This window comes from Panicum virgatum, chromosome 2K, assembly GCF_016808335.1.
Source record: "Panicum virgatum strain AP13 chromosome 2K, P.virgatum_v5, whole genome shotgun sequence".
In the NCBI taxonomy this organism is placed as follows: Eukaryota; Viridiplantae; Streptophyta; class Magnoliopsida; order Poales; family Poaceae; genus Panicum; species Panicum virgatum.
This window is the reverse complement of record NC_053137.1, coordinates 8,639,149-8,706,895: the sequence shown is the minus strand read 5'-3', so window position 1 is coordinate 8,706,895 and position 67,747 is coordinate 8,639,149. Positions and strand designations below refer to the sequence as shown.

At 46.8% G+C, this 67,747-nt stretch overlaps 8 protein-coding genes and 2 pseudogenes across 25 annotated transcripts; 5 read left to right on the top strand and 5 right to left on the bottom strand.

Annotated features, from left to right (window-relative positions):
- Window positions 1–1,109: 1,109 nt before the first annotated feature.
- Window positions 1,110–4,336, top strand: LOC120665061 (transcription factor BHLH094-like). 3 transcript variants are annotated; one of them, XM_039944506.1, is made up of 6 exons: window positions 1,110–1,520; window positions 2,493–2,696; window positions 2,909–2,974; window positions 3,120–3,188; window positions 3,260–3,367; window positions 3,451–3,643. In XM_039944506.1, the coding sequence occupies exons 1-6, from the start codon at window positions 1,302–1,304 to the stop codon at window positions 3,457–3,459; spliced, it is 675 nt and encodes a 224-aa protein (XP_039800440.1). In that variant the 5' UTR covers window positions 1,110–1,301; the 3' UTR covers window positions 3,460–3,643. The 3 variants fall into 3 exon arrangements, with proteins under 3 accessions (XP_039800440.1, XP_039800432.1, XP_039800425.1); XM_039944491.1 differs by lacking the exon at window positions 3,451–3,643 and adding an exon at window positions 3,886–4,336 and having other exon boundaries at window positions 1,116–1,520; window positions 3,260–3,331; XM_039944498.1 differs by lacking the exons at window positions 2,909–2,974; window positions 3,451–3,643 and adding an exon at window positions 3,886–4,336 and having other exon boundaries at window positions 1,112–1,520; window positions 3,260–3,331.
- Window positions 4,337–6,917: 2,581 nt separating this feature from the next.
- Window positions 6,918–15,011, top strand: LOC120665052 (DDT domain-containing protein DDR4-like). The gene is made up of 12 exons (XM_039944479.1): window positions 6,918–7,412; window positions 7,555–7,665; window positions 8,189–8,275; window positions 8,379–8,416; window positions 8,504–8,585; window positions 9,690–9,796; window positions 9,869–10,046; window positions 11,917–12,009; window positions 12,096–12,219; window positions 13,143–13,185; window positions 13,267–13,473; window positions 13,553–15,011. The coding sequence occupies exons 1-12, from the start codon at window positions 6,933–6,935 to the stop codon at window positions 14,325–14,327; spliced, it is 2,325 nt and encodes a 774-aa protein (XP_039800413.1). The 5' UTR covers window positions 6,918–6,932; the 3' UTR covers window positions 14,328–15,011.
- A 969-nt stretch (window positions 15,012–15,980) lies between these two features.
- On the bottom strand, window positions 15,981–18,996 carry LOC120665041 (HIPL1 protein-like). The gene is made up of 6 exons (XM_039944469.1): window positions 18,674–18,996; window positions 18,418–18,575; window positions 17,569–18,342; window positions 17,312–17,528; window positions 16,873–17,042; window positions 15,981–16,766 (listed from the first exon to the last, which is right to left on the bottom strand). Exons 1-6 carry the CDS (start codon window positions 18,771–18,773, stop codon window positions 16,122–16,124), a joined length of 2,064 nt encoding a protein of 687 aa, XP_039800403.1. The 5' UTR covers window positions 18,774–18,996; the 3' UTR covers window positions 15,981–16,121.
- A 2,364-nt stretch (window positions 18,997–21,360) lies between these two features.
- LOC120665031 (protein EARLY FLOWERING 5-like) lies at window positions 21,361–26,150 on the bottom strand. 2 transcript variants are annotated; one of them, XM_039944447.1, is made up of 9 exons: window positions 25,911–26,150; window positions 24,932–25,025; window positions 23,991–24,076; window positions 23,356–23,405; window positions 23,200–23,266; window positions 23,033–23,114; window positions 22,571–22,923; window positions 21,894–22,409; window positions 21,361–21,801 (listed from the first exon to the last, which is right to left on the bottom strand). In XM_039944447.1, exons 1-9 carry the CDS (start codon window positions 25,989–25,991, stop codon window positions 21,577–21,579), a joined length of 1,554 nt encoding a protein of 517 aa, XP_039800381.1. In that variant the 5' UTR covers window positions 25,992–26,150; the 3' UTR covers window positions 21,361–21,576. The 2 variants fall into 2 exon arrangements, with proteins under 2 accessions (XP_039800381.1, XP_039800390.1); XM_039944456.1 differs by lacking the exon at window positions 25,911–26,150 and adding an exon at window positions 24,548–24,597 and having other exon boundaries at window positions 21,459–21,801.
- Window positions 26,151–28,197: 2,047 nt separating this feature from the next.
- LOC120695037 (heterogeneous nuclear ribonucleoprotein 1-like) lies at window positions 28,198–29,762 on the top strand. The gene is made up of 2 exons (XM_039978361.1): window positions 28,198–28,425; window positions 28,554–29,762. Exons 1-2 carry the CDS (start codon window positions 28,198–28,200, stop codon window positions 29,760–29,762), a joined length of 1,437 nt encoding a protein of 478 aa, XP_039834295.1.
- Window positions 29,763–33,962: 4,200 nt separating this feature from the next.
- LOC120695036 lies at window positions 33,963–35,345 on the bottom strand (annotated as a pseudogene).
- Window positions 35,346–36,518: 1,173 nt separating this feature from the next.
- Window positions 36,519–40,315, bottom strand: LOC120695035 (annotated as a pseudogene).
- A 13,206-nt stretch (window positions 40,316–53,521) lies between these two features.
- LOC120664964 (AAA-ATPase At3g28610-like) lies at window positions 53,522–55,555 on the top strand. 2 transcript variants are annotated; one of them, XM_039944373.1, is made up of 2 exons: window positions 53,522–54,286; window positions 54,398–55,555. In XM_039944373.1, exons 1-2 carry the CDS (start codon window positions 53,649–53,651, stop codon window positions 55,311–55,313), a joined length of 1,554 nt encoding a protein of 517 aa, XP_039800307.1. In that variant the 5' UTR covers window positions 53,522–53,648; the 3' UTR covers window positions 55,314–55,555. The 2 variants fall into 2 exon arrangements, with proteins under 2 accessions (XP_039800307.1, XP_039800300.1); XM_039944366.1 differs by having other exon boundaries at window positions 53,534–54,286; window positions 54,395–55,555.
- Window positions 55,556–59,555: 4,000 nt separating this feature from the next.
- Window positions 59,556–61,635, bottom strand: LOC120664976 (flavin-containing monooxygenase FMO GS-OX-like 8). Its single transcript, XM_039944383.1, has 2 exons — window positions 60,186–61,635; window positions 59,556–60,062 (listed from the first exon to the last, which is right to left on the bottom strand). Exons 1-2 carry the CDS (start codon window positions 61,431–61,433, stop codon window positions 59,766–59,768), a joined length of 1,545 nt encoding a protein of 514 aa, XP_039800317.1. The 5' UTR covers window positions 61,434–61,635; the 3' UTR covers window positions 59,556–59,765.
- Window positions 61,636–62,046: 411 nt separating this feature from the next.
- LOC120664986 (translation initiation factor IF-2-like) lies at window positions 62,047–67,335 on the top strand. Of its 14 annotated transcripts, none has more exons than XR_005671089.1 (5): window positions 62,047–63,312; window positions 63,762–63,827; window positions 64,061–64,114; window positions 64,268–64,389; window positions 64,575–67,335. XR_005671089.1 is itself a non-coding variant. In XM_039944394.1 (2 exons), the coding sequence occupies exons 1-2, from the start codon at window positions 62,568–62,570 to the stop codon at window positions 64,354–64,356; spliced, it is 834 nt and encodes a 277-aa protein (XP_039800328.1). In that variant the 5' UTR covers window positions 62,047–62,567; the 3' UTR covers window positions 64,357–64,667. The 14 variants fall into 14 exon arrangements, 1 of the variants encoding a protein (XP_039800328.1); XR_005671087.1 differs by having other exon boundaries at window positions 64,474–64,667; XR_005671088.1 differs by lacking the exon at window positions 64,061–64,114.
- Window positions 67,336–67,747: the final 412 nt, after the last annotated feature.

The following is a 67,747-nucleotide window of genomic DNA, read 5'->3' as shown; positions in this document are numbered from 1 at the left end:
AGACTAATTGAGTTTAAAAGATTTATCTCGTGATAATCAGTTAGACTGTATAATTATTATTTTTTAACTGTATTTAATGCTCCATGCATATGTCTAAAAATTTGATGTAATAGATATTATAGGAAATTTTTTGAGAACTAAGGCTGTGTTTAGTTCGAGAAAAGATTTAAATTTTGATACTGTAGCACATTTCATTGTTACGTGACAAATAATATTTAATTATGAACTAATTAGATTTAAAAAATTCATCTCGTGCTAATCAATCAGATTGTGTAATTAGTTATTTTTTCAACTGTATTTAATGCTCTATACATGTGTCAAAAAATTCGATGTGACGGATACTGTAGAAAATTTTTGGAACTAAACAGAGCCTAAACAACCTCCGTTTTGCTTCAGATTCGGTACGGACCCAAGCCTAGATGGATCATGGATCCCCAGCCTAGGCGCCTTGTTTGGTTCTCACTAGTGTTTCTAGTGCACACAAGTCGAAAAAGGAATCTCTCATGTATGGAGTGTTAAATGAAGTCTATTTGTAAATTTGAGTATAACTTTTCGCGACGAATATAATGATAGTAATTAACCAATGATTGGCTATAGTAATGCTACAGTAATCATAATCTAATCATGCGGTCAAAGACTTCATTAGAATTTTCGAAGTTCCTAGTGTTTTGTAAACTGGTTTTGTTTAATACCATAATTAGTGGTCAAAGTTTTCTAGTACTCACTAGCGTAGAAAACCAAACAGGGCCAGAGACTAGCCAGCTAGCCGGCCTAGCCCCATCAATCAATGGCCCTGTTGGTTTCCGTACTAGGGAGTACTAGGAAACTTTGACCGCTAATTACGGTGTTAAATAAAATTAATTTACAAAACTAACTCCAGAAGCCTACGCTAGGAACTCTGAAGAATCTAATGAGACCTTTAACCGTGTGATTATAGGATGGTTACTATAGCATCACTGTAGCCAATTATTAATTAATTACCGTCATTATATTCGTCGCGAAAAGTTATATTCATCTCTAAAAAAATTTTCCAAATAAATTTCATTTAGCATTCTATAATTGTGTGTACTGGAACCGTAGTGTGAATACCAATGTCACGAATCCCAAACCCCACCGGTTTTTCAAATTTTTTCTCTCTCGCAGCGCATCTCTTCCTCGGTTCCTCCGGCCTGCTCTGACCTCTGACTCCGCGCCCACTCCCCACTGCCACTGCCAGCCCAGCCAGCTCCACCGCCCCGATCTGGCCGCCCGCCGCTGCTCCCGAGAGCGGCCGGAACCCTAGAGCTTTGCCAGCGGTGCGCATGGATCCCGCCGCCTCGTCCGTGGCCGCCGAGCTCTGGCGGCCGCCGCACCACCACCTCGCTTCCGCCCCCCAACACAAGGCCTCCTCCGTCGTCACCGCCGCCGACCGGGGCAACGGCGGCCGCTCCGGCGGCGGCTCCAGCCGCAGGAGGCCACGGCGCGACGCGCCGCCCGAGGAGGAGCCGTGCAAGCTCGCCTCCACCTCCGGCCAGGACTCGGTAGGGCTGGCTCCTCTCGTTCCCTCCCGCAGCCGCACGCATTGGCTGTGATCCGTGTCGGGTTGGTGGTTCTGGGAGTTGGGTATAGCCTGTGGGATTGCGAGACACCGTGAATTGTAGCTCGGGCAAGCGCACCGCCGTGATCTGCTTGTCCGTGCCAGCGTGCCACCGTCGGATTTACCGCTGCTTGTGCTCGGCGGTGGGGCGTCGCAGTTGGGGTGCAGTATCAGGATTCAAAAGTCAAGGTCCTGGTCCGCAGTCAGTTGTCGAAGTGATTCGACTGGTTTGAGGATAGTACTGAATTGCTTGCTGGTTGATGAGTTAGCCACCGACCTCAATGCCATGTAGAATGGGGGGGGGGGGGCACTCAATGATGTCTCCCGTCGGTAGTAGATATACATGGGATTTGTGGCGCCGGGTTTGCAGGGGTACGGATGCTGGGGGCGCTTCGGAGGACAGAGGCTGGTTATCCTCCAGGTTCATTGGAACCTTAAGCAGGGGGATGCTGGGGCGCTTGGTTCAAATGGAGTTCAGTTTAGTGTAGGATGAGCCGTAGTCTGTACTCTGTAGCTTCTAGTCAAACGAATTGGTACAAGGTCGCTGTCATGGGTATGGAAATTGTGGTGGTTGCTGTCAAAATAAGCTGAAACCACGGCCAAATAGGTCATTGCAGCATTGTTTTTTGTCTGATCATGTGGGCAACAGCGTGCATTTTGCTGGTATAAGAGCAATAGCAGGGTTTTGGGAGCACGTGCTCTCTATAATGATGACGGTGTAGCTTTTGGTCTTCCTACAACTTCCTGTAGCTGACCTGCAAAATTTGATGCTTGATTATTCTCATTCTTTGTTTCTTCAGTTACATGTATGCTCCGAGCATTTGTCGGGGCTGAATTTCCTTGGGATTTTAAATGTAAAAGGTAAAATGATGAGTATTTCAGTTCGGATGATTAATCTGTGTATTCTTTTTCTTAGGCTGACCCAGAAGCAAAATGTTTGAAGCAGATGACATCTAATGAAAGTAATGATAAAATAAGGACAGAAGCTGACACAAATTCAGGGAATGCTAGCAAGTCTGCTGATAAAAAACCTGCACCTCAAGAGCCACCGAAACAAGACTACATCCATGTGAGGGCTAGGAGAGGTCAAGCAACGGACAGCCATAGCCTTGCAGAAAGAGTAAGCTCTTACTGCTCTGATTATCTTTTCACCCTGTACTTATGGATGTTTTCTTTAACTGGTTTAATATTTTCTCACAGAACTATGATAGTAGCGACTAAGTATTACAGGGATTGGAATGCGCATATGTTGTTATAACCTTTAGGCAAATTTGTAGTTATTCAAAATTTCAAATTAATGACCAGATCAACTCAATGCGTGTAAACTGATAGGCACGGCGAGAGAAAATAAGTGAACGTATGAAAGTTCTTCAAGATCTTGTCCCTGGATGCAATAAGGTACAAGTTGAATTACCCTACGGATTCAAAATTTTGTGCTGTCATACTTTCAGTTCTCAATTATCATACTTTTTCTCCTGTCAGAGTCCTTTTTTTTTCTCAGCGAAAGCTTCTATTGGAAACATTAAATTTTTCCATTTGGCAGGTTATCGGGAAAGCATCAGCCCTTGATGAGATAATAAATTATATCCAATCTCTACAGTGTCAAGTGGAGGTATGTCGTTTCGTGTCCCATGTAAAATTTTCTTGTATATGTTGAGTATACTAATTACCTGTTCTCTGCAGTTTTTGTCCATGAAGCTTGAGGCGGTTAATGCCCATATGAACAATGCAACTGTATCTTTCCCATCTAAAGATGTAAGTTTATTCCACTTCCAGAGCTTCCACTGCCAGGATCCTTAAAAAAGGGCGTACCCAGTGCCGTAGGCTTCCCGCACTGTGCGGGGTCTGGGGAAGGGTTGTTTTTCCACTGCCAGGATCCTTGATAAAAAAAAATAGGTACAGAAAACAAACACGCATCTTGTTTTCCACACGCACAGCCATATCAGCTCAAAGTAACCTGGCCTTGTTTGCCCCTGTTTGCATTTTCCATGTATTGCAACTATGGTAGCTATCTCTAGCTACACCACTACATTACCGGTAAAACTTTTTCTTCTGATTTCGAAGTTTTGCACTCTTTATTGTTGCATTGTTTTTCAGGTTTATTATTGCTACATAGCAACAAGGGTCATAAATTTTGGTAAAATTGTGACAAGCAGATGTTCAAAAATTTGGATTCTAGGATCAGTACATTGTTGAAATGGCACGCTAGTTTCTTTGAGTTTTATGCTTGTACTTAGTCTTCTGTTAAATGGGGGCCTTCGAGCTAACACAAATGTTCAGTAAGGTTCACTGCTGCCATGTTCTTGCAGTTTGGTGCTCCAGCTCCACCATATAATACAGCTCCTGGTCTGACATTCGATCCACAAACACCAAGGGAATACCCCCAGGCCTTGACATCGGATTGGCTTCACATGCAGATTGGCAGTGCATATGAAAGAGTGACATGAATAAAACAAGGCAATCGACAAAACAAAATTCCTTGTGGTAGCTAATAAATAGTGCCGGGATCAATCAATGTCCACGGTGCTAGGTTTAATTCTTTTTCCTGGTTATCATGTCACCAACGTTCCTTTTTTCCTGATTTGGGGGCATAGTGCTGTAGATGCATTCCACGTTCGTCTAGGAGCAAGCACTGTCTTTCTTTACTTCCATCAGCTTCTTTGTACGGATTTTGCCACAATGCATATGTGATGTATCCCATGAATTTTTTTTTAGCTCAGATTGGTACTAGAAAAAGATGGAAATTCTGTTGTATGGCTATGTGTGATTGCCTTACGGTCGCTGGTTATCCTGCTGTTTGGTTTTGGGCAAAGCTGATCTCTTGCTTGTGACGACACTAGGTTTGCGCAGAGCGATTTTCGAGCCTACTTTCCCTCTGCTTGTGGTTTCCTTTTGGTGAGTTGCTTGCTCATGAACATCTGGTGATGGTTCACCGCCAAAGATACTCGTGATGTGTCAAGGACTCAAGGTTAGTAGGAAGATCAAAAGACAAACGTGTAGTGATTTTTTTTCCTGCCAAGTCGTTTCTGTTTACTGAACTCGCTGGCCGGCAAGTGCTTTCTCAAATGTTCGATGTTCCATGATGCGGTGGCATCCGATTCTCATCCGTCCGTCAACTGAAAGCCACTACCGCAAAGCCAAGTTCCTCTGCGATGTCTGATCCCCTTTTTGACTGGCCGGAAAGGCGCACCCGCCGTGTCGTTCTCGCGGTTGCTGCCGCAGCTGTTCGAGCTGGGTGGATCCGGGGCCTTTCGTGGAGCCTTTTGAGTTGTGGCAAGGACCACGAGGGGCCGAAACCTTGGTGCACCGAGCTGCAGATGCAAGGAAGAGCTCCGAACTGATGCTTCCTTGCTCAGAAGGTTTCAGCTCAGTTGTTCGGGATAGAGCCGGCCAGCGCAAAGCAAAACTGCCATAGACTGCAATTGAGCGTGATTTTGGCCAAGTTTTGCAAAGCTACTTGTGGATTGAAAAAAAAATCTGCCGCAAAACTACACAAACATGATATTATACCACAGAGCTATATACTACATCCATCCTTAAATATGAGAACATATTTAGTTAAAAAAAACTAATTTGCTTGCCTTAAACATCATATATTTGAGAATGGATGTACTATAATATGCAATTTTATCACAAGATAATTGCAAAACTACATACTTAGTGTGCAACGACCCACGATGGTTTCAAAAATAACCCTAAAAAATGATGTGCTACTATCGCATATCGCAATGGTCATTTCTGACCCACTCCGTAGCGACCATGCTGGTCTTAGACTACCACTACCTTAATTACAATAACTTTATACCAAGTGCGGATCTTGAATGGACAGCCTTCTTGTTAACCTTATATGATATGACCAATACATGAATGCCAAATATGGTGTGTCATAGCTCCCATTTCTTCCGACTTATAGGATTCACAATGCTCGTTACCAAAGATAAAAGAAGGGTATTAAGATTTTGGACTCCCCCCCTTCGGAATAGGTTACAATATGATGTTTCCACGCCGTTTTCAAACATACTCCCTTCGTCCCAAAATACAGTAGAAATTGTAGGATAGATTAATAAGAAGGTAAAATGACTGTGTTTGTTCCTATTTATTATTTATATTAGCATATAATTAATTTTACATGCACATACATTTTATAAATATAATAAAATAATGTATTTTTAGAAAAAAAATTAAATTTCATAATAATTTATTTTTTAGACGGAGGAAGTAGCTCACAAAAATCACAGAAATAGTAAAAAAGAAGAAGAAAGTCACTAAACCCAACCCAACCCCAACTAGCCCCAGCCCCAAGCCCCCAACCGGCCAACCGGGGGGCTCGTGCAGGGTTCAACTTTCCGGCGGAAAACCGCCGGAAAACCGGAAAATTTTCCGTTTCCGCTAGTAGCCGGGAAATGGAATTCCGGTATTTTTCGCCATTTTCCGTTTTCAAATTTAAAAATTTAAAAATATTTGTAAAAAATTGGGGAAAAAATATGATAAAAAACTAGGTGTTCTTCTGAGAAAATAGGACTAGAACACACTCAAATCTAAGATCATTTGCTAGGCTAAAATTGCATTTTAGTTGAAAAACAAGGTTATTTGTAGTCTAATGAGGTAGGATTTATAGCTTTTTAATATCCGTACTATCAATGGGTTAAAAGAATATACCTTTTGAATGGAATGAGAGGTCTCCTTTATTTATCCTTACACTTTCATCATATCTTCATTAATTATTAAGTACTACGTGATATACATAAACATTGTTTATTGGATTGAACTTGAGTTTTTATATAGACTATGCAATTTATGTATTATAAACTTATATTATGGTCTATGCAATTTAAGTTATTGTGATAAATTTAGTTTTCATGCATTTTATTTGTGATTTCATGTGACAATATACTTTTGTTATGAATAATTTGTGTGTAATATATTTAATATGCATTGTACATTGCAATATACAATAGATACAAAAAAATATTTTATTAAATTATTTAATTCTTCATATGTTTGGAGCATTTGTAATCAAAAAATGACATTTCCACCAGAAAGTCCGGAATTCCGCCGGAAAGTAGCGGAATTTCGCCCGGAATTTCCGGAATTCCGTTTTTTAAATTTAAATTCACATTCCGTTCGGAAAATGCGGTTTTCGACGGAATTCCGTCCGGAATTCCGTTTCCGGTGATTCGTAAAAAAAACGAAAGGGTGAACCTGGGCTCGTGAGCCCCGGCCGAACCCCAATTTTCTTCACGTTGACGGCTTGACGCCACGCCCCCCGGGTCGCCTTTCCCATCCTGCCCTTCTCTTCGCACCCCTACCACGCGGAATCCCATTTTTACCCTTACTCCACCTCCGCTCCCCTCCCATGGCCTCCGCCTCCGCCTCCGCCTCCCCGAGCCCCGCTTCCCCCGGCGCCCACCCAAACCCTAACCCTAACCCTAGCCCCGGCGCAGATCCCCGATCTGATCACTCCATGCCCGAAGCCGGCGGCGCCAGCGACGGCGCATCTCCCGCCTCCCCGGAGAAGCGGGAGGAGGAGGAGGAGGGGGCGGAGGCGCCGCCGGGGAAGGCGGGGAAGCGGGCGGCGCCGCCGGCGGAGGAGGAGCAGCCGGCCCCGCGGAAGATGCGACTGCCCCGCGCGTGCAACAGCAAGCCCAAGCCCCCGCCCCCGCCGCCGCCCGAGCGGCCGCGGCGGCGCGCCGCGGCCGCGGCGGCGGGCGCCGACGACACGCCGCAATGCCGCGTGGTCACGCCGCTCGTGTCGGAGCCCGAGGCGCCCGCGGAGCTGCCCCGCTGGCGGCTCCGCTGCATGTGGGAGCTCGGCTCCGTCCTCAACTTCCTCCACGTGCGTGCTCGGCCCATAACCGCTCTCCCCTGCTCCCTGGCCCCTCGCCGGCGCCGTGCTCTGGTTCTATTTCGCGCCGTGGGCTTTGGAGCTATGGTTAGGGTTTGACGCTGCTGTTGCGCTGTTTTGCTGCTTGGTGCAGGTGTTCCGGCCTCTGCTCAACGTCACAGCGGAGTTCACGGCGGAGGACCTTGAGGCGGCACTTATCACGCCCAACGAGACCCTAGACGATGTGCACATGCCTCTGCTAAAGGTGAGCTCCTTGTTGTTCAGTTTGTTTGAAGCCTTTTGCCCAATTCCTCTATCTTCCTGTGCGTGTGGGTTGGGTGTGTGCGCTCGTGCTGTTATTGTAATTTTCACTGTGCGCTGTTCATCAGTTCATGATCAAATATATTAAAGATGTGTTAACTTTTCCCAGCTAGAACTAAAATTTTGTTAGTGAGTTTGCTTGCCTTTGGTAACTAAAATTTCCCTGCGCGCGTGTCACAGAGTCTAGAGTTTCGATGCTGCCTTAAATTTATGGATGCTTTTGTTCATTTTTATGCTTACTTCATGTGCTTATGCAATATGGTCATTTGGCAACTTGCTCAATAACTTCATGACCTCAATATACTTTGCTATGTATCAGAGAACATTTCCGTAATGATCATGTATGTTAAGATTTCCATTAGTGGCCTCCTGCCTGCTTAGAGCCCCTTAGACAATACATTTTATGGTACATTGTTTGCTGTGCAGCATTTGTCGTCAATTCTCATGCTTATTGATCATACCTGCAGTCTATTCCTCCGGTTACTCGCATGGCCATGGGGCGTGGAACCTGGGTTACCGTCCTATGCAGAAAGCTGAAGGATTGGTGGCATTGGGTATATGACTACATTCCATGTTGCAAACGATTTTGGATAAATCTGATTAGTGGTATATAATGGTATTCCGTTCGGTTGAAGCTAATAAGGATCTAAACTGCAGGTTGCAGAAGGTGATCTGCCAATAGTTGCATCCCATGGGTTAGTTCAGCAACAAGACATGCTGTATTAAACCTTTCTCTGTAATTTCGTAATGATGATTTTTTCCCCAATGGTTTCATCTTGCAGAACTGAAATTGAAACATATAAAACACTAGAACCAGCGACTCGTTTAGTAATCTTGAAAGCAATATGCGATATTCGTGTTGAGGTAAGTTTTGTCAAGAATAAATGTTTTATCATTTCTGCTTGTTACCCTTGCCTCACTTCTTGTGGTGTAGTACAGTGCTAATTGTGTATATCAATTTAAGTTTAATATTTTAGTCCCAGCGTTGAGATTCAGTTATTTGGAAAGCTTGTTTCCTTATAGTGGGTAAATATAAACACACTTGCAGCCATGGTTCTTAAGGCGTCGCCTAGGCATCGCCTAGGCGACGCCTAGTCGTCCAGGCGCTCAAAATCCAAGGCGTCCGCCGACGCCATGCCAAAAGAGAAGCAAACTGAGAGGGAGGGTGAGGGAGGAGGGAGAGGAAGAGGAGGGGAAGGATTTCGACGATCTGCGGGGGAAGGGGAACAAGAGGGAGGGGGTGGCGGCCTACCTGAGCATGGTGAGGAAGGTGGGAGAGGGAGCGCCGACGAGCTTCGGCGGCGCGAGGGCCTGGCGACGGCGCGCGGGTCCGGTAGTGGTGTCGCGCGGGGCTGGCGGCGGCGTCTGGCGGAGCAGCAAGGGCGGGCCGGCGGCGGCGTCGGGCGGAGGAGCGACGGCGGTTCGGCGGCGCGAAGGGAGAGGGAGAGCTGAGAGGGCCGGCGACGCGGATGAGGAACGAGTGGGAGAGGGTTCTGGAGGGTGGAGATGGGTGGAGATGCTATTGTTGGGCTGGGCCTAACTGTTGGGCTGGGCAGCAGACTTTACCTTGTCCTCTTCTTTGCCTTTTTTACTCTTTTTATTTCCTATTTCTTTTCAATTCCTTCTTGTGGCATATGGGTAAGGCGTCGCCTTGCTCGCCTAGGCGTCCGCCTAGGCGTCGCCTCGCCTTGCAGACAGGGTCGCTCGCCGTGCCTCGCCTTAACGCTTTAAGAACAGAGCTTGCAGCGTTTTCAAACTCTGTTAAGTATGAACTTAATTTTAAAGAGAAGATGCTGCAATAAAAGAATTCTCCACCGAGCACCGACCATAAATGTTGCAGCAAGTATAATAAGTGCCTTTGACATTAGCTGATTGTATGTGTGTGGAAATAGGTTGCAATTTTTCCTTGACATTAGCTGCAAGTTATTTTTTTGATAACTTACCTGACTATCAAGCATAATTTTGCAGCAAGAGGATATACGGAACTTCATTGACAGTTCCCTCAAGAATGGTCATGACCTATCTACCTTTCGCAAAGAGCGGATTGGTGGAGATTCCCTTGGAATCTCATACTGGTGTGTAGACTTATTTATCTTGAATCGAAAGAATTTCTTGGATTTAATTTCATGCAAAGGCATTCAAAACAGGTATGAAGACGATGAGATTCTTGGACATAGATTATATCGTGAGATTAGACGAGTGGAACAGGTTAAGAAGGAGCCAGGAAAGAGATCCAGGGGAAAAGGAGGATCTTCAGCTATTTCAGTTATGTCCTATCAGTGGGAAACTGCCGCATCAAGCTTCGACGAGTTTGATGATGTTGCAGTAAGTTTTGAATTCAGTTTCTCATGTCTGGCCCCACAGTGAATTATTAAGTGCCATCCCCCCTGTTATGATTATAAAAGTATAGTTATGTTGATTGTTCATGTGCTAGCGATGTATTGTAATTTCATCATGTAATATGTAGATAATTATATACTGGAATGAGGATTGTGAATCAGGTTTTGTGCTGTCGCATAAAAACAGCTATTGGCGATAATTTATACTTAGATTTCCACAGAAATGAGGTTTCTTCCTTTAGTTTATTTGCACCACTTGGTGATTTGGCTCTTGGAGATGGCAAAGAACTTTCTGTCCCGAAATAGAGGGAATGATGGTGGACGTAGAACTTGGTGTCATGCAAAATTCATATTTAAATTGATCCTCATAAGCATTAATAAGATGATTCAGTGAAAAACAACAATTAACTAAGATGTGTTTGGTTTTTTTACTATAATTTTTCTTTTTTATTTCTCTTTTGTTATGTTGAACTAGAGCATTTTTTTTCCCAATGTATTATGTATATAGATGTTATCAGTCCCTGCTTTAGCATTGTTCTGGATATCTTTTGTCTACATGTTGTGCTACCATGCACAATGTGTAACTCTTTTGTTTGTAGATTTGGACCCACCACATTTCTCCCATTTTGTTTCACTAGTGCTTTTTTTATTTATCAAGTTCAACAATTTTTTTTGAACACAAGATAATGAAGATTTCATTTCTTCAGCAACAAAATTACATAAGTTCCAATGCAGATAAAAAACGGGAAAAGTTTTCAGCTGACTAGTAAACAGTACATTATTAGCATCAAGGTGGCCAGGGTACATGATCTTTCTAAGTGTTCCCCTAATACTTGAATTTATATAAGGTTATTACAACCATGCCTCATTGTGCCATCTATAGTTTTATTGTCTGCACAGTGCATATGTTTTAAATAGCATGATTGTGTCAGCCAAGTTATAGTCCTATACTCTATCCTGATGTGTCAACATCTAAATAACGTGTCAATATTTGCAAAGTGCCCTGGTAAGTTGTAACCATCTGTTGGCTAGATTCTATGAGATATTTCCTTGTTCCGCTAGGCGCTCGCCTAGGCGCGATTCCGCGCGCCTAATCGCGAGTCGAAGGGTCAGCGCCTCGCCTATGGGGGTAGGCGGACCCATAGGCGTCGGCAGCTCGTCGGCGGTGCCGACGGGGGTGGAGGAGCGTCCGGCGGAGGTCGCTGGTGGGGGAGGAGGAGCTGCGGGCGGCGGCGGGCGCTCACACGGGCTTGTGCGGGCGGCGGCGGGCGCAGGCTCGGATCCGCGTCGGTGAGGGCAACGGCTGCGGAGGAGGAAGCATGGGCGGGTCCGGGCGGCGGCCTGGTCAGCGGAGATGGTGGCAGAGGCGAGCGGGTGGGCGGCAGCGGATGGAGGAGGAGCAGAGGAGGCGGCGGCATGTGGAGTTGGAGCAGAGGAGGCAGCGGGTGGAGGAGGAGCAGAGGCGGCGGCGGCGGGTGGAGGAGCAGAGGAGGCGGCAGGTGGAGGAGGAGCAGAGAGACATCGATGGATTGGGCTGGGCCTTCTTGCCAACTTTAGATCCACTTGTCTCAAATGGGCCTTTTCTCCATTCTTCTCATTTCATGAACACTGATCTTCTATTTTTTTCTTTTGTTTTAAGTATTTATACATGTATTATTCATCGCCTAGGAAAACGCCTAGCAACGCCTAGGCGCGATTAATCCCGACTAGGCGCTAGGCTGAGGGTCGGCGCCTAGAATCCGCCTAGCGCCTAGCGGAACCAGATGGTACCATTGCCTTGTTACCATCTATTTTCATTCTTATGTGTCACATTGATGTTTCTTGCTTTAGCTTTTTTCATGTCCTTTGCTGTTTAGGAAAAACTCTTTTCAAGCCGGAACAGGACAGAGGTTTCCCTTGGAAAGAAGCTGAAGATCGAATATCTTCCGGAGATAGAAAAGATCCACAAAGTGCGTTGTTCACCTCAGCCTGATAATTTTGTTTTGCTAGATGGTTGATTTTTTAGCTTGTTAATCAATGTTTGTGATTCATGCAGAAGAAAGAGAGGTTGCTCAAAAAGCAACAGAGAGAAGCCCTCCTTCTTGATAGCTACTTGACATCAGATGGACACACCACTGGCCGCTCTCTTCGTGATAGAAAGCCTGTGACTTACACATTTGGTAAGGCTTCAGTACTGAATTAACCGGGGGGGGGGGTGTCGAATTTGTCAGTTCACACTGGGTGGTATTTTTGAATTTAGCATCTTAGTGAGTTGGTGATGGATATCCGAATAACACCCCTTAGTTATTCTCTCGGTTGGATATCTGAAACATTTTCGTCATTGTTTCATTGTTAATTATATCGATGTCCTTACGGCATCCCAAGTATAGTCTCTTGTTAGTGTGAGCCCTTGGTTCTTTTCAAGTTAATAGCATACTTGATGTCATAATGGTAGCGTAAATGCAAATCACTATAAGAAAGCTTGGCTTTTTAAGTGTATTCATGTCATTCTGACCTATATCGATTAAATAGGAAGGCTGCAATTTAAGGCTGGACTGATTTTATGAAATATGTTGGTATTCAGTGGCACATCCATTGGTAATGTACTCATCTAAATCCTGCTTGTGCTGGGAAATAAATTGGTGTACTAAAATGCATTCAATAACATATGTGTAACTACTGAGAGAAAAAAAAGAAAAGATGATTTTTAGTCTCAATATGTTGGCCCAATTTCCAGCTAAGTTCTTGTTTTGGGTTTGTTACGAAATTATCTACATTAACTTCAACAGTGATTGCAGTAACTAGCTCCAAAATTAAATTCAAACCATATGGGGATGTGGTGGACAGTCAAAATTTTCCGTGTTCCGAATCTTTGCCGCTTTGCGCATACACTTGTGTTTGTGATGATTGGAAACATTTTCAGTCTAATCATTTAATTATTTGGTTAGTTTCACCAGCAGTCTAGTTACAAGATTTGACTTTTTTTTTACAATGCAAATGACATTGATGATTAGAATATGCCTTTTTCAGTCTAATCTTTTAATTATTCGGTTAGTTTTACCACCTGTCTAGTTACAAGGTTTGACTTTGTTTACAAATGCAGATGATTTTGATCGCTCAATAAATGAAGCCATCAAAATTACAAAGTAAGCAAATGATTTCTCCTTGATGTCTTATTTGGAAGGAATATATGTGCTAGTGTAATAATCCCTTGAGTTGCTGTACAGGAAAAGAGAAGAGAACTCAGCTGAGCCTGTCACTACTACTACCACTACCAATAGAAGGGTGCTTCCTCTGAGATCAGAGGCAGCAAGCAATGGTAAGTTAAATGGTCCCTCGCCAACAGCCAACGATTCATTCGATGGAAATTCTTCGAAGTCGGATGACTACCGAGACAGTGGAGGTGAACAAGAAAATGAGGCACTCGATCGCAGGTACCCGTCTTAGCATGTGGTGTATTTCATTTCCTTACTCATAATAGTTGATCATGAGCATTTGTGTTTTGCGTCACAGCAATCGGCGGAGGAAAAGATCTCAGAGATACACACAAGATTTTGTTGAGGCTGTCTCGGATATTGATCCAAACTTTGACAGTGATGATGATATCATGGGAGAGGCAGTGTATGATGAGGAATACCTTAGAAATCGCAAACAGCAGAAGGCATCGAGTGCTTCTGAAGAGGATGAAGAGTTCCGGTTGGAAGAAGCTGACGATGATGATGAAGAAGAGGAATATTCGTTGAGTACTAGTGAAGATATTGAGGAGCCACAAAGGCATAAAAAATTGGAAGCACGCGGCCGACGAGGTACCAAACTGAGATCTGTTGATGAAATCCAGAGCGGTCTCAGGCGCAGCAAGCGTTCTTCTCGTCCTCGTATTAACTATAAGCAATACGATTTTTCGGACTCGGATACAGAGGCAGGAAAGGCAAGGAAATCAGATGCATCAGATCCTGATGCTGGCTCTGATGCAGAGAATGATATGGAACTCTCGACGTCAAGTCAGGAGCAAGAGGAGGAAGAAGAGGATGATAGTCCTGATGAGCAAAATGGTAATAATGTGAATGATAAAATGGAAGAGGACCATGGTGTAGCAGAAAATAAAGTAGAACCAGATGAGGAGCAGCAGGAGCAGCAACAACAGCAGCCTGTAGAGAAGATGGATGCTCCCAGCAGGGAAAGTGAAAGTGTCGGGAGAACATTCCTAGATCTAAATGAGCTTGCACCCGGAGGTGGCTTTGATGATGGGCCAAGCCTGACAGTGAAAGATGACATGGATAACAGTTAGGAAGTAAGTTTTTTGATACATTTGAATGCTGGTGGCTGGTATTCCAACTTCTGAGTATGGACAGATCAATGGGCTTGTGATGAATGGTTCGACTATATATTGGTGGTTTGAGCTGATAGCTTCATTGATTTGCAGTAGCAGGAGAGGCGAGGTTCCACTGGAAGTGGGGTTTGAGCTTCTTCAAATGTTATCCGAGTGTTATTTCATACTTGGAGGCCATGGGGAAGTTTTGCTTTCGATTATGTACACTACATGAAGGGCGCGCATCAATTGACTGCCGCTGTATTATGGCCAGGCTGATTGATGCTGCACTGCGGCCAGTTCTGTAGGCTATAACTTTATTTCCTCCTTTTATTTAGTTTTAGGCGCTTGATTATGTCCACGAGAATATGGAGGATCTTGTACACTGAGTGCGGCATTCGTGAAACTTTTGCCACATATAGATTGTAGCTTTAAGATTGAACAGGTTTAGTTTTGTATCTATATCTGACACCCTGATTTGTTTGGTCACCTGTGTAGTTGGCTTTGAACTGCCCCGCTCAGAAGCATTGGCTCTTCTCATTCGCCCTAGATGGAGAAGGTACTGCATGTATTAAGCTGATGCCTTTGGATGCATCCATGGCACTGTATTGCTGGCCTGGAGAATGACATGACCTTGAAAATTGGAGTTGCCCTTTGTGCATAGTCTGTTGTGTCGGCAAGTGCAAAGTTATGCAACATCAATAACTAGGTTCATCTGTACTGTATAGTTTATCATTCCATATGTTCGGCCAGTCTACAACCATTGGCTCCAACGACAACTGATAGCTGTGTGTTCATTTTTTATCTTGGGCAAGGTAATCAGAATTTTACAGAACCGTTTTCTTTTACTCCCTCCTTCCTCGATTGTAAGGCGTACGAAGGAGTATCACAGATACTAAGGTGTGGAGTTAACGCGGAGGTTAATGTAGTGGAGGATAAATGCTGCGGAGATTTTTTTGTGGTCAGCGTTAATGCTGAGGTTTGCATGGTGCATGGCCGCATGCAACGCTTCAATTAGAGACTGCATGGCCCCATGCGCCTGTTTTCAACTGCACTTGAAATTCTTTTCTCTCGCTTCGAGGTGGCATGCTAGAAAAGTAGAAAATCATCACACGCCTTAGAAATGGGGAAGGAGGGAGTATTAAGCTGGAGATCATGATTTCTTGCTTTCATAATTCCTGGGCTGAAATTAGCAACAAGCTTTTAACCTCAGATTTTAAAACCCAGCTTTCCAAGATGTCATAATTCAACTACAAAACTCTCCATCGGCTGTTGCCAACTTGTGTCGCATGTAAACTCACTATGCTACTGTGCCCTCATGTAAGAGAAAAAGAGGCATTAGGCCCTCAGCTTTACACAATCCAGCTTTGCAGGCTGCTTTTAGAATCCCTAGCTAAAACAAAAGGGGCCTTTATAATCGTGCACAAGATCAATCTAAACATGTTGGGCTACAATATCATCAGTAGAGGAAAGAACACTATTTCGTTGAAATTTTTTGACGGGGACCTAATGAGGAAGGTGAGAATGAAGTGATCTTTCTGCTTGGAATTCAAAATTGCAATCGAGTATTCGAGTGTTCACCAGGATTTTTAGGAGTTTCTTCCAAACATGTTTCTCAAAGAAATGATCAGGTGGAAGAAAATCTCAGGAATTTGACGTGTTTCACCGTAATCGAGTATCCTAAAACAGACTGCTGCACATACATTTATCATACATATCATCACGATGACGACAAAACACTCTCAACTCAAAAATCAACACCACACGCACTTTTCAAGCGCTCATCAAGCTCAGCACGGCGAGCAGCGCGCCCGCCAGCAGCAGCGTCGCCCACGCCGGAGCGCGCGCCCCGACCGCCGAGCTCGGCGACGCGCCGGCCGGCGGCGACGCGCCCGGCGCCGAGCTCTTGACGGGGCACGCGTAGCCGCACTCGGCGGGGTCGACCACCCGGTACACGCCCTTGCTGGTGAGCAGGTACACGTCCCCGGCGTTGTCCTCGCCGAAGGAGAAGATGTAGCCCAGCGACGGCAGCGCGCTGCCGGCGGCGACGTCGCAGGGGATCGGCGAGCGCCTGGAGCAGCCGAACGGCAGCCCCGCCACGTCGTACACCCCGCTGCCCTCCGGCGACTCCGTCCCCGCCCACATCGACTTGGCGTAGAGGTCGGCGTAGAGGTACCGGCCGGCGAGGCAGGGGTCCACCGTGGAGCGGTAGACGTAGCCGCCGGTGATGGAGGCGGAGCCGACGTTCTTGTTGACGGAGTTGTGCGCGTAGCTCATGACGGGGCCGATGGCGTCGATGGCGGCGGCGGAGGTGTTGCCGCCGGGGGTGGACGCCGGCGTGTACGGCTGGGGCCCCTCGAACACGCGCCACCCGTAGTTGCCGCCCTTGATGATCAGGTCCACCTCCTCGTACACCGCCTGCGTGCAGAATCCCCCATGGATCGCCGGCGATCAGATCACAGAATTAAATGCTTAAAAAATGATGATAGATTTTGATTCAGAGCACAGAGCAGCAAGATTTTACCTGGCCAACGTCGGCGCAGTACATGTAGGAGGGCTTGCCGGAGTCGAAGCTGCACCGCCATGGGTTCTTGAAGCCGAGGGCGAAGACCTCTGGCGCAAAGCTGGGATCGGTGGAGGAGGGGTTGTCCTTGGGGATGCCGTAGTTTCCCCAACCAGCGGTGGTGTTGCCACCTGCAGAAATGTAGCAGAGCTCTCTTCTTGTCAGAGTGTGAGTCAGATTCGGAGCTTGCCGCCACATCACGGCATCGCTTTGATCAAGATGGATAGTTTAATCTTCAGATTCCTGGGCACATATGCAAATTCTGCTTAGGATTCGGTCAGTCCTAAATCTGAATTTGGGACCAAAGTTTGTTTAGTTTTAAAGATCATTCTCTTGGACAAATTTATTTGGTGGTGTTTTACTTGACGCAGCAGTTTGTGAATCGGCCGGGTGAATTTACTTGGCATGGTGTTGACGTCGATCCGGATGATCTTGCCGAGTATCGATTTCTTGTTCTGCGCGAAGTTCCAGGGGTCGCCGACGCTGCCGCCGTCGCCCATGGCGAAGTACATGTAGCCGTCGGCGGGGCCGAAGAGGATCTGCCCGCCGTGGTGCGTCGTGAAGGGCAGCCCGAGGGTCATGATCCTCCTCACCTCCGTCGGGTTCGCCGAGGTCGCCTGAGGGGCAAGCGTGGGTAAGGAGCAATCGATCGGATACCGTGGCCGGCGTGCCGCCGGAGGTGGCGTTGGCGGTGTACTCGGCGATAACGGCCTGGAACTGGCACGGCTGCGCGCCGTTGTCAGAGCCGAGCTTGGCCGGGTCGCAGCCGACGTCGGAGTTGCACGCGCAGCGGCCGGCGCACGACGCCGACTTGGTCTTGTCGCAGTTGTAGGAGACGAAGAAGCGGCCGTTGGCGGCGAAGTCCGGGTGGAAGGCGAGCCCCATGAGCCCGAACTCGTTGTCGAAGTGGACCTCGTCGGTGATGTCGAGGAACGGCGCCGCCGCGTCCAGCTGCAGCGTCTCGCCGGAGCCCTGCGCCGGCACGGTGGCCAGGAACACCTTGCCGGCCTGGTTGCTCAGGAACACGCGGCCCGACCCGTCCGGGTGCGCCGCCATGTTGAGGTACGACCCGTTGCCGACGCGCTCCAGGCACATGCCGTTCACCGGCAGCGCGGGGCCGGTGGCGTTGAACGCCGCGCCCTCGCCGTCGAGGCAGGGCGGCTCGCCGGAGCCCCCCAGCGCGCCGCAGAACTCGCTCACGGACTGCCACAGGTCGGTGAGCCGCGGCGCCGCCGCGCCTCCCTTGGGCGCCTGGAACGGCGACCCCGGGATGCGCACGTCCTTGCAGGTGTCCCACACCTGCGAGCAGTAGTCCGCCGCCGCGGGATTCGTGCTCAGGCGGCTTGACACGCCGGTGGTGCTGCACAGAAGCGTCACCGTCCGCGGCATCGTCGTGACGGTGAACAGCTCGCCAGCGTACGGGTTGCATCTCTGCACAGAAGCATAGATGCTTCATGAGCTCCAGAATGCCCCCAAAGAGATCCATCGAATCGAAACCAACCGTACTGCGCAGAGGATGTTCTTGACGATGTCGCCGCACGGCGTGCCGGAGATGTTCATGGCGGCGAACTGCTTCTGGACGGCGGCGTCGTCTGTGGCGTTGCAGCAGGAGGTGCCGTTGTAGCCGCAGAAGGAGAGGGACCCGTTGATCGTCCTCGGGAACGCTGCTCGCCGTGATCACAAGCATCAGTTGCAACTCCCAACAAAAGATCGAGGCACCGATTACTAGAGATGACACGATGAAATTTCATGAACTGCATACTTGAATCCATGCACAATTGCGCGCAATGGCCATCCCGGACGGCAACAAGGAGTAGCACGGCAGCGACGAACACCGCCCCGGTCACCGCCGATGGCCTCATGGCACCTCGGAGAGGAGGAAGTGTGGAATTGCTCAGAGGCAGAAATGGTGGGCTACAACTTGGCCTTTATGGAGGCAGGCAGGCATTGACCAAGAACTGGGATCAAAGGGACAACCAAGTGGCTGTTTGAGTAGGATCAAATTTTGAAGTCCGCATGCCGGATGGTGACAAGTACTTGTATATATAAAATCATCAGAGATGGGGATTGGTATATGCTCAATCATGTGATTAAACAAACTCAGTAGTCACAAGTGTCAAGAGGGGACGAATGCACCTGTTTAGATTGTGAAAGTGGCAAGCTGAAATTCATGGCAAAACTGTCAACGGGGGGATCCGGCTGTTTGAAGAATGCCGAATCAGTTCAATACTTCTCTTATCTGAAATAGTGTAACTGAAGGATTTGGATCGGCCACAGTGCGGCGCAAACTGTGACATTGTGTTCTTTGGGAATTCCATCACAAACATCAGGTTTCAATAGAACACTGAAAATTCCAGTAGCAATTCTCCCTATCCAAATACTATCCCCTTACAATTGACCTCAGAAGATAGCTGTGCCTGTAATTTGCAAAGTACTAGTTTTAAAATGTTACCTTTGACCCTTCTTTTGTCTTGTGATAACAAGTACAGGGTACAGCATCATAAACAATTCGTTGTAGCGTCTCTACCTGTCAATTTCTTCAGGTCACCGCACTCCCCGATTTATGATCAGATGACAAGTGATTTATGAACGTCCAAAACTCATAAGAGGTCGATCCAGAAGCAATAGTTGACCTTGGGAGAAAAAGGATAGTATTAAGTCGTTGTAGCTATGGATTAATTAAAGGAACAAAAAGGTGGTTACTTTGGATACCACATCCTTTGCTTCTTCTAGGCCCCCAAGGGGAGTTCTTAAAATATTTTACATGGGAAATGCTGAAGTCAACTAGGAGGCAGCAAGAGCTTACACTCAATTGGAGCAAGTGCATGGACCAGATAGGGAGTTGACAATACGCTGAAGCTGGTTTGTGGGAACAGCTGATTGATGGTGGTTCTGAACTGAAATACCAGTTTCAGAATCAATTCAGAATTCCCGAGTCAACAACAGTTTCTGAACCCACAGCCCGCTTCTGAACTTCTGATCATTCAGTACTGGTTGGAGCTCGTGAGCTTTCACTTGTTGACGGCATATGTTTATAGTCATGCCTGATAATGATCTCAGTACACAAATGATTTCTGTACATTCTCTCGTTTCACATGTTATATTTCAAATCCAGTCTTCATTTCAAAAAAATGCCAAATCCAGTCTGTTTCAACAACACATGCGAAGTTTTTATCATTAATTTTGAAAAAAAGGAAGTTCCGTAAAATTGTTGGGAAAAAGAAACTAAAATTGTAGAGCTAGGTAATTATTTTTGAAGTCATTCAATAATTTATAATTCGTGTAAATGCAGAACTTTCACCAAGCAATTTTAAATATTTCGTAATTGCTGACATACGATAATTCCTGCAGCTGCCAACTGCTTATCGTAGCTCTCATCATGCCGTTGTTGCCCCATGTGCCTTTTGCTACTGGGCGTAAAATAGCAACTTTGCGACACAATGTGTTGTGTGTTCACTTGGCTAGGTTCAATTCATATGAAGGTACCTGAAAAAGAATCATGCAGGAGCTGTGTCTCCTTGCTGCCTTGTATAGAGTTAGGGGAACCGAGGAATATTTTCGGTTGCTCGTGGACTAAACAAAGTCAAACTGTTGTACAAAAGCGTGAGTGAAAGATCAGTCTGGATATGTCCAATTCAAGTTATATGTCCTTCTGGCATGATTAGTCAACCAATCGGATGCTTTTTCCTTTTAAAACAAATTTCACCTCAACTGCAGACTTAACATTTGCACCACCATGGAATTGAAACATTTCGAAATCGGGAAAAATTTCCAACATGGCGCACGAAAGCTCTTCAATCCAGCTCTGCTCCATAAATCCGTAAGTGACAAATTTTTCGCATTGGTGTCATCTGATACTGCATTAGTTAATATGCACAAAATGAGGTGATAACGTTCCTTATTGTGAAATGTTAAAAAGTTTACGAAGGACTTCTGTTTCTGGAGTCTGAACGAGGCACCTTGCTACCTAGACCGACACAGAAGCGTCAATGGTTCCTCAGAAAGACGTGAAGGCCTGAAACATGAGTAGCTGTGCGTATCTCATGAAATCTGGGCAGGCTTCATAGTGCGATGCATGAACAGAGATAGAGCCAGGCATACAAGAACTTGGAAGCAGAGAATCCCAGCTCGTCAGAATACAAGGTGATGTATTCAATTTAGAACATTTATCTACAGAATTTATAAAAGCATGGCTCATCATCGACAAGTAGGGCTGGTCGGCACCGGCATTCACAAATATTGCAATTTCCACAACAGCTGCTACTCGTTTTCCACAAGCATAGAAGAACTCCAATTGCTGGCCTCAAACAGGAAAAAAGAAAAGAAAAGGCACACAGTAGTGTTCACCACGACTGGTACTATCTCCAAATCTGCCAGGGTAATCTCGTTGAACCTACAGCTGGGAGATATCCCAGCTAGAACCAACATTTCAAGTTTCAAAGACTCTTGTTATCATTGCACAGTTAGGCAGCATAACAGCACAGTTATCAAAAGGTTGATTACAATTGTTTTCCCAATTTTTCAACTAAACTAATCTCAATGTTTTCTTTTGGGGCATATGAAATGATCTCAAGTATCTGAGAAGGATTCAGTAGCCACAGATCAATGATGGGGCTCGTGTTCAGACAGCAGAAGCTATAGTGCAATCAGACATCTCTACTTGAGTTACCCATCAAGAGCACCTAATTCCTTCATATCTTCCAAGAATGCCATATATGAATCATCCATGCTTGGCGGCTTGGGTGCTGATGAGGAAGGCTGAGCATCGGTTCTTATAAGGGTCACTGAAGGCTTTGAAATGGATGGCGTTGATGACTGCTGCTGCTGCTGCACCTTTGGTTTTGGTTTCGGGAGGGCAGATTCTCTCTTGACCCGAACTGATGCAGGCACCTGCAAATAATTTAAAGCAGAATGAGCAAATTGTATTACAAAAACTATTGATCAAAAGAAATCAAGTAATAATGTGAAGGTGGTTGGTGTACCATAGCCGTCAGCTCAGGAGTGTGCTGTGCTAATGGTCTTTTGATAACTGTTGGGGCCGCTGACTTCACATATGATGGCTGCTGAGGTAACTGAGGCCTTGGTCCAAAGGCAGCAAACTCTTCTGGATGCATAGGGGGTCCTGGCAAAAATGGAGGCCTAGGCATTGGTGGTGGACCAGGAAGAACGCCATATGGTGGCATCGGCATCTGAGCTGGGGGTAATCCTGGAGGAGGTGGAGGTGGCCTGGCAACTCCAGGAGCCATAAACTGTGGCCTTGAATCTGGCGGTGGTGGAAATCTCATGGCTCCAGGAGCTACCATATCAGGTTGCAACAGGGGCCTTGGAGGTAAAGGTGGCAAATTTGATGATTGTGGTGGAGGCGGTGGTGGTAAGACCCTTGCAGCGGTATCTTGTTTAAATCCAGGAGTCTCGTTTGAAGTGCCAGAAGCTTCCACATCATTTGATTTTGGTGGCAACCCAGGTGGTGGAGGTGGTGGAGGTAGGACAACTGATGGCTGCAAAGAAGGCTATATCAGACTAGTCACAAAGGCCAACATCCAAACATTTAAACATGAGGAATATCAGTTTGATAAATTAATAATAGGATTACTGAGTTAGAACATTGTCCCATTAAAAAAACTCTACTAAATATACACAAGAGATCCGAAGTAGGCACCTGAGCAGAATCTGTCATGCTCTCATTTGCACCAGACGACCTCTGCGGTGGAGGCGGGGGTGGTGGAAGTATTGTATGACCTGATAAAGGTTCTCTTGGTGGTGGGCCGGGTGGAGGCGGCGGTGGTGGTGGTAAGCTTGGCAGTGCTGAGTCACTGACAGGCTTAGGTGGTGGTGGGGGTGGTGGGGGGAGTGGGGGTAAAGGGAAAGAAGCAGATGGATCAATGGGTTCTGAGGTGGCTGGCAATGGTGGCGGTGGTGGAGGGGGTGGCAGGGTGGATGGACCTGCTTCAGACTCTGACATGGAAGATGAGGCCCCAGCGTTGGATGAGGAAGGCAGTGGGATCCTTGGTCCTGCATGGCAACCAAGAAATGAAACTGAGGAAAAGCTAGTGATGATCACTAAATTGTAAGGACATTAAAATGAAAGATTTACAAGCTAAAGAGAGGTAAACATAATAACCTATAGGTGATTTGTACATGGGAGGTTTTCCAGGTGGTGGTGCTCCAGATGGATTTAAGGTTGGATGATAGTAAACAGAGTCCTGTAATACAAACATGGTGAGTATCTATTCAAATATTCAAAAACCTTTAGAAAAAATTCCACATACTATAAATAACATAACATACTTCAGGCTTAGGATTAGCTCCATCATCTTCCTCTGCTGCAGACCGCCTCTTTGGTGGTCCAAGATGGCTGGGGGTAAAACAAAGGTAATTGAGTGAAAAGGAATAGTAGCATTGCTACCTAATATGACGAATGCATAATATATCAGTAAAGCTCACCTGAACATAACTGGCTGCTCACCCTTCTCTTTCATTTTCTGTTCATATTCCTGGCAAAGATCATGAGAAAGTAATAAGTTTTTGTCTGAATAGAATTAGCAAGAAATTTACTGCTATGTCGCCCTTGCAGAAGTTACCTTAGAAATTATAAGTTCAACACAAAAATGAAAAAAAGGACTTAGTGCAGAACTTATGGGTCGAGCTTAACAACTGATAAAAATGACTTTTATTATAACAAGGCATAGCTAATTAATACTAACATCAAAATCCTTGTAGTCTAAATCTTCCAATTCCAATGTCGAGAAATCAAATCATTCAGTCAATAATTGCCATTGTCACTGAAAGCATAAAGTGAAACCAGACGTATTAACAGCATGGTTTATTTTATCAAAATCATTCGAAATGCCACTTTCCAATATCCTGGTAAACTTACAAAGAACATTAGTAAAAGAATGTAAAAACTATTTCAAAAAATGGATACCAAGATTAACTAGCACAACTAATTTGCCAGGGCATTGCCAAGAAACTTGTCCAAGAGAGATGAAAAATTATGAGAAGGGAATATTTTACAATGTTCTGAGTAGGACAATATTAAAAAAAAGTGCATAGAGGCTGGACTTCTGAAATCAAAATACCTTTCTTTTCTTAACAATAAGATTATATGTATCCTCAAGCTGTCTTTTCTTATGTTTCCTAGCCTTGTCGAGAGCACCATCAGCCTCTGCACCAACAAAAGAAAAAATAATTTCAGGATTGACAAGCCCTGGAGTAGACAAGATTAATCATCAGCGCCTACATTCCTCATAGTCCCCATAAAGCAAGCAAATTGTATCAAAATATGAAAGAAAATCTGTGCACTGCAAAATTCCTCGAAGAATGCAACTAAAAGAGGCATCGAGTTATAATTTCAATGTACTCATGATTAATTCAAAACTAAAAATCTGTCCTAAAAATTAATATAAATATAAACTATTGTAGCTGAATATTGTAATCATACTGATTAGAATGCTCAAAAATGAACCATTAGATTTTCTATGCTAAAATGACTATCAGGGTCATATGACCCATGGGAAACTAGAAAATGAAATGAAATGCCATGTGGAAAACAGAGGCAGAGAAGATAGCAACTGAAAGAGGCGAATAAGAGGCAAATGCTGCAAAACATAATGCTTCGTGAGGTCACGGTACATACATATTATTAGGTAACTCCGTGCTAATACCTATGATGCCTGAGGTATACAACTGTTTCAACAATAGGCCCATACAAGAAACACCAGAACAGAAAGATAATTAGCCAACTGCATGAGTCAAAATCGCAGGAAATTTGAATTCGAACTATGTTAGGGATAAAGCAAAGAGGGCATAAATATATACTGATGATGAACAATAATAAAAACAATGATATCTTTATACAGACCAAATGAACCATCTCATCACATCTAGAACAGAATAACAAGTAACATGAGATATGCATAGAACAAAAGGTTCATGAATGCGAATATTTGTTTTTTTCTTCCAATGATCACTTTCTGATTCATTGTTCTAAATGCAGGTACATAAACTTTGATTTACTTACTCATCTTCTCCAATTTCTCAATCTGCTCCCGTATAGCCTCTGGATCCTTTTTCAAAATACCAACCTCCCGCACCTTCTTCCTTTCTTTTTTGTTCTGGAGGATATAAGATAAGTGAGAAAAGAAAACATTTAGATGTCATGAATTGATAACAAATAAATAAGTAAATTAGCAATGCACCACATTTCATATGAGTTCACAACAACCACAGACAATCAGCTTGTTCACTATGCCAAACAAGAATGATCCTCTACTTGTCTTGTAGACATAGCTACAAGTTCTACCAAACTCCAACCACCACTCTGTCTTCTAAACACAAAAGCATCCTAGGAGCAAACACCGATGCCTTTTGGAGGGCTTACTATAATAGAAGTTCCTGCACAGACAATTGGTTTTGCATTCTCACGATAATACTTGTGAGTATGGCATTTGCCTAACCACAGGGACAAACCAAATCTACCATGCGCTGACGCCTATCAAACAAATCAAGGAACTCCTACATTTCACCTAAGATAGCTCAATCCTCCTAATAGTAAATCGACAACGAAACTAAACAAATCATCAGAACAACATACAATTCACAGTCAAACTGCCAAAACACAAGTACCAGTCAACAGCTATGGTTATGTATTTGGTTCTTCTGCGGCATTCAAGATCCTCAAATTTAACATGTAGCGACAAAAATCTAATCCAAATAAGCATCTTGCATGGGGTAGGATCTTTCCCACACCAAATTACTAGGCGATAATGTTCCAATCCTCTGTAGCAAGCACTACAGCTGACAAATTTGAGGGCTCCGCCGATCAGACGGGCCAATCTACGAAACTACCGTCCCACCCTCTATAACCCTAATCGACCGGAAACAAAGCCCAGAGAGTCAAACCACCAGCGCCGCCAGCGCGATTGCGGACCGAATAGGGCGCCCGCACCGAGCCAGCGGGCGTCGCGGGGAAACCCTAGGGTTGGGCGGGGGGCACTCACCCGCTTGAGCTCCTTCTTCCGCTGCTGCTTGCGGAAGGCGTCGGTGGGGTTCATCACCTTGCCCCCCTTGGTCGTCTTCATCTTGCCCGCCTCCTCCTCGTCACCCTCGCTCTCCGGCGGCGGACGGCGGCGGCGGCGGCGGCGGCGAGAGGCGTGGGATCCGCCGCGACGGGGTTAGCTGTTTTGGCTACGCGGCCACGCGGTCGGATTGGTCTCGATTAATCCAAGCCCAATCGAACCGCCTCTTTCTTTGCCTTCCCGGGCCGGGTTAATCCACCAGGGCAGTTTTTTTATTTTTTTATTTTCGTTTTTTAAAAAATATATTTTCGATTTGGAAATTTAGAATATATCCCGGCCGCCCGGCAACCGGGTGACCGGCTGCAAGGCTGGTACGAGCAAGTACGGCAGGGTGGACCACAGGCCAAAGTAAGTACCGAGGGATGCTCAGAGTTGAAACGCGGGCGCGTAAAACGTCTGAAAACTTGCAGCGGGTAGACAGGCATCACCTTGGTTCGGTAGGCCGTCTGAATTCTGAAAACGCGCTGAATCTTTGGCACTACTAGTCTCCAAAATCCAAATTACAGTGGTTAGTAGTAGCAGTACACTAACATGGGTGGATTAAGATATCCTAGTACTGGTACACGCAGACGTGTTAAAGGCAAATGCATGCAACAAGCAACAAGCAGATGCAGGCAAAATGCCACACACACAAACATTAGCGGCGCCCCGCTAAACGATCTCTCTCGGCATGCATGGATCAAACACATGGTAAATTGCACACAAGTTGCCACGTTTGTTTATCCACACCACCACCACATTCATATTCAGACTGCACGTTCTCTGCTTGTTGAGTCAGCTGGTCCAAGAGACAGACAGATAGCTAGGCGCAGCACAGGCGCGTATGGTCAAAGGGGGATTCACATGCATGTGCTACGCCGCAAGAATTTCGGATCCAACAGGACGATGCTGCAGCAACGACTGACTCTGATCGATGGGAGAGCCGGTCGCCCGGCTGCCAGGCGGCCTGGGGCCGGCCGCCCCGCTGCCGGGCGACCGGCCCCCAGGGGCCTGCACGTAATTTTGTTTGTAATTTTTTTTTCAGAAATGCCCCTGCCGCCCCGTTGCCGGGCGGCCAGGTCCCGGCCGCCTGGTAGTGGGGCGGCCGGGGTATATTCCTGTAAATTTCCAAATCGAAAATATATTTTTGTAAAAAACGAAAATAAAAAATATAAAAATAAAAAAAACCGCTCCACTAGGCCCAGCCCAGCCCAGCCCACACTATTTTTCTTTTGGGCCGTTCGAATGCCTCCGACAGAAAAGTTTGAGAAAAAAGCCCATTCGAGGTGATGACGTTTTTTTTTTTTGAAACTCATTCGAGGCGATGATGTTGGCGCGTGCTGGCGAGAGTGATCTCCTCCTACCCTTTTTTGGTATCCTTGCCAAACAAATCCATGATACTAGGGAGGAACATGGAGTGGCTGTAGGCAATTATTGCTGTGGTAGTAGTAAGCACCTTTTCATTAGCTGCTCTCTTGTGCACAAGATAAAGTTTTTGTTACGCTTCTAATGGACAGATTAAGAGAGTACCCATTGTGGAAGATGAATACGCATTCGAGACATGTAATTTTAGGCTTTGGTTATTCATGTTGGTGACCAACCGGCTGATCTGATACTACATGCTTTCATGCATAACTAGACTATCAGAGAACGCCCTGTACATGTTAGTGGAGAAAGAAAATGGTGTACGCGTAGATACTTCAAGTATGTTAACTATTAACCTAGACACTGGCCGTGTAGAATATAAATGTGAGGCCATGTTTGGAAGGCAGGACTTTTCGGTTTAAGGGGCTAAAATGTTTTTATTTTTACCAAAAAAAACCCTTGTGAAATTTTAGGCATTTCGAAACGGACCCTGAAAGCTCATTAAACCTCCATTATAACACGAGGAAGCTACAGCACTTGCTCTTGCGGTGTGGCTCCCACTCAGATTCCATCCTCGGCCTCGTCTCCAAGCCAAGGAACCTTCCCCCTTTCTCATGCTCACATCGAGATCTTAGCAGGTAGCATCGGAGAGCGACGACGAGCTCCAGATCCCTCCTTGCCACCGCCACCAACCGACCAGTAAGCGCATCGATCCCTCTCACTGTTGTCGTAAGGATTATTGCCCCCCAAGCGGCGATCCGATCTGGAATGGATCTCGTCGCCGTGCGTATAATTCTGGATCTTGTTGGTTGGTGTATGTCATCTGTGTGTTTCTGGAATGTAGGGAGAGGAGAGGATGGGAACGATGGAGGCAACTGACTACTCTGGGAAGCTTTTCATCGGTGGAATCTCATGGGATGTGGATGAGGACCACCTTCGCAAGTACTTTGGCCGCTTCGGGGAGGTTACCGAGGCCGTCAGTATGCGGGATCGCACCACGGGGCGCAACCGTGGGTTCGGGTTCGTGGTCTTTGCTGACGCATCAGTCGCAGAGCGGGTCACCATGGACAAACACATGATCGATGGGCGCATGGTAATTGCCCTTTTTCACTCCTTTCCTTTTTTTTCTCTGGCTGCTAATATAGCAATGTGCGATTTTGGTGGGAATTTTGTTGCAAAGCTGCTATCTTATTTACTGTGCAAGCTGAACTATTCATTCAGGTGGAGGTAAAGAAGGCTATTCCCAGGGATAATCACAGTATCATGAGCAAGAGAAATGCTAGCAACATAGGATCATCTGGGCCGAACCATACTAGAAAGATCTTTGTTGGAGGTTTGCCCTCCAATGCTACAGAAGTCGACTTCAGAAGGTGTTTTGAGAAATTCGGCATCATAACAGATGTGGTTGTGATTTACGACCGCAGCACACAGAGATCGAGGGGCTTTGGATTCATCACCTACAATTCAGAAGATGCTGTGGACAAAGCTTTGCACAAGAGCATACATGAGGTGAATGGTAAAATGGTTGAGGTTAAGAGGGCTATTCCAAAAGAGCAGTCTCCTAGACCTGTTGCATGCTTACCTGCACAAGTGGTGCAGAACTATGGTACCAACTGCTTCATGAATGGTTTTAATCAGGGTTACAACATGAACCCTATAGGAGGGTATGGCATGAGAGTGGATGGAAGGTATGGTATGTTTCCAGGTGTATGGAATGGATTCCCTTCATTTGTCCCAGGTTTTGGGATGAGCATGAATGTTGGAGGTTGGCTGAGTGGACCATGTGGTCCAAACTATGGTTTCATCAACAGTTTCAATGGGATGCAAATGGGTCCATATTACAATGGAAGTTCAAACAGATTGGTTGGTCCTATTGGGTACCACCTTGGTCTTAATGATCATTCAGGATCAATGTTGAGTTCAATGTCTAGGAGTGTTTGGGGTAATGGGAATTTAAACTACCCAAGCAATCCTTCAAACATGAATGCTTTTTCTTCACCTGGAAATGGAGGTCAAGTCAGTATTACTGGTGACAATTGGGGAGGTCTCCCTTGTGCTCGTGGGACGAGCAACATTTTAAGCCTTGAGTCAGGTAATCTTAGCCCTGGAGCTGAAGATAACAATTTTGGTTTGCCTTCTGGCACATATGGGAGGAGCAACTCAACTGGTACAACTGGTGAACCTTTCTCTGCATCAGGTGATGCATATGAAGTGAACAACTCTGAAACATATGGTAGCAGCTCTATTTATGGTGGCACAACCTGGAGGTTTGCATCATCTGAGGTCGACATGCCTTCTTTGGGCCATGATCTTGGAAACATTGATCCAGAAATCAAATCAGACATATCAACTAGTTACATGGACAACTATACTGTTAACAACAATCAACCAAGCCGAGGTGAGTTCCTATTTCAACATTTGTTTCCTTAAGATCCTATAGATTTCGATTTCTGAACTAAAATAGATATTTTCCTAGTTTAGGAAAGCAATGAAACTATTCACTCCGAATAATTTGATCTTGAGTTTTGTTACTTGTTTCCCAATTGATATTCTGTAACGACAAAAAGGTGATAAATCATACAATTTGGACATGTTCCTGTGACCTTTTGTTGTTACACTCATAGATAGAGTGTTGTGACATGTACTTTGTATTATTTTGTCTTGCAGCATAGTGAATTCGTTACACTACTGTTTCCACATATTCAGATAAAATGGGGCCTTGCATTTTGCATTGAATAGTTGTACACTCTTGTGCACTTTCAATATGCAAGAAGCATTGTGCAAGCTTCTTACTATTGTTTGGTATGGTGGGATTAGGATAGCCGTAGGAAAGTAGAATTGGTGTGTATTGGATGTATTTGCATTGATCTTCTCAGGCGGTATATATAAGAGTTACAAGACTTGGACATCAAGATATGACAAGGAATCGTAAACGCAACAAATTCTATCTAATCCCATGCTGTGATATACTCTAACGCCCCCCACAGTCGTAGTGGAAGCATCACAAATGATTATACTGGAGAAGAGCCAACAGATTGACATCCCCCAGCAATCATAGCATTGTCGCGATGCAGATGTGACGACTGGAGCAGAAACTGACAAGTAGCTCATGCCGATGGAGCCCTTACCGTCGATGTTGAGGAAGCTAAGACGAGGGTGAATAGCCATGGCCGAGGATGCCATGCTAGAGTAGCCATGGTAAACATAGATGTTGAGGTTGCTGAAGACGAGGGAGCCGCACAAAAGCCGTGGGCGCTAGAGATGGTGGCGCATACGAGAAAGCGCTATAGACGAAGACAATGATGCTTAGAGCCAGTCATCGGGGAGGAAGATCCATGCCGAGGATGAGGTCAAAGCTACCGTGGCGATGCGTGCGCCGGGTTCGCCAAACCTGAGAACTCATCGAGGACGAAGGCACGCGCCGATGTTGCCAATACCGGACGTGCAAGGTAGAGGGAATGACCAGACACACCATTGTCTGAGGAAACAACAGAGAAGGCCTCCACGACAGTCGTAGGCATAGAAGAACGACAGGGTAGAAGAAGCCGATGCAGCCTGCTTGCTGGAGTAGACAAAGTAGTCAGGGAAGATACGATGACACTGGCAATGAGGTTGTGCTAGACGAAGTGAGTTGGAGAGGGTAGACAGATGGTCTACAGCAGGGCCGGACGATCCGTTAGTAGTGGTGGCGGTGCTCGAAGAAGACAACGTAGCACTCGATTAGCCTGACGAAGACTGGCGACGAGAAAGATGCAACGATGAGGAAGACCACGGGCGGCGGCGCTGTGATGCAACAAAGCGAGGGAGCCACAGGCTCAGTGTCGATGATGGTGTATGCGTACTCGAGACATGCATCTCGAGCTCAATGTCGCGTGGGTGCATGTGTCGGCTGAATAGACCAATGGTGCATGCGGAGATGGCAACGAACGATGTTGCACGGATCGAAGTGGTGGCAGTAGCGTCGGGGACGACCGGTGTAGAGACTGTGTAGACGATGGTAGCTTGACGGCGTCGCGGGAGGGGCTCCCCTATGCGCACCGTACACTAGGCCGAGTCACACAAGTCGAATAGGAGAGCCGGTAATGCTATTGAGGTATAGGTGCGTGAGGTCGACGGGTGACTCAAACCCGATAGACCTAAAAAGATACAACAACATCTCATGGAGCACATTGGGGTGCGCCTAGCACCGACCCTCACCCTCTCTTATCTCTTTCCTTCTCTTCTCGCTACGGTCCACAACCACAGTGATAGTGAGGGCCAGAGCAGGAGGGAGGGTGAGGGGTCAGGAGGGCGGTTGCGCAAGAGGCGGGGCTCTCGCAGTCGGTGGTGGGGAAACTGATAGTGGCAATGGGGAAATCGACAGCGAATCCTGTAAGGGAAGGGATTGGGGGTGCCCATCCGTGGGCTCAATGGCGGGCGACGACGAAGAGGAAGGCGGCGGAGGAGGCGACGAGAGTGGCCGTGAGGGGCGGGACTCTTATATTTAAAGATGATATCATCCTCACTGCATCTTCACCAGCCCTGCTACCATGTTGATTTTCATGCACCAACCAATTCAACTCAAAAGCTTAAGTTGATAGGAAGAAGTGGGCAATTCACTTATACTTCAACAATAGCATATACCAGTGGGAAGTCGATGTTAGCCGCCTGATTATCAGTGTGCTAGGAATGGGACGATCAGGATTCATTCTCCGGAGGGATGTGTGGGGGATATGATTATATTCATTCGCATCAACCAAACGGGCACATAGAGCTTTGAGTGATGATGAACTAATCTAGTATTGAACACTGGAAACATTAGAATTATCTATTTCATCTGAGATTTGCCTTGCTATAGTTTATATTAATATATTTCTTGGAACCTCAAATTTTACTTGATATATATAGTTCTTGTTCCTTGCAATCAAGGAGGTTAGGATGCATTAAACGTATGATGTTTCCAACATTCTGGTCAATCTCCAGATGTTTTCAAAGATAATTAATATAATGATTTAAAATTTATTGTGACAAATTGGTTCCTTCAAAAACTGGAATTGTCCCGTGGCTGAGCGTTAAGTACAGTGTTGGAAATGTTTAGTGCTGCGCCTGAAGGGGGAAAAAGCTTAAAAGCTTTTGGGAGAATAAGGATAAGCCATCATCCTTCCTTAACTAGGAGTACTGTGTGTACATTTGGAGATTGACACTGTATGGTAGAGAGGAATCAATCTGTAGGAGTTTGCATCATGACACAAAAAACAAATTAAATGTTTTTTTTGCGAGGAAACAAATTAAAAGTTAATGCCCTTGGTCGCTTTTCTTCAAGGATAGTCTGGGTACTTTGTTCCCTAGGTTATTGCTACTGCTATTTTTCTGTTTGTTTTCACTCTGTTTGAGCAACTGTTGCCACTTAAAATAAGAATTTTTCTGTTGTAACCTATTATGATACCTACCTAAATTTGATTGGCAAAGCCTATATGGAGTGATGCACAAGGGAACATGATGTTTGAAGATGTTTTTTGTTTTTTAATAAAGATGGGTTTAATATATAGTTGGTTCACCGAGGCTTGTGTATTTGTGCATAGTTCACCTAGTCAATACCGTTTGTGTTTGTTGTAAGAATCATAGGGGTGCTTGTCTAGGCTAGCCATATTCCATCCTGAACATGAACTTTTCCTATCTAGTTATTGGTGACATAATGCACTTGTTGTGTCAGATAAGAAACTTTATCAATTTGTTGTTTTTAAATGAACTGGAAATGTGCTCACTGTACAAGTACCATGCTCAAATTATTATGTCCAAACATATTTTGAGGACATTTATCACAATTTTCAGTACTAACGATGATTCAATATGCCCTGTTTTGTTTCAGGTACAGCTTCACAGGGAGAGTAATACTACATTCAGAGGATACAACCCATGAATCCAAAGACAGGACAGAAAACATGTGGTTGGACCTCATGCTCATTTTCATTCAAAATTTCCATGGAAAAGCCAATTCCGTAGTATTTTCAAAGAACCGATAGGACTCAATCCTTTGTTCCTTAGGCTCTAGTAGGAAAATTTTCTTTTCAAGAATTGAATCTTTTGTAATTCCTGTACTTTTCCTCCGTTACAAGGGGACCCTGAGCAGTTGAGGACGTCGAGACGTGACCATGTCTTGCTTGGATGCTTTGCTAAACTTGATTTGCTTTTCATCAGAGCCTTGTCTTGAGTACTTCACTGCATGAGTTTCTGTCATCTTTCTTTACATGAAACGCGTTTTGGCTTAGCAGTCCTCTCATTCTGTTGCCTGCAACTCTGGCTCTGAGATTTTGTAGCCTCTGAGCTGAGGACAATCGCATCTGTGATGTTTTTTGAAGAAGCTTTTTTTTTCGAAAGATGATGTGGAAGTAGTTCCCCCGCAGTACTGCAGAGAGACTCTCCCTCACTGACGTGTGTACCACTTAACTTGCTACTCACCAAGGCAGATGCAACCAAACAAAAGTCATGCTGGAAAGATCGATCAAGTTGAAGTTAGTTAAACGACTACTAACACTAGATTTTTGGAAATGCAGTTCTAACATCGATTGCAGCTACGAACATAAGTTGCAGTAGAAGTTGATCAACCAAACATTATCAAAGGCATAAACTTGAGTAGCCAAGCATCTCGATCTACTCATCCTCCACTACCTCCCCGTCCTCTTGGATGTTGTTGGAGGTGGCGTTCTTGGCTGCCGTCGCCGCCGCCCGCAGCGCCTCCACCAGGCCGGCGAGGCAGGAGCTAGCCCTCGTCGTCGCCGGCGCTCTTGGGCGTCAGGAGCTCGGCGACGTCGGCCGGGGTGATGTCGACCTCCTGCAGCAGCGCCCTGACGTCGTCGAACAGGGGGTGCGCGTCCACGGCGAGGTAGTTCCTGGCCAGGAACCTGAATGCCTCGAAGCAGCAGTAGGACATCTCGATGTGCCTGTCCATACGCCCGCGCCGGACCAGCGCCGGGTCCAGCCGCTCGGCGTGGTTAGTGGTGACCACGATGACGTGCTCGCCGCCGCACGCCGACCAGAGGCCGTCGAGGAAGTTGAGCAGGCCAGAGAGCGTCACGCTGCTCATCGAGGCCGGTTCCGGCGGCGGCGCGTCATCGTCGGCGCCGGCTGCGGCTGCGGCTTCCTGCGGCGGCGCTTGCCGGCGAGGTCGAGGAAGCAGTCGATGTCCTCGATGACGATGATGGACTTGCCCTTGGTGCCGATGAACATGCGCCGGAGCTCGGTGTTGGTGGTCACGGACGTGAGCTCGATGTCGTAGATGTCGTAGTCGAGGTAGTTGGCCATGGCGGCGATCATGGAGGACTTGCCGGTGCCCGGCGGGCCGTGGAGGAGGTACCCGCGCTTCCACGCCTTGCCGATGCGCCGGTAGTACTCCTTCCCCTTCCGGAACGCGTCGAGGTCGTCCATGATCTCCTTCTTCTTGGCCGGGTCCATGGCCAGCGTGTCGAACGTCGACGGGTGCTTGAACGCCACGTGCTTCCAGCTCGACTTCCCGTACCGTTCGCCGGCGTTGGTGAAGAGCTTGCGGCGGCGGTTAGCCTCCATGATGGCGCGGCCCTCGCGGCAGACGTGGGGGAGGTAGGAGTCGACGACGAGGTCGCGGTGGCGCTGGTGGAACACGAGCCGGTACGTGCGCCCGGCGTCCTCGCCGGGCCGCTGGCCGCCGTGGCGGTGGTGGTGGGGCGCCGGCACGGCGCGCCACCACACCGTGGCGCCACGGAACTCGTCGGTGATCTCCTCGCCGTCGCCCACGCGGAGCACGAAGCGGCGCCGGCCCTCGCCGTCGAGCGCGCTCTCGGCCCGCAGCGACCGCGCCCCGCGCGTGCACCGGGCGCCGAGGTACGCCGCGGCGCGCTCGTACGCGGCCCCGCGCCGCATGCCCTCGCCGCCGCCGTACTCGGCGAGGGTGACGGTGAGGTAGGGGTCGAGGAGGCGGCGCAGGAGGAGGCCGCCGGCGAGGCGGTCCGGCAGCAGGTGGCGCGGGAGGTACGGGCGCACCATGCTCCACGCGAGCATCGCGCCCGCGAGCGCCGACCAGAGGCCGGCGAAGCGCTCCACTAACCCCGGCGAGACCAAGGCCGCCGGCGAGGCCGAGGCCCTCGACATGGTTCTTCGCCGCCGCGGGGGCATGTCGATATCTGAACGCTTTCCAGACGATCGATCTCCTTTTAACCTGATTGGTGATCATCTGCTGATCACGCGACTGCCATGCATTCTGCCAAGAACGCAGAGCTCGTTGCGACCTGCAGTACAGTACCATGGGGAAACAAAACATGCTTGATCATGATGTGCTTGTGACAGGAGAAGGGCTCAGAGCAGCATGGCTTTGGCAAGCTTTCTGGTTTTATTGTTAGGAGGATGCAAGGACGAATCATGGTAGGTGCCATTTGGACATTGGACCGTGAAATGCTTTCAGAAATCATGCGGGAGAGCATCTCCAACAGATTACTCATACCCCATACCCAAAACGTACTCTCTCTCTCCATTACTAATAACTATTTTTTGTTTTAGACAATGGTTGCTGCCGCAAACAAAGAATATGGTAGAGAGAAAATCCCCTTCATTTAGGTGAGAGGGTGGTGTGTTTTGGTGATTACCAAGAACATAATTAATAGCTATTTTTCTAGTAGTAATAAATAAGATCAAATATAAAAAATAGAAAGGGTGAAACTTTTTGGACCAAATCTTAAGGTGGGCCGAGGACCTAGCCCACCCTGGATCCGCCCATGGTTGTGCATCAAGGTGCGCAACAACAACTAGTCCTAGCACTAAGGGTTAAAACCCAACCCACCTACTTAGGTTCAAACTTCAAATGCAATTGTCAATGATTGCACTTTTGTTACTACAACCCAAATTACCACAAAACAATAATGTACAATGCATCTAGATCAACATAACTAAAACCCTAATTATTCGTAATCCTCCGAGTCTTTGGTTTCTTATCCATCTTCTTCATTTACTTTTGTGAGTCTTGGGTTTCTTGTTCGCCTTCTTTTACTTCATCTGAGTCTTTGGTTTGTCACCATCTTCTTTTACCTCATCTGAGTATTTGTTTTTTTTGTCCATCTTCTTTTACCATCCAAGTTTTCGATTTCTTGTCCATCCGCTTTTACCGCATCTGAGTATTCTGTTTCTGGTCCATCTCCTTCCACCTCATCTGAGTATTCGATTTCTTGCCCATCTTCTACATCATCCTTGTCCGTTTTGAACAGGTTTTGCCTCCGCTGCCTTCACTTTTCTGTTTGCTGCTACCTTGGCCTCTTCTCTGTTCTTCTTCTTCAGCTCCTCAACTAAAAACTCCATGGCGGAGTCTTCCCCGTAGCCGGCGCGCCTGGCCGTCATGAGGCACTCGGCGACGTCGGCCGGCGTGATGTCCACCTCCCGCAGCTGCTCCTCGACGGCGGCGAACAGCCGGTGGTCGACTGGTCGTCGATGCCCAGGTAGTTCTTGGCGAGGGTCTTGAACGCCTCGAAGCCGCAGTAGGACATCTCGATGTGCATGTCCATCCGGCCGCGCCGGATCAGCGCCGGGTCGAGCTTGTCGACGTGGTTGGTGGTGAACACGACGATGCGCTCGCCGCCGCACGCCGACCACAGCCCGTCGATGAAGTTGAGCAGGCCGGACAGCGTGACAGCGCTGGCGCTGCTGCCCTCGTAAGGGTTCGCCGCCGCCGCAGGCGGCGGCGGCAGCAGAAGCTTGGCGGCCCGGTCGCCGGTGAGTTTGAGGGAGCAGTCGATGTCCTCGATGACGATGATGGACTTGCTGGTGGTCTCGATGAGGAGCTTGCGGAGGTCGTTGTTGTTGCGCACCATGGTGAGCTCGACGTCGTAGATGTCGTAGTTGAGGTGGTTGGCCATGGCGGCGATCATGGTGGACTTGCCAGTGCCAGGCGGGCCGTGGAGGAGGTACCCGCGCTTCCACGGCTTGCCGGCGCGCCGATAGAAGTCCCCGCTGTTCCGAAACGCGTCGAGGTCGTCCATGATCGCCTTCTTCTTGGCCGGCTCCATGGCCAACGTCTGGAACGTGGTCGGGTGGTCGAAGTTGACGTAGCTCCACGGTTTGCTCATGTAGCTACTGTTGAAGCACGAACGAAATCAAGAATAGCAAGCGTCAGTTATCGAGTAGTCCACGATCAGATCGTCATCAATCCAGAAAAAAAAGATTAAAAAAAGTCTTTGAGACATGTCACGTACTCGATTAGAGCTGGGACTTGGGCAGTGCCATTTTTGGGCAGGCCGCGGCACGATCATTTGGCACGACTCAAAGCACGGCACGACACGAAATATTTTGAGCCGTGTCGGCACGACACGAACACGAGGGCCGTGCCGTGTCTAGAATTTCAGCACGATGGGCTATATGGCACGACCCGTATTTTGGGCCGTGCTTGGGCCAGCACGGCACGAAAACTGCCCATCGGCCATTACGTAGCCCCTTGTTCTATTATGACAGTTAATCTTCCTTTCTGATTAACAATAATCATGAAAGAAAATATTATTCATTCAAGAAAATCATGTAATTTTCATACCATGAATAGTTTATGTGCTTTCTAATTGCAATAATAATATTTATATATCGATGCATATAAATCCAATTGCAAGTATCCGGAGGACCGTGCTTGGGCCGGCACGGCACGAAAGCGTGCCGGCGTGCCATGGGCCGTGTTTGGACTTGATAATAGACTTATCGTGCCAGCACGGCAATCGTGCCGATCGTGCCTAAAAATCTAAATCCGATACGACACGAGGCACGAGAGGGCCGAGCCGGCACAGCACGGCCCAAGTCCCAGCTCTAGGCAGACGTGGGGGAGGTAGGAGTCTACGACGAGGTCCGGTGGCGCTGGTGGAACACGAGCCGGTACGTGCGCCCGACTAGGGATGAAAGTAGGAATGGGAAAATCCCGTACCGACCGACACCGTATACCGTATATACCGACCGAATATCGAATTTTCGGGAAAATCCGAATTCAGGAAAAAATCCGAGAAATTCCGGTGAAAGTGGGAACGGAAACGGTTGGGCACTTTTCCCGCACTTTTCCCGACCGTATTCGCAAATCCCGTATTTTAACGGGAACTTCCCGTTTTTGTACCGGATTGTTCCCGCATTGGATTAAAGAGATACGCAGGAGCTATTGCAGCTGGGAGCATTGGTGGCCTGGTCTTCTATATAGAGCGCGGCTCCTCCTTTCTCAGCTTGTGTACACAAGGTGGGACTAATTGAGTTGTCTAGCGGCTGGCGCTTTGCTGGCTGGCTGCTGCCGTGCTTGTGGGCCGCATGGGCCACACTCGTTGGTGCCTGGCACATTTGCTGGCCGGTGCCTTGCTGCCGTGCATGTGCTAGCTGATAGGTAAGGGCGTAAGGCCATGCGGCATGCAGCTGCTTCTTTCTCTTTTCCATTATTTTTTTTCATTTTTCAAATTTAGATGTAAAATCACAATATATCTTGTTTTATATTCTTACTTTTGACCAATACCTATCAAGTGTGGAGTGTGCTTATGCACGAGTTATTACTTGAATCATAGTGTAATGATCTTTCGAATGGTATTGGCATCTATAACTAATAGTATTATTTTAGCCTACGTACTATGCATAGTTGTATCCATTGCATTGAGTTGAACATTTAGAGTGGTTATATGTGTGGGTGTTCCCGTTTTTTACTATCGATTCCCGACTGTTACCGATGTATTTCCGATCGAATTGGACCGTTTCCGATATCCCGCATAACCGATTTCGTTTTCCCGACCGAGCTTTCCCGTTCCCGTTTCCGTTTCCGAATAAAAATATGAAAACAAAAATGGTTAGAGTATTTTCCCGACCGATCCCGACCGCTTTCATCCCTACGCCCGGCGTCCTCACCGGGCCGCCGGCCGCCGTGGCGGTGGTGGTGGGGCGCCGGCTCGGCGCGCCACCACACTTAGGCGCCACGGAACTCGTCGGTGATCTCCTCGCCGTCGCCCACGCGGAGCACGAAGCGGCGCCGGCCCTCGCCGTCGAGCGCGCTCTCGGCCCGCAGCGACCGCGCCCCGCGCGTGCACCGGGCGCCGAGGTACGCCGCGGCGCGCTCGTACGCGGCCCCGCGCCGCATGCCCTCGCCGCCACCGTACTCGGCGAGGGTGACGGTGAGGTAGGGGTCGAGGAGGCGGCGCAGGAGGAGGCCGCCGGCGAGGCAGTCCGGCAGCAGGTGGCGCGGGAGGTACGGGCGCACCATGCTCCACGCGAGCATCGCGCCCGCGAGCGCCGACCAGAGGCCGGCGAAGCGCTCCACTAACCCCGGCGAGACCAAGGCCGCCGGCGAGGCCGAGGCCCTCGACATGGTTCTTCGCCGCCGCGGGGGCATGTCGATATCTGAACGCTTTCCAGACGATCGATCTCCTTTTAACCTGATTGGTGATCATCTGCTGATCACGCGACTGCCATGCATTCTGCCAAGAACGCAGAGCTCGTTGCGACCTGCAGTACAGTACCATGGGGAAACAAAACATGCTTGATCATGATGTGCTTGTGACAGGAGAAGGGTTCAGAGCAGCATGGCTTTGGCAAGCTTTCTGGTTTTATTGTTAGGAGGATGCAAGGACGAATCATGGTAGGTGCCATTTGGACATTGGACCGTGAAACGCTTTCAGAAATCATGCGGTAGAGCATCTCCAACAGATTACTCATACCCATACCCAAAACGTACCCTGGGAGCACGCCTCGCTCAGGTACGCCTTGACCTCCTCGTAGGTGGTGTCGGTCGCCGCCACGGGCTGGAGGGGGGAGAAGCGCTCGGCGGCGGGGCAGTCGTAGACGTCCACGGAGAGATAGCGGTCGACAACGCTGAGCAGCTGCCGCGCGTGGCGGCGGAGGAAGAGGTTGAAGTAGGTCTGGAACAGCCGCGGCACGTACGCCGCGAGCAGCGGCGCCAGGAGGAACCACGACGAGGTGAAGTTGGCGAGCACCCACCGCCGCACCCGCGACGCCGCGCCGGGGTCCGCAGAGGCGGCCGCCATGATGGCTGATGGTTCTCGCCGGCGTGCGACGGCGAGAAGGTTTCTTGCACTCATCGGCACGCACGCGCGCGCGGAGATTTATCTGGGCAGGCCGTACGTGCCCGTCACGGATTGGAAGAACCCCTCCCTGTCGGAGCGTGGCGATTGGAAGTTCGATTTCTGTTACGATTGCGATTCTTTCATCGTCAGAACTCAAAGGAAACACCTGTATCCTCCCTGCATCTCCAGACTCTCCAGACGCCGGCGGCGGCGGCCGCGCCGGCTCGCTGTCATCGCAAATTCGGCAAAACTTTGTGTCAACTTATCTCAGGCACTTGCTTGTCATATCACAGTTCAATGGAGTAAGTTCAGGCTTGACTTTCTGAATTTAATTTTCTTCCACCTGGAGAATATTCACTCTCTGTTTTTGCAGATAGTTAGAATTATCCACTTGGCCACTTCCAAGCTCGAACCACCTGGGATTAACTTGATTTCATACTCCAAGTTCCAACCCAGCAATTCTTTGTTTTGTACTAAAACAGTTCACTCCCTGATAAATTTCCTTTCCTTTGATCATAGATGCAGTTTTGGCCAACTTTGTTCCTTTTGTTTTTCCAAATGGATATTAACAGCCCAGCATGCTGAAATGGTTTGAGGCAGAAAAAAATGTTAGGTGAATAAATGGACAACTCTGATGCTTCACAAACTGACCGTGTGACATATTTCCGTTCCAATCAACATAGATGCATCTCTGAAACATGTTTGCTAAATTATTCAGTGGTTTGCAACTGTCTTTTTGTATGCCCCGAATCACTAGCTGGTGAGCCTGCTTCTCAGTATTTCCTTCGATGCTCCCTTGCTCGTTTTACACAATACACAGTTGCAGGGACTTGAGCGATTGACCTTCAGATGTAATCATGATTATCCAAACAGCAAAGCAACACATGACTCATATTATGGCTTCAATACGAATGACCCTTAGCTTCTTGCTCACCAACTCATGGTAGGCTAGCTGTACCTATGCTGATCTAATTCAACAACTGTCCTTCCAAACTTTTCTTTCCAGCTTTCCATATCATCTCTTTTTTTTTTTGAGGCGGCTAACTTTCCGGGTATCATGTTTTTTCCTCTTTTGGCAAAAAAGCTACCCGCTTCACTTTTTCTTAGGGCGAAGTGCAACCACGCTATTAAAGCAGAATAAGCACAAAAATGATGACATCAGCACATGCAAAATCAATCTCAAGTTTAAAAAAACTATAATTTTACATCTGAGCATCAAAATTAAAATCTGATTGCACCACTGAGTTGCTCTCAACAAAAGCATCAAAACAAGATCCCACTTCAATATGTTTCGATGATATTTTTCTCATGCAATCCCAAAAAACAATTTTGTTAAAAGTTGAAAGCATATCATAATAAACTCTGAAGCAATTTAAAATAAATGTACAAACAAATAAAACAGATAGATTAGAAGAAAAACTAAATAAAATTTACAAGCAAAGAACATTAGAGGAAAAATACATATTTACTTCCCTTCCTGACCACGCCATGACCTGCAATGCTTTTAAGAAAGAATATAATTAGAGGGAAGCACTAGAGGTTGAATACTTTGCAATATGTTGCCTATATGAAACATTAGATGGGCACTACAAGACACAAAATACATTATTCTTGCCTGATGAACAATAGATTTAGCATATAATAATTTATGGCGATGCAGTTGCACCTACATGTGCATCAACCAACATGTAGGAAGCCGCATGTAACCTTCTGTAGAAAGAATACCTATTGTGACCCATATTATTGCCTATCAAGAACAAATATTATTGCCCAATTCCGACCAATATTATTACCTAGTTCTGAAAATGCTTCTAGTATTTGATGTATTTGCCTACTGGAAAGTATGCGTCTCGTAATTGATGTATTTGCCTACTGAAAGTAATGAAATGCTTCTAGTAATTGATATAATTCTCTATAGGAAAGTACTGAAAATGCTTCTACTATTTGACAAAAATGCCTATTGCAAGTACTCAAATGTTATGACGATGTGAAAACGAACAAGATAACCATTTCACAGCTCCATTCTTGAAAACCAAATTAACAGCGATATGAATATAGAAATGTGTTCCTCTATCTGAATATAGAAATGCTAACCAAAGATGGATAGTGCTAACATGATTCCATGAGTTCCAACCAAAATTATTGTTAAAATTAGGGAAAAGATAATGACAGAAGTCAGAAAGAGCTAACCATCCTATAATTTACACTAATTGGACTGCCAAGTTGCTCTATTAACATTCTGCATATATGTTCGGAGCAAAATGAAATCAATTCACAAAAAGTAAATACAAGCTTCTAGGCAACCCCAATTGGATTTCCACGCATATGTTCCTCAATAACAGCAGCAATGAGAAAAAAAAGAGAACCAAATCAGTTAGCATATAGCATGCAAGAAAAGGTCCTAGTGCATGCATGAGCATTTGGATTAATATTTTGTATGCATTTTAATGATACCAAATAAGCATTTTAGATGTCCATTCCAAGTAGTTTGTTGCCTAATGAAGTATATTGATTTGTATAATTCAGAACTATAATATTTTCTAATTTCCCCCATATTATTGCCTAGCTGGGGACCGTAATTATGCCTAACAAAGTATATTGTTTTGCCTACCAAATATTATTAAATTGCTACCTCAGTACTACTTGAATGCTAGTTAAATATTATCAAACTACTTTGTTACTGCATAAGAATGTGAACGCGACCTCTAGAAGAGGTGATGTCAATGTGCACTGTTAGTTGCGGTTTTTACAGGGATGTGATATGGATAAAAATGGCTGATAAAATGGCCTAGTAGGCTAGCTGCATGATGTGTATAGAAGAAAAAATTGGCCTAGTATTTGTTTTTGTGTACAAAAAGGTAGGAAAGTGTGAATTGTGTACCCATGCTCTCATGGTATATTTGCAAGAGAGCCTGCTATCCCTCCATAGTCCATATAGAAAAAATGGAGGAACATTGAAGCGCCCCGACCCGAAGATCAAGGCTAAACCATATATTAATTACCGAATAAGGTCTCCGGCATAATACATGTTACATCAAGTGGAGTCCAGAGTCATACAGAGCTTTATTTAACACTTACACGAGGAGTAAAGTGACAACACAAAGCTACACAGAACAACCATAGGATAACAACTAGCATAGCGACATGCAGGACTAGCTCTTCATCCATCACGGCTCCACTCGATCAGCTTGGGTGCGGACACGATCTACTCGTAGTCTTCTGGCACAAAGTCAGGATCCTCTGGAGAAAAATCAACAGGGGTGAGTACAAAAGTACTCAGCAAGCTCCACCTCGCCCTACGGGAGGGGAAATGACATGCACGACGCACATTGAGCACAATGCATTAGCAATGCAACTAATGGTATGCAACTCTTCCCGACACAACCCACACTAGGTAGCTCACTAGTTATCAGGACCACACCGTAGCCTATCCATACCGTGGACACGGACCATTCGAATGGATTATACACTCTGCAGAGGTCGTACACTGTACCCACACGCTCGACTGCCCGAACGGACAACCGACATAGCCGACACCCAGCCGTGGTCACGCCCCAGCCCGGCCGCACAAACCCTCGGGCCCTGACCCCAATGGTCCATACCCGTAAACCATCCCTGCGACCGTCAGGCTAACCAGTGGGATTAGGCTAAGTCCGGACCATACCGGAACCTGTGGTCGTACTAAAGTAAGCTAGGTGAGATGTCAAAACAACTCGGTCCTTATGGTTCACCAGGGCAGCAACCATCCTTCAACATATCAACTCGAGCCTACCACCACGGTAGCACTCACCTGCCAGTCTACCACCACGGTAGCACCGGCTCCATCATACCTAGCTGCCCTAGTCTCAGCCAGATCCCTTCATGTCCTATTCTTAGCTCTGGATATGCATGACTACTCAGATGCATGCATGAGCACACTCAATCACTCAAGTACTGGTATATGTAATCGATCCTAGACCCAGGCTACAGCTAAACGTCCTCACATGGATGCAACCGCTCACGTAAGGGTCGATGAAACTTGCCTTCACTTGCATACGCGTCGGCGGCGGCGGCTTCCTGCTCGTGGTATGGGTCTTCTGGCTCCTTGGCTGGCTCCTCCTCGATCACTCCGTGATCTACGGCAAAAACGGCACAACCGGCAAACAAACACAAGCAAGCAATAAAATAAGCTCAAATGAAGATGAAAATAGGAGGAATAGTTAGTATGTGATTTGAGGAGAGTTAAGGAAAAAGAGTTACGTGACAAGGAATTGATATGAAGGAGATATTGAGTTTACAGTATTGATTGGTAGAATGATTTGGATTAAGTGCTCACGGCCTGGTGGGTGTTTTGGGCCTTTATTAGTGTTGTGAAGTTAATGGTCGGGGGAGCTGCCTGCCATCTCACCTTGGCGCGGAACAGCTCGAGGAAGAGGGACAATTGTTGGAGCTTCGTCTCGTGAGTGAGCTGGACTCAGGAGGAGTGGTTCAGCTAGCGGAGCGAAGCGGCTCGGTGTGCTTGGGCTGGTGACGGGGCTCGTCACGGCCTCGCTCCTTTTATAGGCGAGGAGAGCAGCAGTGGCGTCGCGCAGGGACGGGCGATGGCGTGGGCTGTGGCAGCTCATCGTCAATGCAAACAGTGGCAGCGCTGAAGGCGCGAGCGTCGAGGCGGCAAAGCCGGCGAGGACGCTGCAGCGGCGTGGTGAGGTGGGGACGTGAGAGTGGGCGGCACGGCGTGATGCCAGCGGCAGTGCGCGGTCCCGTCGTGGGGCCGGCGTGTCGCGCGTGCGCGAGCGAGAGCGAGCGGGTGAGGCGGTTCGGCGGAAAAAATCTCGGCCGGCACTGTATGTGGCGGCCCCGATTTATAGCGAGGTGGGTGCTGCCATGACGGGTCATTTCAAGGTCAATGGTGTGGGTACTCTGTGGCTTCCAGGGAATGATGAAGTTATGGCAAATGAGGTAGGCGCTGTCATGATTGTCTGGGAATTATGGCATGGTACGGTGACTCGAGAGACTTTTATGGAGACGAGATGATTTTTGTCGTAGGTGCAAGCATGCGTATGCTGGTTACTGGAGGGAATGAATGTACTAACACAAGGCAAGAGTATAAAATAGTTTGCCTAGTAATTATGTAATACCTCATATGACGTTAGTATTATTTTACGTTACTAGTTTAATTGCAACATAAGTTTTATTTTAGTGATTGTTGGAAATTGAGGTGGCCCTACTAAGTTGAGGATCTACACCAACTCATTTCAGAGTCGGTCAGCTTCTAGTTACTTAGTGTACCGGGTCCTTTTTGATGGCATAGCCGCCTTTTGCTTCCGGGAGGCAGAGCCTTCCAACAGATGAAGCTGGCTTCCGGGTGGCAGAGCCAACATTCGATGAAGCCCAGACCCTTTTGTGACCCCGGGTGACAGAGCCAACCTTCGATGGATCACAACTTATACACTAAGTACTAAGCTTAACCGGGAGACTAACACTTATAAAGACACTTACCTTATTGGAGCAACAAAGTTATAAATGAACACACACCTTGTGGTGGCTAACCTAGCACACTCTACCTATGCTCACTTCTACCATGCCCTTGGATGTGTGTGGGATGGAGTGGAGTAGTATGGCATGACAAGGGGTGGCACCCTCCTTATATAGGCACCCATACCCCCTTGGATGAGTGACACATGTCACACTCTAGGAAGTTCCCTATAAATATCTAAGTTCCCTACAAATATCTATTTCTAGAAAATTCTAAATTCTACCATGACAAGAAAATATCCAAGCTTCATGTCTTCTTATGATTCTTGTGGAACATTCTAGAACCTTGTCATGGTGAACAAAATTATGCCATGGTTTATCCTTATTTTTATAGAACCCTCTAGAAGTTTGCATTATATATTTCAACACTCCCCCTTAATCGTGATGAAAACTGGGATGTTACAAACATGTCTAATGAAAGCAGCAAAAAAGATGCAGGAATGCTCCTATTCTATCATAGTTTAGATCATGCTACAAAAATTGAAGAATAGTCCAAAGATCTTGCTTTTAGAACTAGTAGATCTCTCTATGACATACTGAAATTTAAATGTTCAATAATATTGCCAAAAAAACTATTTTGCCTTTTCAGTGCCATTATTGCCTAATTGAGAGCCACATAACTCCCTAATTTACTCCATATTGTGTATGTACTCTCAAGATGATTGCACACATAGAACTTACTCCCATATGGTCAGATTAGGCTAAAGAACTAGGTTGTGTGTTAAAGACCAGTGCTATACCAGTGCTGATAGTTGATATAACCTAGTACTTTAGTCAGCCAATAAAAATAAACTACCATTTCATTCATGTGCAAAAGTGTTATTCCTCCCTTGATAAAAACAAACCCACCACCAGCGAGAGCAACTCGATATATCATTTCATATATTGGAGTGGAAAAAAAGGTGGAGAGATCTGCTTGACTCACCTTCCAGCTAGTAGCAAAGACTCTGTCATTTCCAGGACCTCAAATTCGCAACCAACAAATGCTGAAACATTAAAAAAACACTCAAGTGGATTCGATGGGGAATAAAAATGTGAAGAAAATGCGGTGAAAATAAAGATCCTATTCGAGGGGATCTCTGATATGGTCTGACGCCCCTGCACTTTCACCCCCAACCGATGCAGAGGATTTGAGCCCACCCCCTGCAATTCCACTAAAAATTCCTGCTGGTGGATGCGAAAAACAACCAGATGTGCGCACGTGTGTGCTTGGTCTGATGAACATCTACATGCAAAAAAAATTTCTTTCCAAAAAATCAGTGGATGAACCTGATATAGAGGGGTTTGGGGAGCATCATGCGTGTAGGGCATGAAAGTCATCTGGATCTCTGAAAAAAAATCTCTGCTCCCAGCCCCTCTCCCCCATGGCAGAAACCTCGCTAGGATCCAAATGTGCTTGCAGCTCTCGGTGTCCTCCCCCACTCCCTCACCAAAACAAACGTGAAGAACCCCCAAATCAAAAGGACGACTCCCCCTAGCAACAACATTGTATGGGCCTGTGGGGGGATGCGCATGATATGAACTCACCTGCTTAAATCTGCACTTCCAGTCCATCCTCCAACCATCGGATGCCTCGCTGGGGGTTCCAGGTGAGCCCGCCGGTGACCTCCGCCCAACAAACACATGAACCAAACCAGAAAAAAAAAATCAATGGTGCAAGCGCCTTGCCGATTACCTCCGCGGGAGCATGAAAAAATCTCTCACCAGGGTCTAATCTGCGATTCCCAGCCCCCACAACCTGTGCGGATGCGCGGAGGAATACAACGTGGAGCCACCGAATTCTCGGTGAACTGGAAGAAGGTCGCAAGTGAATACGAGAGGAGAGAGAGGAACCCTAGAGAGAGAAGATGAGGAGTGAAATGAAGACACAAGACCCACTACCATTTCCTGGGACCGGTTGTTCAGCTGCACGTGGTATGCGCGGCGCGCGTCTCCCGTTGGATGGGTAGCGAACGGTGGATGAAAACGGCCGTGCGACAACACAAAAATACGGCCGGCTGCTATAGAGTCATTACCTTTTTTTCATACTTGAGCCATTTTCTCCAAGTGGCCCCAAGCTCATTTAGTCTTTTTTTGGGCCGAAACTCATTCCTGATTTCAGAAACTTATTCAAACATGATCGCTGAACGATTCAAAACGAAACTATAATTCCACCCAAGAGCAAGAGCTTTGACTCTTCATCGTCCAATTTCTTCCACAAGCTGCTACTTGATTCTCCAACTAAATCAGAAAGCTCCAACATAGCCATCACCAACAATGCAATGATCTTCATCGATATCTCCATTTTTTCATTTGGCGAGTGGCGTTACATTGTTCTCTTTCACTATTTCTATACTGATGCTGGCAATGTTTACACTAGCTATAGTTCTTTTTTTATTACAATGATTGTAAAGTACCAATAGGTACTTTTAGGTACTTTTGCGTTGATTTTTTTTTCTGACGGTTGATCTGTGGAAGGTATTTACAAAAATTAAATTAAATTAGTATTTGGTCCGACTTTTTGGTACTTGGTCTCATATTTTTGTATCATCAAGTACTTTAGTCGACGGGTGCGAAGGGTAAGGAAGCTAGCCGATCCAACTAGGATTCGTATAGGTAGCTGGAACGTAGGGTCCCTAACGGGTAAGTTGCGAGAGCTAGTTGATGTAGCAATTAGGAGGCGTGTAAATATTCTATGCATTCAAGAGACTAAATGGAAGGGTCAGAAGGCAAAGGAGGTTGAGGATACTGGCTTCAAGCTTTGGTACACGGGGGCAACATCGGGTAGGAATGGTGTTGGTATCTTGATCGATAGGAGCCTTAAGGATGGAGTCGTAGAGGTTAGAAGGCGAGGCGACCGGATTATCCTGGTCCGGATGGTAGTTGGAGATTCAGCTCTGAATGTGATCAGTGCCTATGCCCCTCAGGTAGGTCTTAGTGAGAGCACTAAGAGGCTGTTCTGGGAAGATCTGGATAGTATGGTCAGTACCCTTCCTATCAGCGAGAAACTTTTCATAGGAGGAGATCTCAACGGCCATGTGGGTGCGACTAATATAGGGTTCGAGCGAGTGCACGGGGGGTTTTGGATATGGTAGCAGGAGTCAAGAGGGGGAGGAGGTTTTGAACTTCGCGTTGGCCTACGATTTGTTGATAGCGAATACCTTTTTTAGGAAGAGGGAATCCCATCTTGTGACCTTTTGTAGTGGACAACACTCGAGCCAGATCGACTATATCCTTGCTAGGAGGGAGGATAGACGGGATTGCTTAGATAGTAAGGTTTTTCTGGAGAGTGTGTTGTCCCTCAACACAAACTTGTGGTGGCAGATTTTTGTTTTCGGGTACGTGTCCACCGGGACAAACGTGCCAAGATTGCGAGAACGAAGTGGTGGAAGCTTAGAGGGGAAGCGGCGCAAACGTTTAAGGAGAGGATGCTAGGTGAGGGGCCTTGGGAAGAAGGAGAAGATGTAGACGACATGTGGTTAAAGATGGCAACATGTGTTCGGAAGGTGGCCTCAGAGGTGTTTGACATGAGTAGGGGAGGCAAACAGGGAGGGAAAGACACCTGGTGGTGGAATGACGAGGTGCAAAGGGCTATTAAGGAGAAGAAGCAATGTTATAAGCTCCTCCACCTTGACAAGAATACAGCCAACATCGAGGGCTATAAATTAGCGAAGAGGGCTGCAAAGCGAGCTGTGAGTGTAGCAAAGGGTAAGGCGTATGATGACTTGTATCAATGGCTAGGCATGAAGGAAGGGGAGAAGGACATTTATAGTATAGCTAAGATCCGTGAGCGAAAGACAAGGGACGTCAACCAAATCAAATGCATCAAAGATGGGACAGATCGACTTCTAGTGAAGGATGAGGAGATCAAGGGCAGATGGCGAGAGTACTTCGACAAGTTGTTTAATGGGGAGAAGGAGGGGCCTATCCTTGAGTTAGATGACTCTTTTGACGATACCAACAGATGCTTTGTGAGGAGAATTCAGGAGGCAGAGATCGGGGAGGCTTTGAAGAGGATGAAGGGAGGTAAAGCGATGGGCCCTGATGGTATCCCCATTGAGGTGTGGACATGCCTAGGTGACAGAGCGATAGTATGGTTAACTAACCTATTTAACCTCATTTTTCGGTCAAATAAGATGCCTGAGGAATGGATGAGAAGTATATTAGTACCGATCTTCAAAAACAAGGGAGATATTCAGAGTTGTACTAACTACCGTGGAATTAAGCTGATGAGCCATATGATGAAGCTATGGGAGAGGGTTATCGAGCACCGCCTAAGAAGAGTGACAAGTGTGACCTAAAATCAGTTTGGGTTCATGCCTGGTAGGTCGACCATGGAGGCGTTTTTCTTAATACGACAATTGATGGAGAGTTATAGGTAGCAGAAGAAGGACTTGCACATGGTCTTTATTGACCTCAAGAAGGCGTATGACAGAGTACCGAGAAATGTCATGTGGTGGACCTTGGAGAAGTACAAAGTCCCAACTAAGTACATTACCCTCATGAAGGATATGTACAAGGATGCAATGACATTTATCCGGACATGTGATGACGACACTACTGACTTTCCTATTAATATAGGCCTACATCAGGGGTCAGCATTGAGCCCTTATTTATTTGCTTTGGTGATGGATGAGGTCACAAAAGACATACAAGGTGATATCCCTTGGTGTATGCTCTTTGCTGATGACGTGATGCTAGTTGACGAGAGTAGAACAGGGGTTAATAGGAAGTTAGAGCTGTGGAGACGTACGTTAGAGTCGAAAGGGTTCAGGCTTAGTAGGACCAAGACTGAGTACATGATGTGCGATTTCAGCACGACTATGCATGAGGGTGGAGATGTTAGTCTCGATGGGCAAGTGGTGCCCCAGAAGGATACTTTTCGGTATTTAGGATCGATGCTACAAAAGGATGGCCACATTGATGAAGATGTTAGGCATAGAATCTCAGCTGGCTGGTTGAAATGGCGTTAAGCTTCTGGCATCCTCTATGACAGGAGGGTGCCACAAAAACTAAAAGGCAAGTTTTATAGAACAGCGATTCACCCGGCGATGTTATATGGTGCTGAATGTTAGCCCACAAAAAGGCGATATGTCCAGCAACTGAGTGTAGCAGAGATGCGGATGTTGCGGTGATTTTGCGGGCACACAAGAAGGGATAGAGTCCGGAACGAAGTTATTCGGGAAAGGGTAGGGGTGGCACCAATTGAGGAGAAATTTACCTAACATCGGTTGAGATGGTTTGGACATATCCAACGGAGGCCTCCTGAGGCGCCGGTGCGTAGTGGGGTTCTAAAGCGTGTCGATAAGGTAAAGAGGGGTAGAGGTAGACCTAAACTGACTTGGGACGAGTTGGTTAAGAGAGACCTTAAGGATTGGAATATCTCTGAAGAGGTAGCTTTGGATAGGAGCGCTTGGAGACTAGCTATCAGCGTGACTGAACCGTGACCTTTGTGTCTTTTGGGTTTCATCTCTAGCCTACCCCAACTCGCTTGGGATAAAAGGTTATGTTGTTGTTGTTGCTGCAAATACTTTAGTCTAGGCACTTTCAGATAATTTCTACCTTGATCACCGTACGATTCTGTTAGATGGACAACTTTTATTTTTTTTCAATCATTATAAAAATTCTCTAGTCCTTTAGTTTCGCAAAAAGAAAAACTAGCTACAGTTCTTTAAATAAAGATTCCGATCAAGTGAGGCAGACGACAAACGTGAATGCCAAAGTCTGTGTAAAGCACTAACTATATACTATACTGGGTCCGTTTGATCGCGACGTACGGCCGCGAAAACGAATATCTTTGCATTGCGTCGTCGGACACCATCGTTTTTTTCCCCTCACGATCGAGGCCTGACGAAGACAGTCGTCCTTTATTTCTGGGACCATTTTGTAGTATTCGCTTGCGACGACGACCGTAGACGTCAACGGCGATCGATCGCACTCCTTGCATTGTGACTCTAGATCGTGATGCGACCGGCGACCGGCGATCATCTCTATCTTTTTATTATAGTTCGCATTTCAAATTATAGTTCATTCCAACAAAATTTGCCCTATGTCAAAGTTCATGTTTATATAAAAATATAGTAGCATCTATTATACTAAATAAATACATTAGCAAAACGTATGGTGGATTTGATTAAACTAATTTGACGTGGTAGATGTTGATGTTTTTCCTATAAACTTGATAAAAAAAATTGAGATGTTGGCTCCGGACAAAAAGAACGTGACTTGTAATTTGGAACGGAGAAAGTATATCTTAGTTAATGGAATCTACTACTCCATTCCGGAATATAGCTATTTTTAGATATTTCTCCAAATACATCAGTAAATTTGCTGGTATGATAGGGTCATTACGAGGAGAGAGGAGGGAGAGTTTCATAGAATGTAAGAGAAGTTTCGTCCCTATGACAAACTCGGTTACTTCACAATTTTAGTAATTATGCAATGAAATGACACTGACCTGAGCGGAGACCGTCGCTCTCTCTAGGCCTGGTCAAGTCCTTCCTGCGCCCGTTTGTATATTGGCTTCCGACGACGGCCGTCGACGTCGCCGACGACCTTTGGTGACTCAGACCGTGATGCGACCGGCAACTAACCACGCCCTTTGGGCTTTTGGCTCCGTGGAGAGGCGGCCGAGCCGTGCCATTTGCTCTGCGTTCAGACCACGTCTGAAGGTGTTCTTGATTGTACAATCAGAAATCATCTTCAGAAATCAGAAGTGACCTGTTGCATTGTTTGCCCTCACAACTACTTCTACATCAGTACGTCGGCGTGTCGGGCTCGGCTAGCAGCTTTTGACACGTCCCTGATCGACGAACTCCTACAGTTGCTACACTCCAAGTGCTAAGTCATCTCCAACTTATTTGCAAAGTGAGTGTGGTTCTTGAACTTCTTAAAAAAAAGGTGTGGTTCTTGAAAACTCGGAGAGACTGTGTGGATGAACTATTGCCACGCACAAGGGCAAGTTATTAGCTTCTTTTGTTATGATTTGTTTTATTAATAAAAGTTCTTCAAAAATAATTTAAATTTGACTGTTTCTATGTATATTTTTAAAAAAACGAGTAATTAAATTTGAAGTTAAAAAAGTCAAACGAATTAATTTGGAACGGAGAGAGACGTTTCTTTACCCTCAAAGAGAGCGAGAGAAAATCTGCGTATCTATACTTTTTATGCTGAAAATCATATGATTGCGATCCTGACTAATAATAAAAAATCTCGGAATTATATGCTATTATGACGATCCTGATTGGGATTATACTATGACAAGACCTTGAGAGGTGTCTGATAAAGAATAGTAGGAGGTGCACTCGTGGTGGACAAATTGACAATATATCAGATGCAAACTAATCTTTTCGTATAAACCGTGTAAATTTCAATCTGAGCCACCGGATCAACATCCAAGGGGCATGAGGGACTGAATAATTTTACAATTAACCGCCCGCCCTTGGAATGGGTAATGACATTTTTGCAAATACCCCATCTCAACCCCTGCGCCCCTCCCCTTGGATGTTTGATCCGATGGCTCATATTGAAGTTTGTATGGTTTGCACGAAGAGGTTAGTTTGCACCTGATATGTTTCCGGACAAACTAGAGTACTTTAATTTGCTTGCGCAGTCGCGCTACCATTTCTTCTCATGCTACTTATTTTTTTAGGGAAACACCAGAGGGACGATAGGTCCCCACCTGAATAAACTTCCACAGATGCCGGCAAGCCGGTGATGCACTTCTCCTGCTACTTATAAAATCAACCACCTCCTGCTCGCATCGGCAGGCGGCAGCGTCGCGGCTAGCAGTGGAGCCGCCATGGCCGAGCCGGGCAAGGTCGTGCGGTGGCAGCGGTGGGCGTTCTCCAACCTGGGCTCCGCGTTCACCAACTTCGGCTCGCTGTGGCTCATCCTGGCGCCGCTCGTGTCGCTGGTGGCCACCTACGCGCCGCGCCGCCTGTTCCACACCTACTTCAACCTCTTCCTCCGCCGCCGCGCCCGCCGGTTCCTCAACGTCGTCGACCCCTACGTCACCGTCGACGTCTCGGAGCCCGGCTCCGACGTGCGCTACTCCCGCTACGGCCCCGTCTCCGACACCGACAGCACCTACGAGGAGGTCAAGGCGTACCTGAGCGGCGCGTGCTGGCAGGACGACGCGCGCGAGCTCCGCGCCGAGGGCGCCCGGGAGGGCGACGGCCTCGTCCTCAGCATGCGCGACGGCCAGGACGTCGCCGACGAGTTCCGCGGCGCCCCGCTCTGGTGGTCCTCCGTGGTGGAGAAGGACGTGCAGGGGCAGCGCCAGGGGAAGCGCCGCTTCCAGCGCCTCACCTTCCACCTGCGCCACCGCCGGCTCGTCGTCGACGAGTACCTGCCCCACGTCCGCCGCCGCGGCCGCGAGATCCTCTTCAGCAACCGCCGCCGCAGGCTCTACACCAACAGCAGGTCGCGCGACGCCTAGTACGTCGTCCTCACCAACACATCCATCGCATCCACATCGATTTCATTGTTGATTTGATCGTTGAATTTTGCATCGTCGTTGATCTCGATCGATCAATAATTGAGCAGCAGCTACGAATACAAGTCATGGAGCTACATCGACTTCGATCACCCGACGACGTTCGATACGCTGGCCATGGAGCGTGCCAAGAAGAAGGAGATCATGGAGGATCTCGACGCGTTCCGAGAGAACAGGGACTTCTACCGGCGCACCGGCAAGCCGTGGAAGCGCGGGTACCTCCTCCACGGCCCGCCGGGCACCGGAAAGTCCACCATGGTCGCCGCCATGGCCAACTACCTCGACTACGACATCTACGACGTCGAGCTCACCGTGGTGCACACCAACACCGACCTCCGCAGGCTCCTCATCGAGACCACCAGCAAGTCCATCATCGTCATCGAGGACATCGACTGCTCCCTCGACCTCACCGGCGACCGCGCCAAGCAGCAGCGGCGGCGCCACGGGCCGTCCGCCGCCAAGGCCGCCGACGACGCCGACGACCGGCCCCGCAGCACGGTGACCCTGTCCGGCCTCCTCAACTTCATCGACGGGCTGTGGTCGGCGTGCGGCGGCGAGCGGATCGTCGTGTTCACCACCAACCACGTCGACAGGCTCGACCCGGCGCTGATCCGGCGCGGCCGGATGGACATGCACATCGAGATGTCCTACTGCGGCTTCGAGGCCTTCCAGACCCTCGCCAAGAACTACCTGGGCGTCGACGACCACGAGCTCTTCGGCTCCGTCGAGGAGGTGCTCCGGGAGGCGGAGCTCACGCCGGCCGACGTCGCCGAGTGCCTCATGACGGCGAGGCGCGCCGGCGCCGGCGAGCCTTCCCCGTGCCTCGGGATATTGGTCGACGAGCTGAAGAAGAGAGCGGAGGAGAAGGCCAAGGCGGAGGCGGAGGCCGAGGCCAAGGCGGCGGCGGAGGCGGCCAAGGCGGCGGCGGAGGCGAACGCGGCCGAAATGGCCCGTGGCAACGCACGGTGAGGAGAGGACGCGTAGAAAATCCGGGGATGTGTGAGAATTTTACGAATAATCCGGCCCCAGAATTTCTTACGTCCTCCTGACTCTCGATCTACCTGAGGTTCGCAATTACGTGCACACGAGCCTATTAACACCTGAATTTTGCTTACTTTGTATGATTTTTATATATGTATCTTTTTAAAATATATATGCTACAACTTATACAAATCAAACTTTCGGTGTTGGCGTGTTACGCTGCTGCAGTCTTTATGCCTTTGTACAGGATTTCAGCATTTGCATTACTCAACATTTTTTTTTATAGGACTGTCAGTTTTCTTTTCTCATCATCATGCATCTTTATATCCTATTCACCTGCAGTTTTTATGTTAGTCCATTTGGCACCGTAGACCCACGTGAGCCCAGAAGATGTGGATCCCACACATCGGTGACTCAATGTGACGGGAACCTATCTGACATGTTTTAAGAAAACAATCAAATACAACCTAAATACATGCGAATAGAACAAGAACACGCAAATTTCTAGATTGTTTGGATGACCAGCATCTTTTCGTGGCGGCTTGTGCTCCACCAACAGCGTGTTTTTGGCATGTCCTATCTGTCCGCATGCGTTCCCAACAGGGATTTCAGGGCCGCACAAAGCAGGAGAGGCAAAGTGGAGCTCTTTCCCCGTTTTCCTGACGGAAATGTACAGCTGACGATGATGTCAGTGACAGAAAGGAAACGTGACCTCCTCTTGCTTTGTTGTCATGCGGGCCCCTTGGCCCGTTCCGTGGACGACTAGCAGCGTTACGGGATCCAGATGCATGAGCGAAGTCATCGTCTACTTTGTTGCCGGCGCAACCACTCCTTTTTCATCAACTCCATCCGTTCCAAATCATAAGTCATTCCAAAAATTTTGAAAAGTCAAAGTTTTTCAAATTTGACCAAATTAATATGACAAGATAATAACATTTATGATACTAATTAAGAATCATTAGATTCTTTGTTAGCTATATTTTTATAGTGCACCTATTTAATGTTATAAATTTTTATATTTCTCTTTATAATTTTGGTCAAACTTTGAGATGGTTTGACTTTTCAAGATTTTTGAAATGACTTGTAATTTGAAACGGAGGGAGTACTTTACAGTCACCTCTATAGTGCAATTTTTACCGAACTTATTAGTTTAGTTTGGTCACCATGGTTGTCATGGCCTGCTGCCCAAAACTACAAGAGCCAGCACCGTGAGGGTATGGTGCAAGCCGCACTTCAATTTCATTTGTCTAGTTATGTTGTGTTGGTATTGGTTATTCGATTTTTTTCACATGGCATGAAGTGTGCCGGCCTATTTGGCGCAGGGGCAACTGTGCTCTCTATCCAAGCAAAAGATGCACCGAGCGTGCATAGTCCTACGTTACTGTTGAAATAGTCAACATCACTTGCTCCATTATTGTTTTTTTTTGAAACACTTGCTCCATTATTGTTGAAATAGTCAACTGGCCTATTTGTTTAATAATATTTTTCTGGAACAATTTTTATTTGTTCCAGAATATCTGTTTGGAACAACTTCTTTTCGAAATATTTTATCTTGTTCTATGTTCTTAGAATGTTTTGTTTTGTTCTCATATCATTTTCTGTTTTTTATGGAACGCTTATATTTCAACTCGGGACAAATTTTCCTGTGGAACATTTTTGCTTGTTGAAAATCAATTTTTATTTTTGAGGGTGGAACACTTTGTGATGAAATTGTTCCAGCTTCACCGTCAATCTCTTTCAATTAAAACTTATCCAAATATATTCAGGTGTGATCTAATTTTGAAGATCTCATCACGGCAAATATGATTGTGCGTTCGAAATTTAATTTAAAAATATGATTGATGAGATCTTTTCCAAACGTAGATTGCACATGCTAATCTTACTGCGTATTTCTTGAAACCTGAAGAACTATATGGAGCACTAAGGGTTGTTCTTGACGGTTTCACATGTCAAGGAAAGTTGGTCGTAGTGCACTCAGGAAGTTGTATGTGCCACATTTTCTGTTATTTTCTCTTCAAAAAGGAACGGATCCGTGTCAAACTCCATATGCTACCAAATTTACGACTGTATGTAACTAGTTCAAACACCTACCGTATCCTTGTATGACTGTATTTTGTATGCCCCTTGTCATATATTTACTGGAGACTGCAGACATCGACCGCATGTGGGACCCACATTTTGTAATCGTGAGAGACCAGAGAGCATTCGGTCCACGATTACAAAATGGACAGCAAGGCCCACCAAGTCGCACAGGACGGAACTACCCAGCCCAACTTTTCTGTTGGGCCTTTTGACGAGCAGCTGGGCCGCAAGGGGAACGTGGGCTGGATATCGTGAATTCACTGCCCATTGATGAGTATTGATCTGAGATAGCCATTAACCACCGTGACATCTATTCATCGCACGTGCGACCAGAAATTATACTGTCGCACTTGATTATATTTATAGATAATATTTTCTCAAAAATACTTTTATTTGTTTTGGAATAATTTCTATCTCTAGACATTTCTTGGAACATTTTTATTTGTTCCGAAACTTATTTTTCGTGAAACATTTTATTTTGTTTCGGAACAATTTCTGTTTTTATATCTCTAACGGACTTGTGCGATAGTATAGCTTCTAGTCGCACGTGTAATGAATAGACGCCCCTGTTAACCACCGGCTTTTGTTCGAGTCGTTCTTAGCAATTTTTTCATCCAGTTATAATAATGTGGCACGCCATCAAATATCGAAAAAACTGAATCGATTGAAAGATGAATAACAAATCGCTGAAATGTAACAAAGAAAAACTGAAAATAAGAATAAGTTAAAAATTAAGTAACAAAAAACAGTAGTCATGAGGACATCGTTACTAGTTTCATTCTAAGGCGCTCGCTACAAACAAAAATGATTAGCAGGTTAAGCCTAGTATTTATGAAATCGTTTTTTTGTTTCAAATTATCAATGTACTAGTTTCTATATCTCTAGGCCGGTATGCAAATACAAAATGTTGATTAATATACTTTTTCTGCGTTTACTATTTTTTTCAAATTCATCTCCTGTATTATCACTGCTAGGACGGTAAATAAAAAATAAATGAGTCTGTAACCTTCGCTTTTCTCCTTTTACGAGCTGTTTTTCCAGCCGCAAAACATTTTTGAGGTATGATTGAATAAACCAGGGACACTGACATGCTCAGCTCTAGAAATTCGACAAATCTGACATTACGTAATTTAAATTTGACCAATAAAATAGCCTTTTGATTCTAAGATACAGGCTGTCCAGTATCTAACTGACCCAGTAGCTGATAAATAAAATGTTGGAAGAAAAAACTTACGGTTTGAAACCCGCACAGTTTCTCTTCACACACCGTTTTAAAAAAGGGCCCAATCACAGATTTTATTTTATTTTTGTGTGGAATCAACCAATCAGGCGGGACAAATTTCACGGCACGAACCAGGGTTCAACTTTTCGGTCGAATTTCGCCGAAATTTCGGTATTTTTTTCGTTTTCGCTAGTTACCGGGAAGTGAAATTCCGGTATTTTTCGCTATTTTTCGTTTTCAAATTTAAAAATTCAAAAATATTTATAAAAAATTTGAAAAAATATGATAAAAAACTAGGTGTTCTTATGAGCAAATAGGACTAGAACACACTCAAATCTAAGATCATTTGCTAGGCTAAAATTGCATTTTAGTTGAAAACAAGGTTATTTGTAGTCTAATGAGGTAGAATTTATAGCTTTTTAGTATCCGACGCAGCTTGGCATTTCTCCAGACCCCTCCTCGCTCTATACAAATTACATTTTAGGAATTCTCTATACAAATTGAATCAAAAAAAAATTCAAACACTGTCACATGAATTGATAACCAATTCAAATCATGTTTGTCCTGGATTTAAAACAACTTTCAATTGGATCAACCAATGTCCCTAAAATTTAATAGGCATATCCGCAATAACAAGAATAATAAAAGTCTAGTTGAGACCTAAGAGAGAAAATGGAAGTTGTCACATGAAATGACAAGACTTTTAATTGGTAGTTTTTGAAATAATTAAATAACTTTCAAACCATTGCTCAAAATGAAAAAGTTTCTGAAACAAAAGTTGTAGATCTCGAAAAACTGAACAAAGTTGGTATTCAAAAGTTTTTCATTTGACCTCCGAAACAGTACGAAAATCACAACGGACATCATTTTCCGGTCGAAATCATCGAAATTTCGGTCGAAATCACCGAAATTTCGGTCGGAATTCACCGAAATTTTGTTTTTTGAATTTGAATTCTCTTTCCGTTCGGAATTAGCGAAATTCGGCGAAATTTCGGCCGAAATTTCGTTTCCGAGAGTTGGCGGGATTCGGTAGAAAAACGAAAAGGTGAACCCTGGCACGAACCCATGGCACATGACAGGGAGATGTGAGACCTGACACGGAGCCGGCAATGGCGCTGGTGCTGGTGCTGCTCGGTTCAGAGATGTGAGACCTGACACGGAGCCGGCAATGGCGCCTCGGCATCAGCACCAGCACGAGCGCGATCACTGGAAGCAGCGGCGGCGGCGGCAAGAGCTGCCTCGTATTGAGCGCCAGCGACGCGGCGCCACCTCCGCAGGCCGTCGCGGACGCTCTCGCTGTAGTCGTCGTCGTCGCGGTCGCGGAAGGCCTCGCGGTCATCCATGGCGTCCGTCAAGCTAGTCAGGAACAGCTCCACCTTCCATTCCTCCATGCGCGGGAGGTCCGAGTGCCGGTAGACGAACTCCAAGTGCTCCTGTGCAAAGAGACGGGCAGCTCCTGTCAGCTACGAGCTGTGTGAGCAGCAGTCGCCGGCGATCGAGTGGCCGCTCGCCGGCCGGCGCCGCCAGTGCGTCGTCGTCGTAGATCAGTGCAGTACATTGGGGTTGACGGCGGGGATGGAGTGCGTGCGGTAGGCCGGCACGCCGGCCGCCTCCCTGGCGCGGTAGTCCTCCCGCACCGCCCGCAGCATCTCCTCCTCCGGCGGCAGCGCCGCCCTGCCGGCCAGCGCCAGCGCGACCCACCTCGCCTGCGCCTGGAAGAACCACGGCGCGAAGACGTGCATCGGCATGCCGACGAACGACAGCGACGGCGCGAGCGCCGGCGGGAAGGTGTGCTCGTACAGCGGGCCGACGCGGCCGCCGTCCACGGCGACGAGCCCCGCCGTGTCCAGGAACGGGATCGAGTAGGAGTACCCGGTGCAGTAGATGACGGTGTCGGCGGCGGCGAGGGAGCCGTCGGCGAACGCCACCGTCCCGTCCTCGCGCAGGCGCTCCACTGGCGGGCGCAGGCGGATGCCGGCGTGGTTGGCGAGCAGCTTCGCCATCATCGGCGACGGCGTCGCGGCCTCCTCCACGGACCTGGCCGCGAGGTGGACCTCCCTGGCGACGCCGCAGAGCTCCGTCGCGATGTCCAGGCCGCTCTCGCCGCAGCCGACCACCACCACCGCCTCGCCGCGGAAGGGGTCCGGCACCCGGTACGAGTGGCTGTGCAGCCGCCGCGGCCACGCCGCCATCCCGTCGATGCTCGGCAGCCTCGGCTGCGAGTAATGGCCGTTGGCCACGACCACGGCGTCGAACACCTCCTCCGTCGGCGACCCCTCCTCGCCGCCGTCCGGATCGACGTGCACAGATCTCACCTGCCATTTCACGCCGCCGCCGGCGCCAGCGTCCCGCGGCACCATGGCGACGCGCACGACCTTGGTGTTGAGCCTGACGGCGCCGGCGAGCCCGAACGCGGCGCAGAAGTCCTTGAGGTAGGAGAGCACCTCACGGTGGCCCGGGAAGCGGCGGGCGTCGCGGCCGCCGGGCCTGGGCACGAACTGGAAGTCGGAGAAGCCCATGCACTCGCGCGGGCTGATCAGCCGCACCGACGCGTACACGCTGCTGTGCACCCTCACCGGCGCCGCGGCGCCCAGCGGGTCGCTGCCGTCGGTCCTCGGGTCGTACAGCCACTGGCCGCCGACGTCGCCGCGCTGCTCCATGACCGTGACGGCGAGGCCCTCGCGACGCAGCTCGCGCGCCGCCGCCAGCCCGGACATGCCAGCGCCGACGACGCAGACCTTCTTGGACTCGGGTGCCCTGCCGCTCGCCATGGCCATGGATCCAGGCGCAGAGCAAGAATGCATTGTGCAGTGTAATTACTATATGGTTGGGCTTTGCTACGGTACAGCCTTTACCGCTAATCCAATTCCGTCTCACACGTTTTGCGTTAGCTAACTTCGCGGCGTGCAACGCGACAGAGGCATAAGCTGTATGTATGCTTGTCGTGGATACATTGACAAGACATAAGTATTATACCTGGTTGCAAGCTAGGCTAAATATTGTGGTGTAGGAGAGAACAAGCGAGTTGCAAATTTGCCCTCGCAAAAAAAAAGAGAGTTGCAAGCTTGTAGATAGCTTCAATATAAGAATCAAAATACCTTATGGGAGAGATAAATGGGCATCTATATATCTTATATAGATGGTACCCACTAAAATCATTAACTCTATTTTCTCATCATGCAAAGCTACCATGTCATATAGAAATATACTCCTCCCTAAAAGGAGCGATCGAATTATGCTAGGAACACCCGCTGCCGCGCCCCCCGCTGAGAAGGGAGACCATAGTGCACACTAAAAATTGTACCCAGAAATGCTGCTACATCAAAATCATTGGCTCGCTGCAATCCTGAACTCAATCCAACGGCCACAATGTCTATGCTTCAACGCATGGAATCCGCCCGTGCCCCGCATCGCCCCGCCCCTCGGACGCCCGCGCCCCGTGTTCGAATCCAATTCCAATTCCGTGCGGAATCTGGCGTCGCTTCTTCTTCCTCCCGGCGAACGCCTTCCAATTCCGGCGCCCCGCCTCTGGCTCCCCCGCAGCCTCGCCGCCTCCGGCCGTGGCCGCCACCGAGACCACCGCAGCAGACTCGACGACCTCCGCAACAATCCCCTGCGCCGACTGCGGGCCACGCCTCCATGCTTGACAACAGCCGACGCCGGACAACGCCTCTCCCTCCTCCGCTCCGGCCGCCTCCTTCCCTCCTCGTCCTCCAGATCCGGCGAGGGAAAAGGGGTGGGGGCCACCCTGTCCACGCTCGCGACGCCTCCCTCGAGCTCCTCCCGACCCTAACACTAGGCGCCGCCTCCGCACCGCCGCCGTGCTTGTCGGCTGGATCCACGCCGGCGCACGGCGGCCGCGGCACCGCGGCGGATGGGGGCTTGCCCGGCCCTGAGACGCGGGGGCGGAGCTGGGCGTGGGAGGGCGTGAGACGGGGATGCGGCCGGCGCTGAGCCGCCGACTCTCCTCTCTTTTTCCTTTTTTTCCTCCCCTCCATTCTTTTTTTCTCACCGAGACCATCGGCATCGCGGGCACTAAGGCTGGCGCCCAGATCTCCTGCGCTGCCATCTCCCCCTCCCTCCACGCTCGCGCGCGCCGCCCGCCACGGCCGCCCGCGCCAGGCACCACCGCACGCTCCGGCGTACCCGCGGCGGCAACTCCTTGCTGGCCCGCGCCGCTCGCCGCGGCCGCCCTCGCCCGCGCCAAGTGCCACCGCGCGCTCCGGCGTACGCGCGGGGAGCGCCGCTCGCCCGTGCCGGGCGGCGCGGAGGCTGAAGCGGTCGAGCGCGAGCTGGTGCCAGCACCGCGCATAACGCGTGGAGGGGCGCGCCGAGCACCAACGGGCCCACCTTGGCCTCCCCTCTCTTTTCCTTCTTCAACCAGCGGCAGCGCGTCCTTCGGCTTCGGCTTCGACTCTGGCGCTCCTCCGCCGCCCCGCCGCCGGCCCGTCGACCAGTACGTGTCCCAGAGATGCGGACTCCGCCGCCGTCCCCGAAGGCGCGGACGCCGCCGGAGACGCGGCCGCCGCCGCCGTCCTCGGAGAAGCGCACGCAACTGCCCGTCGACCAGTACTTGTCGCCAGAGACGCGGACGTCACCGTCGTCCCCGGAGATGCGTCCCCAGAAGCGCGGACACCGCTGACGTCGTCGATGGCACGCCGTCGCCCGCCGACGAGTCGACCAGTACGTGAGCGCCTGCTTTCCAATACATGTAGATGCAATACCAATACGTATGCTTGCTAAGTTATGGCAAAGCACATTAGTTCGCTGAATTTGCATTCCACCTATCACTGGTCTCACAGCTAACAATTGTAGCCAAAGTAGAGCATTCCACCTATCGCTGAATTTGCGTTCCAACTATCGCTGAATTTGTATTCCAACTGTCTAATTTGATTTCTCCTATTTTTCAAAAAAATTTGATGTCTACTGAATCCTGATCCTTGATGCCCTTCTTGCTTGGTCCAATGCGTGTAGAAATTCCATGGAAGAATGAAACTGTCTTTGGTCATCACCGCATTATATATGTGGTGATAATGCTTAATCTCTAGGTCTTGTTTAATCTGTCAGATTTTCATTCCACTTTGTTGAATAAAAAAATCCACTAATAATCATGTTGGTGACTCTGATAATAGGTGTAGAAATTGTTCGGACAAGGTGAAACTATTGAGAGCGCAATAACTTTTTTTCTCCTCTGTAAGGTAAGATAGCTATATTTTTTTCTTAGTTATATTTTTTTTCTCTGCTATCTCTGTTGTCCTTCTCAAATTTGGATTAGGCCTTCTACCTTGTAATTAAATCCATGTTATGAGTTTGTGGTGTCTGCATTCATCTTATCATTTGTCTGACTCTATCGTGTGACTGATATTTTAGGTTTCTAATGATTGTGTTCTTTCTGATAGTTTTGGACTAAAACTAAAACTATGTTGTGCAGAAATTTGTGTCCTAATCTCTTTGTCGGTAGAATTGCAGATTTTCAGCTCCTCTGGTAATGTTATCTTGTTTGGGAATTATTGTTCGGAATTAGCCAAAGCAATAGATTTACTATCTCTTGGTTTATTTCTGTGTGTAAAATTTGTTTATAGGCTGTCTTGTATTATTTGTATTGACTCTCACTCCTGTTTGTGTTATGTAATGTCAGGGACAAGTCAATTTGTCTTGACTCTCAGAGGTGACAGAGAGGCGGACATGGGCGCGACGCTGCGGGAATTTGATATATGTGCTATATAATGTCAGGGACAAGTCAATGTGTCTCTTGAGCTGGTAGGTTAATTTGAGCTGAATTTTGTTAATTGGTTACAAATCCTATAACACAGTTCAAATAAGCTTCATAAATTGTTAAAACAGATGAACATGTGTGCAGAGTTCATGGGACTCCACATCTCTATCCAAGCTTGTGCTTTAGGTACAGATGACTAACTGCATGTGTGTTTATCTTACAATTCCAGCTCCATGTGTTGCAATTAAATTATACTTGGTGGCCAATATTTCATCAGTACTCTTTGAGATGTTTAATTACAATCTTACAATGCCAGAGGTAATGCCATATTTCATCATTCCTAAATATTTCATCAGTTCTTGCCTAGGTGTTTAATTTATGTTCATGTTTGTTGACGGTGAGTTATACTACAACAGCAGCTTTCCCAATTTAAGGTAATTTGAGATGTTAACTTATTTTGCCCATAGCTATCTGATTGCCTCTTGATTTACTTATGATTGGGATTTGGAGATGGTGGAAGGTGGAGTCCTGGGAAGAGTTTGTGACTTTCTCTAGGCAAAGATAATGAGCTGTGCTATGCTTGCAGTGATATATGATAGGGAAAAATGTGCTTGCATTCATGGTTAATAAACGATCTTTCATTTGTAGGGACATGAATAGTTTAAACAAATAGTATATCATCTTATCGACGCAGTTTTCATGGTTACAATAATAGTTGGTGTTACATCTATAATTCTCAGTAAGCAGTTTAATCTATATATCTTATATAGATAGCACCCACTAACTATTTATCTCTTCATGCAAAGTGTCCACCTCATTCTCCACTAAGTGTCCCACTAACTTTCGACATGTCATCTCTACAATATGCAATACTTTTAATCATATACATACTCTATTTTTTCATCACCTATTCTTCTATAATGTGATCAAATATTCTATTGGTGTTTCTTCTTTTAGCTCATCGATTTTTACGAGATTCAATAAACAAGAAAATGTCCATATGACCTCTACTATGTGCAATACTTTTAATCTTTAATCTATTAATGTAAAGTCATATACATACTCTATTTTTGCAATACTTTTAATGTTTAATCTATTAACGTAAAGACCTATATACATACTCTATTTCTTTGAGCACCTATTCTTTTATAATGTGATCAAATATTCTATTGATGTTACTTCTGTTAGTTTATCGATTTCTACCAGATCCTGATAAAAAATAACATGCAAGTAAAATTCATATCACCTATATAGCCTATATAGATGACACCCACTAAAGTCATTAACTCTATTTCTCTTAACATGCAAGTTATCCGGATCATATAGGAACCCATTATATCAAATGTCACATCAACGTCCACTAGAGCCATCTATTTATGTTTTCCATCATTTTTTTGTGAATGTTGCCATGCAATCATCTTAATTTTTCTACTTTCAAATTTCACGTTAAAATTTTATTTAAGAAATCCCGCAGCAACGCGCGGGGTATCACCTAGTGAGGATTTAGATGCCTTCACCTGACCTGGTATGTTTCTAGAAATTAAGACAAATATATAATTTTGCAGTGCTATAAGAAATGCTTTGCTGTGATAGAATTTTTTTACTTTCTGTCAGTAGTCTTGGCTATGTTTGAGTAAATCAAAATAGTATGAAAAAACAGACCCTATTTCTTAATAGCTGTGGAGACGCTATCTTTGCAGGAGGTACATCCTTGGCTGCTATCAGCACTTATTGGCTTTCTGGCTTGCACGCATAGTACTACTTCCATTGTTCATGACTTCATTGAACAAGGGTTCAAAGGGGACAAACTTCTATATAGACTAGGCTTTAGGGTCGAATAATGCATCTTCCTGATTTGCTGCATTATTCAAATCATCAGGATGAATGGTTAAATTTCCCTAATATGTGTACAGCAGAGCTAGCACGCCTCGATTGGCATCATGGAAAAGGACAGACCCAGTGCTGGTGATTGGCATCATGGAGCTTTCAAAAATTGCCCCACAATCCAAAGTTTGTGGCTTCTAGAGTATCTAATATAACTTAAGCTTCTACAGTATCTTTTATGCAATAGTAACATCATAAGAATTTGGTAATGAGGTCTCACCGATGCATTTTGTTTTTAGTAGACATAGGCATGATTCATCATGATCTTCCACATTAGGAACTTGGGTATCTGTTGAAAAGTTTTTTGTGGAACACACACTTTGCCATTCGTCAACTTTTATTGACTTCTATGGGAACAACAATACTATCTGAACCTTAGGTATCACAGGTTCACTTGGTGATGCATGCCATTGTGAATGTTATTCTATGCTTTTAGCTACAAAGGGCACACTTTGCCATTCTGTGCTTTTAGCTACAACCACTAAAAAATATTGTAGCTAGATAAATTAATTCCCTCAGTTGTTTCACCATGTCTTTCAGATTTTTATATGGTTTTCTCTGAATAACAGCAAATTGCATAACTAACTGTTTTCTAAGTTCTGGTTATATTAAGAATATCTTTTTATGGCTTTGCTGTCCTGTATATCCTATTGAGATCACAAGCTTCAAGACACTATTGATGAATACATGGACACCTTGATTTGGCAAGGAAAAAAGATTAGTCACGGATGGGAACCTTGCATCGAGAGGGAAACATTTTTGTGATTGAAAAAAATTGGGGCTGGTTCATTTTGTCGAGGAGATTACTTGTGGTGGTTGCAAATTCATTTTTTCAGAAAATTCATTAGGCATAGGGAGGTAGATTGGTTTGTTCACATGAGACTGAAGTTTGATATATATGTATGGAGCTTTGCTTTGCAGAGGCAGATGGCCCTCAATTGAGTTGTAGTGTAGAGTTGGGAACTATATTTGTGAAAATTTTGTTTGTGTGAAAAGTGTCCATATATAAGTGTGAGATGAATTTCAGATTACCTGTTATGGATGAAACATTGGTATGGTTTTGAGTAGTCCAGAGTTATACTGAGCTGAGAAGTTTTAGTTGTTTATTCATAAATCATCTTTTGGTTGTTTGATTTGCATTACAAAATTAAGCCATAACATTAGCACGGGCATTTTACTAGTTATATCAGAAGCCGCATCACCATCCACTAAACCTCACCGGTGCCGTGGCTCCCAGTGGGTCGCCGCCGTCAAGTCCTCGGGTTCTAGGGCCTTGTTTAGTTGCGCTTCATAAAGTTTTTGAAAAGACATTTTTCTACATTTGAAGTATTAAACATAGACTAATTACAAAAATAATTACAGAACTCGTCTGTAAATCGCGAGACGAATCTAATGAGCCTAATTAATCCGTCATTAGAGATTATGTACTGTAGCATTACTGTAACAATTAAGCGCCTGATTAGAGCCTAATTAGGTTCATTAGATTCGTCTCGCGATTTACAGGCAGCAGTCGCAATG

Bases quoted from the DNA above. Each gene is read 5' to 3' on its own strand.
- LOC120665052 (XM_039944479.1), top strand. From the start codon at position 6,933: ATGGCCTCCGCCTCCGCCTCCGCCTCCCCGAGCCCCGCTTCCCCCGGC. The intron at 7,666-8,188 runs GTGAGCTCCTTG...TCATACCTGCAG, and splicing joins TGCACATGCCTCTGCTAAAG to TCTATTCCTCCGGTTACTCG. The intron at 12,220-13,142 runs GTAAGGCTTCAG...TTACAAATGCAG, and splicing joins GCCTGTGACTTACACATTTG to ATGATTTTGATCGCTCAATA.
- LOC120664964 (XM_039944366.1), top strand. From the start codon at position 53,649: ATGGCCGAGCCGGGCAAGGTCGTGCGGTGGCAGCGGTGGGCGTTCTCC. The intron at 54,287-54,394 runs GTACGTCGTCCT...ATAATTGAGCAG, and splicing joins AGCAGGTCGCGCGACGCCTA to CAGCTACGAATACAAGTCAT.
- LOC120665061 (XM_039944491.1), top strand. From the start codon at position 1,302: ATGGATCCCGCCGCCTCGTCCGTGGCCGCCGAGCTCTGGCGGCCGCCG. The intron at 1,521-2,492 runs GTAGGGCTGGCT...TCTTTTTCTTAG, and splicing joins CCACCTCCGGCCAGGACTCG to GCTGACCCAGAAGCAAAATG. The intron at 2,697-2,908 runs GTAAGCTCTTAC...GTAAACTGATAG, and splicing joins GCCATAGCCTTGCAGAAAGA to GCACGGCGAGAGAAAATAAG.
- LOC120665041 (XM_039944469.1), bottom strand. From the start codon at position 18,773: ATGAGGCCATCGGCGGTGACCGGGGCGGTGTTCGTCGCTGCCGTGCTA. The intron at 17,043-17,311 runs GTAAATTCACCC...ACATTTCTGCAG, and splicing joins CGACGTCAACACCATGCCAA to GTGGCAACACCACCGCTGGT. The intron at 16,767-16,872 runs GTAAAATCTTGC...TTCTGCACGCAG, and splicing joins ACTGCGCCGACGTTGGCCAG to GCGGTGTACGAGGAGGTGGA.
- LOC120695037 (XM_039978361.1), top strand. From the start codon at position 28,198: ATGGAGGCAACTGACTACTCTGGGAAGCTTTTCATCGGTGGAATCTCA. The intron at 28,426-28,553 runs GTAATTGCCCTT...CTATTCATTCAG, and splicing joins ACATGATCGATGGGCGCATG to GTGGAGGTAAAGAAGGCTAT.
- LOC120664986 (XM_039944394.1), top strand. From the start codon at position 62,568: ATGCGGCCGGCGCTGAGCCGCCGACTCTCCTCTCTTTTTCCTTTTTTT. The intron at 63,313-64,267 runs GTACGTGAGCGC...ATGTAATGTCAG, and splicing joins GCCCGCCGACGAGTCGACCA to GGACAAGTCAATTTGTCTTG.
- LOC120664976 (XM_039944383.1), bottom strand. From the start codon at position 61,433: ATGCATTCTTGCTCTGCGCCTGGATCCATGGCCATGGCGAGCGGCAGG. The intron at 60,063-60,185 runs GTACTGCACTGA...CTCTTTGCACAG, and splicing joins TCCCCGCCGTCAACCCCAAT to GAGCACTTGGAGTTCGTCTA.
- LOC120665031 (XM_039944447.1), bottom strand. From the start codon at position 25,991: ATGAAGACGACCAAGGGGGGCAAGGTGATGAACCCCACCGACGCCTTC. The intron at 25,026-25,910 runs GTGAGTGCCCCC...TATATCCTCCAG, and splicing joins GGAAGAAGGAGCTCAAGCGG to AACAAAAAAGAAAGGAAGAA. The intron at 22,410-22,570 runs GTGCCTACTTCG...CCTTCTTTGCAG, and splicing joins GCATGACAGATTCTGCTCAG to CCATCAGTTGTCCTACCTCC.